General features: G+C 44.0%; 1 protein-coding gene and 1 long non-coding RNA gene across 5 annotated transcripts; one reads left to right on the plus strand and one right to left on the minus strand.

The window, feature by feature from the left end:
• The first annotated feature begins 8,221 nt into the window (after nt 1-8,221).
• LOC139421870 (uncharacterized) lies at nt 8,222-9,351 on the plus strand. Its single transcript, XR_011635683.1, has 3 exons — nt 8,222-8,234; nt 9,004-9,118; nt 9,305-9,351. It is a non-coding gene; the product is annotated as an uncharacterized lncRNA (long non-coding RNA).
• Nucleotides 9,352-14,174: 4,823 nt separating this feature from the next.
• On the minus strand, nt 14,175-41,068 carry LOC139422733 (long-chain fatty acid transport protein 4-like). 4 transcript variants are annotated; one of them, XM_071174041.1, is made up of 13 exons: nt 40,690-41,068; nt 38,264-38,425; nt 35,295-35,689; nt 34,221-34,379; nt 33,734-33,803; nt 29,324-29,415; nt 29,129-29,238; nt 28,515-28,724; nt 27,961-28,087; nt 20,472-20,609; nt 20,017-20,181; nt 16,910-17,056; nt 14,175-16,089 (listed from the first exon to the last, which is right to left on the minus strand). In XM_071174041.1, exons 2-13 carry the CDS (start codon nt 38,422-38,424, stop codon nt 15,932-15,934), a joined length of 1,932 nt encoding a protein of 643 aa, XP_071030142.1. In that variant the 5' UTR covers nt 38,425; nt 40,690-41,068; the 3' UTR covers nt 14,175-15,931. The 4 variants fall into 4 exon arrangements, with proteins under 4 accessions (XP_071030142.1, XP_071030144.1, XP_071030143.1 ...); XM_071174043.1 differs by lacking the exon at nt 14,175-16,089 and adding an exon at nt 16,210-16,268 and having other exon boundaries at nt 40,690-40,944; XM_071174042.1 differs by lacking the exon at nt 14,175-16,089 and adding an exon at nt 16,598-16,792 and having other exon boundaries at nt 40,690-40,944.
• Nucleotides 41,069-72,089: the final 31,021 nt, after the last annotated feature.

Genomic DNA, 72,089 nt, shown 5'->3' on the forward strand with positions numbered 1-72,089 from the left:
CATACGGTGAAGCACGGTGGTGGCAGCATCATGCTGTGGGGCTGTTTCCAGCAGCAGGGACTGGGAGACTAGTCAAGATTGAGGGAAAGATGAATGGAGCAAAGTACAGAGAGATCCTTGATGAAAACCTGCTCCAGAGCACTCAGGACCTCAGACTGGGGCGAAGGTTCACCTTCCAACAGGACAACAACCCTAAGTACACAGCAAAGACATGCAGGACAAGTCTCGGGACAAGTCTCTGAATGTCCTTGAGTGACCCAGCCAGAGCCCGGACTTGAACCCGATCAAATATCTCTAGAGAGACCTGAAAATATCTGTTGCGATGTTCCCCATCCAACCTGACAGAGCTTGAGAGGATCTTCAGAGAAGAATGGGAGAAACTTCAACAAAGTACTATGTAAAATGGTCTGAATACTTATGTAAATGTGATATTTCAGTATTTCATTTTTAATAATTTTGCTAACATTTCTAAAAACCTGTTTTTGCTTTGTCGTTATGTGGTGTTGTGTGTAGATTGATGAGGAATAAAGCTGTAACGTAACAAAATGTGGAAAAAGTGAAGGGGTCTGAATACTTTCTGAATGCACTGTACAGTATGTATTGGATAACGACACAATCTTTTGGACTTGGTCTCATTAAATGTCTTTAATGTATGCCTCCTCAGGCTCAGTGTAAGGGTTTTCAGCAAGGATCGGACCAAGATGCGGCGTGGTAAGTGTCCATGGTTGTTTATTTAAAACATAAACTGAACACTCAATGAATACAAAACAATCAGGTTTTAATGTTTTTAATCAAGCTCTAATCAAATCTATACATAGGCCTATTTATAAGCTTTATCATGCTTTTGAATGAGACTTCGGGTTTTGGTGGGGCATTCCGGGTTACCTGGGAGAAAAGGGATTTATTCTCGGGATGGAACATTTGTAAAATACTGGGAAAATATTAAACCCCCAGTGTGTACTCTCCGTCCATCTTCTTGTGCTTCAGGACCACTGCTTTTTCATTGTAGTTGGTTGGTCGCCTCTACCGTAATGTCCTTCACCTGGTTATAGTCTGGAAAGAACGATGATGTTCAAAGGACTTTTAATATTGTAATCCTTTGATTATCAACTAGATTCAGCCATAGGACAATTTTTTAATGAGTGGATGGTCAGGGGGCCGGAACATAATTACAAATAATTTGTAGACTGCAAATCGACCGCAAGAAGCCCAAACAGATATAATAATTCACTAAAACATAATAATCTCAAACTTTGCTTATGTTTGTATATGGTCACATACACTCACCGGACAGTTTATTAGGTACACCATTATATTACTGGGTTGAACCCCCCTTTGCCTCCAGAACAGCCTGAATTTTTCAGGGCATTCTACATGTTGGACCATGCTGACGTGATGGCATCATGCAGTTGCTGCAGATTGGACGGCAGTACATTCATGCTGGGAACAGCCTGTTCTAGCTCATCCCAAAGATGCTCTATTGGGTTGAGGTCATGTTCCAGGCCATGTTTTTCCACTCCTCAATTGTCCAGTGTTGGGGATTTCTCTCTCTCTTTCACTATGTTTAGAATCACAACAGTTCCCAGATGAAACCAAGATCACCAACTTTGAACAGATATGCTGGTTTGTTATGAAGATGCTGAGAGAAGGCTCTTCTCTTGTTAGGGCAAGCATAAAGCATATGACTTATCTTGTAAGAACAAGCAGAGGCCTTCTCTTAATAGGGCAAACAGAGGACTTCTCTTGTTAGAACAAGCAGAGGACTTGTCTTTTTAAGGCAAGCAGATGATTTATGTTAGGGCAAGCAGAGGACTTCTCTTGTTAGAACAAGCAGATGATTTATCTTGTTAGAACAAGCAGAGGATTTATCTTGTTAGAACAAGCAGAGGACTTCTCTCGTCAGGGAAAGCAGAGGACTTCTCTTGCTAGGGAAAGCAGAGGACTTCTCTTGCTAGGGAAAGCAGAGGACTTCTCTCGTTAGGGCAAGCAGAAGCCTTCTCTCATTAGGGCAAGGAGATTATTTCTGTTGTTAGGGCAAGCAGAAGCCTTCTCTCGTTAGGGCAAGCAGAGGATTTCTGTTGTTAGGGCAAGCAGAAGCATTCTCTCGTTAGGGCAAGCAGAAGCCTTCTCTCGTTAGGGCAAGGAGATGATTTCTGTTGTTAGGGCAAGCAGAAGCCTTCTCTCGTTAGGGCAAGCAGAGGCCTTCTCTCGTTAGGGCAAGCAGAAGCCTTCTCTCGTTAGGGCAAGCAGAAGCCTTCTCTCGTTAGGGCAAGGAGATGATTTCTGTTGTTAGGGCAAGCAGAAGCCTTCTCTCGTTAGGGCAAGCAGAGGATTTCTGTTGTTAGGGCAAGCAGAGGATTTCTGTTGTTAGGGCAAGCAGAGGATTTCTCTTGTTAAGGCAAGCAGAGGACTTATCTTGTTAGGGCAAGCAGAGGACTTATCTTGTTAGGGCAAGCAGAGGACTTATCTCGTTAAGGCAAGCAGAGACCTTCTCTTGTTCAAGCAAGCAGAGGATTTCTCTTGTTAAGGCAAGCAGAGGACTTATCTTGTCAGGGCAAGCAGAGGACTTATCTCGTTAAGGCAAGCAGAGACCTTCTCTTGTTCAAGCAAGCAGAGGATTTCTCTTGTTAAGGCAAGCAGAGGACTTATCTTGTTAGGGCAAGCAGAGGACTTATCTTGTTAAGGCAAGCAGAGGACTTATCTTGTTCAGGCAAGCAGAGGATTTCTCTTGTTAAGGCAAGCAGAGGACTTATCTTGTTAGGGCAAGCAGAGGACTTATCTTGTTAGGGCAAGCAGAGGACTTATCTTGTTAGGGCAAGCAGAGGACTTATCTTGTTAGGGCAAGCAGAGGCCTTCTCTCGTCAGGGCAAACAGACGCTTTCTCTTGTTAGGGCAAGCAGAGGACTTATCTCGTTAGGGCAAACAGACTCTTTCTCTCGTTCGGGCAAGCAGAGGATTTCTGTTGTAAGGGCAAGCAGAGACCATCTCTTGTTCAGGCAAGCAGAGGACTTATCTTGTTAGGGCAAGCAGAGGGCTTATCTTGTTAGGGCAAGCAGAGGACTTATCTTGTTAGGGCAAGCAGAGGACTTATCTTGTTAGGGCAAGCAGAGGCCTTCTCTCGTTAGGGCAAACAGATGCTTTCTCTCGTTAGGGCAAGCAGAGGATTTCTCTTGTTAAGGCAAGCAGAGGATTTCTCTTGTTAGGGCAAGCAGATGACTTATCTTGTTGAGGCAAGCAGAGGACTTATCTTGTTAGGGCAAGCAGAGGACTTATCTTGTTAAGGCAAGCAGAGGACTTATCTTGTTAAGGCAAGCAGAGGATTTCTCTTGTAAGGGAAAGCAGAAGATTTCTCTTGTAAGGGCAAGCAGAGGATTTCTCTTGTAAGGGAAAGCAGAGGATTTCTCTTGTAAGGGCAAGCAGAGGATTTATCTTGTTAGGGCAAGCAGAGGCCTTCTCTTGTTCAGGCAAGCAGAAGTCTTCTCTCGTTAGGGCAAGCAGTGGCCTTCTCTCGTTAGGGCAAGCAGAGGCCTTCTCTCGTTAGGGCAAGCAGAGGCCTTCTCTCGTTAGGGCAAGCAGAGGCCTTCTCTCGTTAGGGCAAGCAGAGGCCTTCTCTCGTTAGGGCAAGCAGAGGCCTTCTCTCGTTAGGGCAAGCAGAGGCCTTCTCTCGTTAGGGCAAGCAGAGGCCTTCTCTCGTCAGGGCAAGCAGAGGCCTTCTCTCGTCAGGGCAAGCAGAGGCCTTCTCTCGTTAGGGCAAGCAGAGGCATTCTCTCGTTAGGGCAAGCAGAGGCCTTCTCTCGTTAGGGCAAGCAGAGGATATGTCTTGTTAGAACAAGCAGATGTTTTCTCTTGTTCGGGCAAGCAGAGGCCTTCTCTTGTTAGTGCAAGCAGTGGTATTCTCTTGTTAGTGCAATCAGAGGATTTCTCTCATTAGGGTGAAGCAAAGAGCTTATCTTGTAAGGGCAAGCAGAGGATTTCTCTTGTTAGGGCAAGCAGAGGACTTTTCTTGTTAGGGCAAGCAGAGGCCTTCTCTTGTTAGGGCAAGCATAAGCCTTCTCTTGTAAGGGCAAGCAGAGGCCTTCTCTTGTTAGGGCAAGCAGAGGTCTTCTCTTGTTAGGGCAAGCACATGCCTTCTCTTGTTAGGACAAGCAGAGGATTTCTCTTGTTAGGGCAAGCAGATCATTTCTCTTGTAAGGGCAGGCAGGGGACTTCTCTTGTTAGGGCAAGCAGAGGACTTATTTTGTAAGGGCAGGCAGAGGACTTCTCTTGTAAGGGCAGGCAGAGGACCTCTCTTGTAAGGGCAGGCAGTGGACCTCTCTTGTCAGAGCAGGCAGAGGACTTCTCTTGTAAGGGCAGGCAGAGGACTTCTCTTGTAAGGGCAGGCAGAGGACTTCTCTTGTAAGGGCAAGCAGAGGACTTATCTTGTAAGGGCAAGCAGAGGACTTCTCGTGTAAGGGCAAGCAGAGGACTTCTCTTGTAAGGGCAAGCAGAGGACTTCTCTTGTTAGGGCAGGCAGAGGACTTCTCTTGTTAGGGCAAGCAGAGGACTTCTCTTGTAAGGGCAAGCAGAGGACTTCTCTTGTAGGGGCAAGCAGAGGACTTCTCTTGTAGGGGCAAGCAGAGGACTTCTCTTGTTAGGGCAAGCAGAGGACTTATTTTGTAAGGGCAGGCAGAGGACTTCTCTTGTAACGGCAGGCAGAGGACTAGAGCAGTGGAGGATCCTCAGAGGAGGAAGTGGAGTACCATCTTTATCAGTGGAGAAGGTGAAATAGTTATTTTTTATGAAACTTTTTAGATAAAACTACACTAAATACAGTATATTCACATCATCAAATAAATGATTAAAAAACACTGTTTTGCAATAGTCTACAGTAGCCTCAGTAGCACTCTGTAGGGTAGCACCATGGTGTAGCCGGAGGACAGCTAGTTTCCGTCCTCCTCTTGGTACATTGAATATATTATAAAACTGAGAGAAAGCGAGCTTGCTATATTTTGTTGTATTAATTTTCACTTGAACTTTTACTTAGCTAGCAAATGCAGCTTGCTAGTTTAGCCTACTCAAACACCAGGCTCAAACAGAGAGGGATGCTATGTTAGCTAGCCAGCTATGGCTATCCAACACTGGAACTCTTCCAAGTCAAGGTAAGCTTTTGGTTTTATTAATTTATTCCCACCTTGGCTGCCGATGTAACTGCTAAACTGCCTGCTGACTGTACACTGTACTGCATGATTGCAGTGGGTTTACTAACACGTTAGTTCTAGTAACTATGTTGACTGACGTTAGCGAATATGGGGAAAATGATGTAGGCTCTGTGTAGCGCTTAACGGTTATGAAATCAAGGTTTGGCTTGGAAAGGTTTTTTGCCTGGTCACAGACAGCTAATGTGCACTGAAGTCGACAAGTGAAGGGAAGATGTGAGAGGAGGAGATCGCGTAAATGCGAGAAGGAATTATACAATGAGAAAAGTGATCATGTTGTTTTTATGTGGCTCCTATGAGGACCATCTTTATCAGTGTGTGATCAGGGGTCCATCTATGTGTGATCAGGGGTGCATTCATTCCGTCGTGAGGTTGACATTGACGTTGGTCTGTGGAGTCAGGAGATTGATGTTGTCATTGGTTTGTGGAGTCAGGAGGTTGACACTGACGTTGGTCTGTGGAGTCAGGAGATTGACGTTGCCATTGGTTTGTGGAATCAGGATGTTAGCGTTGGTCTGTGGAGTCAGGAGGCACATGGATACTCTAAGATTGTCTTTGTAGGGGGCGAAGACTGGGGAGTCGTACACCAGGCCCACAATGTACCATTTCCCTGCATACACACAGAGGGACTCAATCAAGCCTACCAGAGTAACCCTATAAGAGTAACACCTAGACAGTCATACCCCAGCCTCTTCCCTGCAAGCTGAACATAACATGCAGACAGTAGGCTACACATAGAGAGTCAAACCTACACCAGTATCGTCCTTGGCTTTAATTAGAGATCAAATCAGCAATTTGACTCTTTCAACAGCGTCAACAACAGGAAGAGTCTGTAAATCAGGCAGCAAGACATGTATCTCATAAGGCAGTTGCCATGTCCGTGGTTGTCCAGTGTGTCTCCCCCATGGGCGGAGGGAACTTGGCGTGCATCGCTAGTCATCCTGTCAGTGTTGCAACCCTTTGACCCCTAGCACTGTTTGCTTTGGGTTCAGCCTCAGCCTCTGTCCTAATGCTACCCTGTCCCCACCACCACTGGGACACACCATTCCCTTCCCTATCAGACAGCCAATAACAAACAGAGTAGTGAACATGTGGGGTAGGGTAACATGTCGATTACTAAGAACTTATTTAAATAAAAGACTCACAGACTAGAGGTCAAAGTGACCAACTAATTCCTTGGAAAACTGCTTGTGTTTTGATATGAGTCAGAAGCATTTATTCAAAATGTACTACAAAATGTACTACAAAATGTACTACAAAATGTACTACAAAATGTAAATAGGATAATTTTGGCCATAAAGTCAGTCTTGTCTAAAACAGAGTTTTCAAGCTCAGTGCATCACAGCGAGTAGGTTGGGTTTGGATTACAATTATGTCAACAAATCATACCCCCTCTATGCCAAGCTCCACGTGCAAATCCCCCCTCTGTCCACTTCGCTTTCCTTCATTGAATTGGCCTCCGTCGTTTCATCGCCCCCAATGCGGTCAAAGGATCACGGCCATTTGAGACAGAACATGAAATACATGCTTCCAGCACGTTGCACAGCCAACAACCGTGGTTTACGTGGCCTTCCTGAAGGACACTATTGAGCAGAAAAGGTGGTTGGCAGCCTAGCGGTTAAGAACGTTGGGCCAGTAATTGAAAGGTTACAGGTTCAAATGCCCGAGCTGACTAGGTGAAAAATCTGTCTATGTGCCCTTGAGCAAGGCACTTAACCCTAATTGTTCCAGGGTCACTGTCAGAAATGGCTGATCCCTGGCCATGACCCCACTCTCTGAGGGTCTCTCGGGGGGAGTGGGATGTTCAAAAAACAAATGTCCAATTCACATGTACTTGTGTGAAACACCTTTTCCATATTATAATTTTTTTCAAATGTTATCATAATTAGGTGGGTGTTTACATTTGACAAAATCATAAAATGGAAAAGGTGTTTTCTACTAATTATTTGACTACTTAGGCAATGTCACTAAGTAATTTTGACGAAACAGTCATGTTAGCCTAGGAGGTGCAACCCATGTCTAGGGCACAAATAAATATTGGATCCACCTCTACTGTAGCTAACTCGTGTCTGAATACAAAAGTGTACTCACTAGCAGCAACAAACTTAACCAACCCAGGGCCATAGCGTAACATGTCATAGTTGGTTGTACAGTGTAACGGCGTCACCGGCTTGAATCCAATCCTGAGCCAGTCAGTCTACATCTGTAAAGCATAGAAATAACCTCAAAACGTGATTACGTTATTTCTTAAGCTATTTTAGGGATGATGACAATCGTTGACTCGATTAGACAAAATTTACAGTTTGGTGCCAGACAGATCCCCTGGTTATGAACAGAATGCCGGAACTTACCAGAACTAGCAAAGGTGGGTATCATAACATGTCAAGCAATGTGATAGCTATGGTTTAGCGACCTCTAAAAATAATTGAATTCACTGTTCGCCAACTATTTTTGCAGCTTGTCAGGCAGGATGTCAGAGTAAAAGTGTGTCATGCAACACAAATACCCTTGTGGCACCTCCTTCGTTGATGCCAGAGTCTCCCTTGACTCCTATGAAAAGGACATCATGAAGCCTCTCATAGTGACCAGAGTTACTGCCCTGATGACAGACGGCTTTGTCATCAACGACAGGTAATGTGTGTAATGTGAAAAGTTGTATTAAAAAAAACCCGGCTTGATAAACTAGCTAGTAGACTAATTCCCCAGCCAAGAAGATGCCTTTAACATAGTTATTTTGGGTGTGAAGTGCATTAGCGAAAAGCTTTGTCCTTTATTTAGAACAAAATGCAATTTACCACTTGGCTGTCTATTATATCACCCTGTCACAGGCCCTCCCAGCCAACACCACCTCATCAGATTGCCTGTTGCAGTTGTTGGAGAGATGTACAGATGGCAGCAGAACATGCAGCATAGTGAAGACTTCACTGTGAGCATAACTATGAACGGATCAGTCAGCCAGCTGTTGGCAAGTATCCGGTTAGACAAACCTGTCATCGACAACAGCTTTCACAGGCTCATCATTTTGTACAAATACAGAAGGTAACCCACTTCATTACTTTGATACATTTGAAACCCCAGTAATGAAACATAATGTATATAAACTGGCATTATTTGTTACTTGTTTTCTACTTCTTAGATGCATATAATGTCCAGGTCATAACCTAACCAGGTGGAACCAACCTGAGCCCTGTGTTCACCATATAATGTCCAGGTCATAACCTAACCAGGTGGAACCAACCTGAGCCCTGTGTTCACCATATAATGTCCAGGTCATAACCTAACCAGGTGGAACCAACCTGAGCCCTGTGTTCACCATATAATGTCCAGGTCATTACCTAACCAGGTGGAACCAACCTGAGCCCTGTGTTCACCATATAATGTCCAGGTCATAACCTAACCAGGTGGAACCAACCTGAGCCCTGTGTTCACCATATAATGTCCAGGTCATTACCTAACCAGGTGGAACCAACCTGAGCCCTGTGTTCACCATATAATGTCCAGGTCATAACCTAACCAGGTGGAACCAACCTGAGCCCTGTGTTCACCATATAATGCTATTGGCTTATCTTGATAGACTGGTCTCTGTCTATTTTATGCAAATGAGGATCTAACAAATTCTTAGAAACAGTTATTTAAAGTTTAAGTTATTTAAATTTAATTGGTTAATGAATATATATATAGGAATTAAATTCCATAGGAATTGTTAAATTCCTTTGACAGGTGAACACAGCGATCAGGTTGGTTTCACCAGACTAATCATAACCACCATTGATAATGTAATCAGTGCTCTGTGTGTGTGACCAACTAGTATCTTTGATGAGGGGCCAGGAGCTGATCTATGCTGCTATTCTCATCAATGGGGCTCTGGCAAAGACCTCACCTCCAGCCTGCTCACCAATGGTCGTCGATGACAACAGAATTAGGTAGGTTTAGTCTGACCTGTTCAAACCTCAACGTAGTACCTGTTTGTTTGTCGAATATCACCTATCCATTACTGCCATTGGTAATAGAACAGTGACTGTGTGTGTTTCTACAGATGCAGAGAGTCCAGCAATAGCAACACCCTTTTGATTCCATGTGTCACTGATGAACTCTGCCTATTTTTACAGATGGACTAGAGATGGTTTTGCCAGCCGGCATCCTCAGTCACTTGATGGGTAGACCATAATAGGGTAGGTTTAATCTGACCTGTTTATACTTCAACATAGTACCTGTTTGTCTGTCAGATATGACCTATCCTAACTGCCTTTGGTAATAGAACAGTGACTCTGTGTGTATGAATTCACAGAAACATGTATAGAGGCAGCACATGGAGACAGACGGGCTTGATACTGATGTCTCTGAATGGAGAGAGACCTGGTACTCGGCCTTAAAATTTTACTAGACACAAATTTTACTTGTATTGTCTATTTGTATTATTGAATTGAATGTTATCAGTCAAAATGAGGGAAAACCCTGTGTATTCTGCACCAGGATCAGGGAACCCCTGTTGTATATGAGGGGGACAGCTGCAGACAAGGTTCTGACAGATGGGTATGTCTTGGTGGTGGCAAGGACACACCCAAGAAACACCCACATCAAACCACACCCCCAACCCAACTCATGTTTTGCTTCTGTCATGGTCACCGGCATTTCTTGAGGAGCAAGCCAAAAAAATGAGGCCAAATCAGCGGTTGCTGTTCCCCATCAAAGTTACACGCCACCTACTGACAACAGACTGACTGGCAGACAAAGAGGGATCCTATTGCCCTCTTAAAATGAAGTTAATCGTTTCCCCTCAAAGATGAGTTCACACTGATGGAGTTACCCAGATGGTGTGATGTGAAATGCCTTGTTGAAAGAGAAAGCAAGCAGATGAAAGAATGGAGAAAGCAGCATGATGACATGTATGAGTCTGGTCTCTCAACCTTCTGCAGGTCAATGTCTCTCTGAGGCTGTACTTCTTCACGGACACCCATCACCATGGTCACTGTCACCAAGGTGATCCTCATTGTTGCAGAGGTATAAGAAGAAAACAACGACAAGTACCCTGTTCTGGAACAACAATGAAGTCATAGATTAAGGGACATTTGTGCTTTTTTTAAAACAATTATTCAATTCACTGTTTGTCCTTCTACCAACCAAGGAGTCATACACTGGGCAACATTGTCAGTCAGAAGAGCAACATGTCCTTTTACAATCCAACAATTAACAATCCAACAATTAACAATCCAACAATTTAAATACGTTTTATTAATATGGATTTGCTATTGGCAATGTTTTTTTTTTTTTAAATACATGATTTACAGCCAGCTAGTCTTTTAGATACAAGATGACGTCAGTGTGTTGCAGACAACACACACCTCCTCCACACACACTCTGTATGACATACTAAGCATGGCAGCCTGTCCAACAAAGTAACACACACCTTCCCTTCTCTGCCATTGCTCATTGTTCCTGAGTACCACAACAGAACAGAAAAACAAGACAAATTAAATGTGCATCATGTGGCCAGGTCAGTGAGAAGAACAGGTTATTATTATTTCTGAACTGGAGTGATTCTTTCTGACCAGAGATACAGAATTATGGCCCAATCAATCATCAGTTAGGAGAAAGATGTTTTGTTCCCCACACAATGCACACTACCCCATGATAGGTTTAGGTGTCTGATGCAGTTTTCTTGACAGATCAGGGGCTAGAGTGCATTGAGAAAAAGGTGTAAAAAAAACCCCACAAAAAAACAAATATATTCAATGCAGGCTTCTAGTGCTATATCTTACTTCCTGTTTCTCATAGCATCAGGCCTCGCGATTGGCTCAAGCATACCATATAACTGATGTGAAGGATGATCAAAAAGCATGGTATAGCCCATTACTTTGAGACTCTTCAATACAACACAGTGGATAAACATACTGTTTCCATTCATCAATCTGTTTTATTCATTAGCCATAATCCCAGTACTATAGAAGAGCAATGCATTGATTTTATAAATACATCAGACATTCTTTAATACACTTAGGGACATAATGGTTACTCTTATGGAATGAAGGTTCACTGGTATGGTAGCACTAGAGCAGTGGTCACCAACCGGTCGATCGTGATGGACAATTCGATCTCCAAGGCATTCCTAGTCGATCACCAAATATTTCGGTTAAAAAAAACAACGATAAAGCCTTGCGTTCCTATTGTTTGGTTTTATTTAGTGCTGTTGGCGGGAGGTGCACTTGATTCAGCAGCCCTAGCGCTGGGAAGGCCAAGTGTTTTTAACCATTTCATGTGTCTGAAGGTAATACTCCGCCTACCCGGCCAGCCCAGAGAGCAAATCAAGGGCACCTATAGGCCAACCACTGGCCAATCAGATGGCTCAGATCACCATGACTGCACAGTGATCTGAGCCATCTGTGAGATTTCAAAACATGCAGCTGTACTGCAGCTGTAATGAATGAGTATAGCAAAGTGTTTCAATAAGCTTGCGTTATTATTAGCAGCTTGTCTTTTTTAATATCAAGGAATATTTCACTTTCTCTGGTCATAGGAGAACAACATGAATTGGTGCATGAGACAGAAATAATGCAGTGCTACTTGAGTTTCTGCTGGACTGTGTCACTCTCACCTCAGACTGACCATCAGATGCAGGCCATGAGCCTGAGCTGTGCCTCACAATGAATACAACAATTACCAATGACCAATTATCATATACCACATTTAAAAAATATAGAATTTCAAAATGGTCTGAGAAGAACAACATTGGCAGGGTAAGTCAAGCGTAGCCAATATACAGTGATAGTGTCTTCGGCCCATAACCTACTGCAAACCTCATTACTACAGAACAGTTTTTAATTGGTTAATGTTGCATAGGCTTACATTTAAAAAATAAATATGAGTGGTAAATCTCAGCTTGCATTTTGAATCAGAAAGTGATCTTGACTCAGAAAAGGTTGGTGACCACTGTACTAGAGAATGATAGAGGCCTCTAGTGGCCAAAAGGCCATGTTAGCATGGGCAGCGCCATTGAAGGCGTCCACAATTTGAATGTAGTCAACTGGGTGGGACTTCCAACTTTATTGACTGAGCCATCCTGGAGACCCTGTTGGAGTCATGTCCAACCGGGTCATCAGGAGGGATCGGCCAATCGTGAATAAGAAAATTGACTACTTCCTAATGGAGACTACTCCATGCTGCCATAGGCATTATAATGGCGCAGATACAAAGATGAGTCCTTTATCTATCTCTATGGGTAGCAGTAGGCAGCAGCAATGATGATTTTTGTGGGAAACACAGCCTCCCTCTGGTTAAAGATGTGACCAACACCCTGTCACTCTCTCACACTACTATAGCTCCCATTGGTTTGACAGACATAGGGGGTTGGTTTCCCTAAAAAGCATATTCAATGGAGACATGTTTCAGTCCAGGACTAGGCTTAATCTGTGTCCAGGAAACCGTCCCAAAGACACATAACCTCAGAGAGCCTGTGACAGACGACAGTCTGTCTCTACTCAGTGTCATAAGACAGTGGGCTGGTGCCGTCATAGGTTTGGGTTCTGGTTACAGTCAAACAGGTAGACATATAAACCAATGGAAACCCTTCACTCACTTCCAGAACCCTGAGACATCAAAGCTTTGATTTCACACACAGAAAATAACTAACAAATGCAATGCATAGCCGCGACACAGTCAATGCACAATCAGATCAAGAATGACTAATACTTTATAAAATAATAATTTAAAATTACAAAAAGTGGGAATGGAAACATCTGGGGCAGAGAGGAGGTGAATCTCAATAGTCTAAAACAGATTCCTCTCCTCGTCTCCTCTGCTTCAACACAACAGCATAGGTGTAAACAATATGGCTATTTTTCACCTCCACTCCTTTCAGATCAGTGCAGATGGAGGAAAGGAGACAAGGAAAGGAAGCCACTTCACAATATTGCCCAATGCCCATTTGGACTCCTCTGGGGCTGCCCAGTCAGGCGCCACCTTGTGGTCATACTACCATTTGACACCCCAGGATCACTAGAGTCAAAGCAGCATTCTCATATAACCCCAAAATGTATATACTCTTCTTTGCAACATTTCCCCCCCCCCCCCTTAATTAAACATTTTTCTTCCTCAAACATTTGACAAATGAAACGATCATCACTAGTAATAAATACACTGATACTGATGGGTAGAGCTGGAGAACTATGTTGTCACTTCCTCTTCCTCATCAGCGAGGTGTGCCCGTGTAACACGACAAGAGACACACCAGACAGAAGACAAGGAGAATCATTGTGCCTCGGTCTCCACCTTCGATTTCACACAGACAGGATATTTGGTTGACGAAACCGGCTCATCATTTGTTTGTTTTGAGAGGACATGGTGACCCATCACGTAGAGTACTGCCGACGGTACGAGAGCTGGGGAGGTGACTGTCGTTAATCACACGCCATGTCCTCGGAGCTGAGGGAATAACATCATGACAGACCGAGAGGAATGTCTAGCCATAAGAGAAGCAAGGATCAAACAGAGGTGCCTGGGAAGGGTGAGTGTTTGAGGGACTGGGTGAGAGACTGGATGAGAGGTTGGGTGAGAGGTTGGGAGACTGGGTGAGAGGTTGGGAGACATGCCTAACAGGAGCTAGGGGTTAGGGTACAACAGAATTGGGGTGCTGAATAAAAGTGAATGGGAAATGTGGGTTAGTACCTGATGATAGGGACAGAGGACAGACAAGGGAGTGATAGGAGAGTGAGGGAGTAGGGTGCTATGGGACAGTAGGGGGTGAAGGGTTAGAATAGGGGGTGATGGGACTGTAGGGTTAGGGTAGGGGGTGATGGGACTGTAGGGAGTGAAGTGTTAGGGTAGGGACTGTAGGGAGTGAAGTGTTAGGGTAGGGACTGTAGGGAGTGAAGTGTTAGGGTAGGGGGTGATGGGACTGTAGGGTTAGGGTAGGGGGTGATGGGACTGTAGGGAGTGAAGTGTTAGGGTAGGGGGTGATGGGGACTGTAGGGAGTGAAGTGTTAGGGTAGGGACTGTAGGGAGTGAAGTGTTAGGGTAGGGGGTGATGGGACTGTAGGGTTAGGGTAGGGGGTGATGGGACTGAAGTGTTAGGGTAGGGGGTGATGGGGACTGTAGGGAGTGAAGTGTTAGGGTAGGGGGTGATGGGGACAGGGTCTGTGAATCTGAGAGGGTAAACTCACAGTAAAGGCACAGTACTCTATGTTGATCATTCATGCTGCTGAGAAGATGAAACAAGAAAGTAGAAGAACAAACAATAACGAAAATAATATTTTCTCTCTCTTCTCTTTTCCTCTCCTCTCCCCCCTTCGAGCAAGGACCATCTTTAGATTAGATCTCTCCAACCCTGTTCCTGGAGAGCTACCCTCCTGTAGGTTTTTGTTCCAACCCCAGTTTTAACTGACCTGATTCAGCTTATCAATTATTAGAATCAGGTGTGCTAGATCATGGTTGGAGTGAAACCCTACAGGATGGTAACTCTCCAGGAACAGGGTTGGAAAGGCCTGGTTTAGATAATTTGGCTTGCTGCACCAGAGTCAGAGTCTCCTTCTGTCTGTAGCACCAGAGTATTATCCTCAACAACACCTCAGAGACAGAGGAGGTTAGTGCTTTTCACTTCAGCACGCTCTTCGGCAAGAGAGCCTACGGTGCCATACAAGACGAAGCCAATCCATTGGGCCCAACCTGCACAATGTTGACACAGACAAAAAAAAAACGAATTTACCCAGAATCAGAACATTCAGAATCTGAATCTTCTACCCAGAATCAGAACATTCAGAACCAGGTTTGAAACTGTAAGAGTTATTGGCGCTCCAGCAGCTGGGAGTTGGTCTGTAGATTCTATAGTTGAAGACTAGGAGGAGCACCCCTAGTGGGTGAGGTCAGGAGAAAGCCGAGCACAATTGTGGATATAGCAAAACATGATTAGAATTTGAATATTATCAGGAACTTGAACATACAATCATCCTTTTGTTTTAAAACGTGTAAAGACTATTCTACAAATTAAATATATTTGGTATAATGCAGACATTTAAATATATTAGAGAGCTTCTTCACAGCTGTAAACTGCCACTGCTGGAGCCCTATTGCACTTAAATCCATCAGTTTCAGGTTAGCTGTACTGTATGCCTAACATGGATGTGCCGAGTCAACACCACTAAAACCAAAATCGGCCATTTTGTGTCACAACAGAAGCCACTGGTCACTGACTGGGCAGTGTGCAGGTTGGACCTATGAGGGAATGACCTCAACATGAGACGGACAAACCGACAGACCAAAAGGACTGTTTCCTTCAATCAATTCAAGTTCTTTCACTGTGTCAAGTTCCTATAGCTAGGACTCTTACATTTGGAGTAAGTTACTATGTTTTTGCATTCTGGACATGCCACACACCCCTCTCAGCCAGCGAGCTGTGTCCTTCCAGCGAGCGTTCCTATAGCTCCAGGGCAGGTCAAGTTCAAGGTCAAGCTCTGGGGGGGGAGGTGCCTTTAGAGGTCAAAGGTCGCTCTAGGTCTATCGTGGGATATGGTGTCAGATTGGCTTGTCATGTGACCTGGATGAGCCAGCTGCCCCTCACTGTGGTCACTGAAGTAACGAGGGGTGTGGGCTTAGAGAGAGCAGAGAGGTGGGTTGTAAGAGTTAAGAGTTTCTCTGGGGGAGGGAGAGCGACTTCAGGAATAGGGTGTGTGTGTGTGTGTGTGTGTGGGTGGATGGGGTGATATTTCTTTTTTTGGGGGGGTGGTAAGAGTGATCAGATCTCACAGTTACAGTTTCTGCTTCCCTGAGATGATGCTGCTGTAGAGCTCCTGATGCAGCTCCACATAGCGCCCCCTGGTGGGGTCCAGGAAGTACAGTTTGTCTGATACCATGCTGGGGTCAAAACCGTCCCGCCGCATGTCTGTCTTCTGGAACTTATAGGTGCCTGGAGGAGGAGCAAGGGGGGGGGGGGAATGGTTGAATTAGACTCAAGTAGAACAGCTAATACAGGATCAGTTTTGTATTTTTAGTTCAATATGAATAAGATTATATGAACAGAAGGGACCTGATCCTAGATCCACAGTCCTACTTCATCACTTCTTGAATACAGTCCCTGACCTCCCCCTGAGGAGAGGATACAATATACACTGAGTGTACAAAACATTAGGAACACCTGTTCTTTCCATGACAAACTGACTAGGTGAATCCAGGTGAAAGCGATGATCCCTTATTATTTATACTTTTTTTTACCCCCAATTTAACTCCTCTGAAACACTCTGTCACTTGTTAAATCCACTTCAAATCAGTGTAGATGAAGGGGAGGAGACAGGTTAAAGAAGGACTTTTAAGCCTTGAGACATGGATTGTGTATGTGTGCCATTGAGGGTGAATGGGCAAGACAAATGATTTAAGTGCCTTTTAACAGGGTATGGTAGTAGGTACCAGGCGCACTGGTTTGTGTCAAGAACTACAACGCTGCTGGGTTTCTCATGTTCAACAGTTTCCCCTGTGTATTAAGGACGGTCCACCACCCAAAGGACATCCAGCCAACTTGACAACTGGGGGAAGCATTGGAGTCAACATGGGCCAGCATCCCTGTGGAACGCTTTCAACACGTTGTAGAGTCCATGACCTGACGAATTGAGGCTCTTCTGAGAGCAAAAGAGGGGGTGCAACTCAATATTAGGAAGGTGTTCCGTAATGTTTTGTATACTCAGTGTATAACATAAGTAACAGATTCTGTATACATGACCAACTGCACCCACCTGTCTTGTTGACCTCTTTGAGGAAGCGTAGGAAGACGGGTCGTGCGTAGGGTGGCAGAGCTTTCTCTAGATCCTTCCCAAACTTCTCCAGGTCTGTAGATCTCTCTGGATCTGCTACGGCGGCCATCCCAGCCTTCCCCTCAGCCCCTGAGACATGCAAAGGAAACATTTATGATTGTATAAAGCCCTCAGCCTGCTACAGGGGTTCGAGTTAAGTCACACAGTCCCCTCTGCCCCAGACACACGCATCAGAAAACAGTGATTTCAGAAAGTATTCACACCAACTTTTTCCACATTTAGTCCTCTTTCTTTATTTAACCAGGTAGGCCAGCTGAGAACAAGTTCTCATTTACAACTGCGACCTGGCCAAGATAAAGCAAAATGACAAAAACACAGTTACACATGGGATAAACAAACTCACAGTCAATAACATAATAGAAAAATCTATATACAGTGTGTATAAAAGTAGTGAGATTAGGGAGTTAAGGCGATAAATAGGCCACAGTGGCTAAATAATTACAATTTAGCAATTAAACACTGGAGTGATAGATGTGCAGATGATGTGCAAGTAGAAATACTGGTGTGCAAAAGAGAAAAAAAATAACAATATGGGGATGAGGTAGTTGGGTGGGCTATTTACAGATGGGCTGTGTACAGGTGCAGTGCTGCTCTGACAGCTGATGCTTATAGTTAGTGAGGGAGATAAGTATCCAGCTTGAACTTCTTCCATTTTCTAATAATTGCACCAACAGTTGTTGCCTTCTCACCAAGCTGCTTGCCTATTGTCCTGTAGCCCATCCCAGCCTTGTGCAGGTCTACAATTTTATCCATGATGTCCTTACACAGCTCTGGTCTTGGCCATTGTGGAGAGGTTGGAGTCTGTTTGATTGAGTGTGTGGACAGGTGTCTTTTATACAGGTAACGAGTTCAAACAGGTGCAGTTAATACAGGTAATGAGTGGAGAACAGGAGGGCTTCTTAAAGTAAAACTAACAGGTCTGTGAGAGCCGGAATTCTTACTGGTTGGTAGGTGATCAAATACTTGTCATGCAATAAAATGCAAATGAATTACTTAAAAATCATACAATGTGATTTTCTGGATTTTTGTTTTAGATTCCATCTCTCACAGTGTACCTATGATAAAAATGACAGACCTCTAAATGCTTTGTAAGTAGGAAAACCTGCAAAATCGGCAGTGTATCAAATACTTGTTCTCTCCACTGTAGATGGTCCAAATATTCAAGCTCTGTCAAGTTGGTTTTTGATCATTGCTAAACAGACTTGCCATAGATTTTCAAGCCAATTTAAGTGAAAACTATAACAAGGCCACTCCGGAACATTCAATGTCATCTTGGTAAGCAAATTAAATGTATATTTTGCCTTGTGTTTTAGGTAATTGTCCTACTGAAAGGTGAAGGTCTCCCAGTGTCTATTGGAAAGCAGACTGAACCAGATTTACCTATAGGATTTTGCCTGTGCTTTGCTCTATTCCATTTATTTTTTATCCTAAACTCCCTACTCCTTGCCGATGGCAAGCATACCCATAACATGATGCAACCACCACCATGCTTGAAAATATGAAGAGTGGTACTCAGTGATGCGTTTGCCCCAAACATAACGCGTTGTATTCAGAACAAAAAGTTTATTTCTTTGCCACATTTTTTGCAGTATTACTTTAGTGCCTTATTGTCAACAGGACAACATGTTTTGGAATATTTTGTATTCTGTACAAGCTTTCTTTTCACTGTTATTTTATGTTAGCATTGTGGAGTAACTACAATGTTGTTGATCCATCCTCAGTTATCTCCTATCACAGCAATTAAACTCTGTTTTAAAATCACTTATGGCTTTATGGTAGAGTCAAATTAACAGATCTGATTGACATTGCTGCAGTCGGTATGCAAATTGCAGGCTCCCTCAACTTGAGACATCTTTGGCATTGTGTTGTGTGACAAAACTGCACATTTTAGAGTGGCCTTTTATTGTCCCCAGCACAAGGTGCACTTGTGTAATGATCATGGTGTTTAATTAGCTTCTTGATATGCCACACCTGTCAGGTGGATGGATTATCTTGGCAAAGAATAAATGCTCACTAACAGGGGTGTAAACAAATTTGTGCACAAAATTTGAGAGAAGTAAGCTTTTTGTGCGTATGGACAATTTCTGGGATCTTTTATTTCAGATCATGAAACATGGGACCAACACTTTACATGTTGCGTTTATATTTTTGTTCAGTGTAAGAAGGTGGTATAGTCCCATCAGCACTATAAAACATGTTAAGATTATTTCTGATGATTTTTTTATCACTGACAATTAATTGATGCTAACAGGCATCTGCATCTACATCATCAAGTATTTCACAACTGCTGTAAGAACCAAGGAGACAGTTGGAATTGCCTTGAAAACATGCTGTAGTGATGACGTCATGGGCCACACAGCCCAAACCCAGTTCGCTGCTGCTTTAGTGCTCTTCACATTACAACCAGCAGGCTACACAGTTAACAACATCCTTCAAATAGAAAGTGCAAAGCAAAGCACACCCCCTTGATAATCCATTGAAATTCAGAGCACTATCCCACTGGACACACACTGGTTGAATCAACGTTGTTTTCACGTCCTTTCAATGAAATTATGTTGAACCAACATGGAACAGATGTTGAATAGACAGACGTTTGTGCCACTTTCTTCTCCTCCTTTCACCAAAACTGGGGATCTGGGGTGAGTTTCCCTTAAGCTTTGTAGCTAACAGGGTACTTTATCTATCTCGACCACGCCGTCCCACACCACTCGTAGAACAGCAAAGCGCTTCATTTTGCGCATTTTGTTTTTTCACACAGAAGAAACATCAATGGTCACTCTCTCTTGGCTGTGCAGCGGAGTTGTCAGACAGAAAGTAGGTGCCAGGCTAGCTAAGAACCTTTCTTTGGGGAAACTATAATACTCTGTGTCTGAGAACTGTTGTACCAGTTTGGGCAGTGGAGGCCCAGTTGTATGATTGGTTTTGGTGTCATGATAACAAAGACAATGTCCCCATTGTTGTAAATTGAAAATCAATACAGACAATGGTGAAAAAAAGAGCTGTGTGGTGGTTTCGAGTGGTTACTGTACCTGGCACCTCCACTCCGTAGACTACCACGTCCATCATGTCCAGCAGACGGCTCAGGGTTCCCTCCACCTCTGTGGTCGACACGTTCTCTCCCTTCCAACGGAACGTGTCCCCTGTACGATCCTTAAAGTACATGTAACCATACTGGTCCATGACTAGGACGTCGCCTGGAGAGAGAAAGCAAACAGATCAGTAACAAAGCTGTGCGTTTGTAAAAGTACATGTCACCATATGGGTCCATGATGAGGACCGCCATTTTTATTTAGCCAGGACAGTCCACTCAGTAACAAATACCACTGTTATCCAGACAGAGACTTGTGAAATGCAGTCATCTTTGACTGGGCCAAGGTTAAGCTCCGTAGTAGATACCTCAACACCTCACTGTCAGAATGTGTAAGGGAGAGAAAGACAGACAAATAAAGTCTCTCTCAGTCCATAAAGTTAAATAGCTTCTCACCTGAGAGATAGGCAGTGTCTCCCTTCTTGAAGACACTGTTAGCAGTCTTCTTGCTGTTGGCTCCTTCGTTCACGTAGCCGTCAAACCTTCTCAGGGGGTCTTTCTGATTGATCCTGCCTACCAACTGGCCGGGCTCACCTAGAGAGAGAGCGAGAGAGACAGAAACTTGGATTTTTCCACAAGGACATATACAGGATACTACCCTCCAAATCAAAACTCCAAACCTACAACATGATTTTGGACAAAATTACACGGAAGGATTCCTACTACCAAAGATTCTTATTCCCAAGGACTATACAGCAAGTGCTCTTGAAAACCAACAACCAGGAAAAGAAGCACAACGGAAACCTGAAAACACCATCCAACCTGGAACTGAGTGACTAATGTTTAGTCTGAAGCTACTTTTAACGCCTAGACATTACAAAAATATGTATTTAATTTGAGCGCTCCCTGTCCTCTACCGTGCCCTAATTGTATTACTGCTGATGATATCTGGAAATGTGCATGTACACATTGGACCATCTACTGTTGTTAGCCCAATAATGTTTGTCCATGTTTTATGCTGCTACCATGTTGATGTCATGTGGTGTTGAACAGATCCGTCTGCAACTTCAATTAGCACTGAGGTTTGTGAGAGGTGTCAAAGCTTCACAGCTTCACCCAATACAGTACCCCCTGGATGTAAAAAATGAGAAGACATGGAAAGAGGACAAAATAAGCTCCTTATGGAAAATAAAGAGACACTTTTTGCTGACTGCTATAAAAATGGTCCCCCCCCCGACCTGAAGCAACTTAATTTTCCACACAGACCATCCCCTGGCATGGCACAGAGCTATATTAACACACTACCCCTCTGTTAACAGGGGGGGGGGGGGTGTTCACAAAGGGTAGAAACTCAGAATAATATTCAACAATGACAGAGTCAGCCAATGTCAACCTGTACAAGTCTGGAACAGTATTGGTACAGGGCAATCCCAAAACAGTTTCAGCTGGACTTTCTCATAATCATAGAGGGAGCGCAGCAGGAGAAGCTCTCTCTTGAGAAAGATACCGAGCGTGTCAGACCTCTTCCTTACTCAACCCCACAGATGAGTAACCCCAAGAGGAAAGTCAACCTCCCAGCACAGAGCACTAGTCCCTCATTGAAATGAAGGATAAAATTCACCCAGCTGGAAGTAAGGCAGGTGGAGCTGGAACAGCAGGTGAAAACACTCCAGCCAACACCAAAAAAAATTGTCCAGCTCAACAACATCCCCTCAACCAGAACAGAGAGACAACATTTACTGGAGAAACAGCAGAACACTAGAGGAGAAGGTGAGAACGATGACATGTGACAGAACAACCCATTAGAGACAGGCCACCCCCGCAGAGAAGTCAGCAGAACAGCCCACTTCAGACCCTGACCATAGCCTCAACATCACAGCAGGATAGACAAATGAAGAAGCCCACACACACACACACACATACAATCTGTGGCTTGTGTTCCTTATGGACTCGAATGGGAAATATATACAAGAAAATAAACTGTGGTGTCCAAACACCCAGCATGCACTAGACCTTCTGTCTGAGGACCAACTAGGGCAGTGGTTCTTAACCTGGGTTCGATCGAACCCCAGGGGTTCGGTGAGTCAGTCTCAGGGGTTCGGCGGAGATCAAGACACACATTCGATTAATATGATTCGTGATGACACGCTCCGCTTGGCCATCATTGGCTGCAGGTGATCACGCTACATCGCTTGGCCTATCTGTGCTGCAGGGAATTTGGTGCGCTCAGTAGTCGACTTGTGATTTCTTTCTTAATATTTTAATCCCTTCATACTTACTATGTCGAGCAAAAAAAGAAAGTGGTCGGACGAATATGTACAATATGGATTTACATGTATAACCGAACGTGATGGGAGTCAGTGTCCTAACTGCATGATTTGCAATGCCAAGTTGAGCAATTCTAGTCTAGCACCGGCAAAACTAAGAGAACACTTCCTTAAGCTGCATGGCGATGGAAAATACAAGAACACAACGCTCGCTGAATTCAAGGTGAAGAGAGCCAGATTCGATGAAAAGGCTACTCTGCCTGTTCTCGGCTTTGTACCCATCAACAAACCGATCCTCACAGCATCGTACGAAGTTGCTTACCTGATCGCAAAGCAGGGCAAACCACACACCATTGGTGAAACACTCATAAAACCAGCTGCGTTGAAGATGGCGAATATCATGCTGGGAAAAGAGGCCGAAGTTATCCCAAATTCCTCTTTCGAATGACACCATCAGCAACAGAATAGAGGACATGAGCAAAGACATCTTGGCTCAAGTAGTTGCAGATCTGATTTCAAGCCCGGCAAAATTCAGCCTTCAACTCGACGAGACCACAGACGTTTCCAATCTAAGCCAGCTTGCTGTATTCGTGCGCTATGTGAAAGACGACATGATAAAGGAAGAATTTTTATTTTGTAAGCCTCTTACAACAACAACTAAGGCAGCCGATGTGAAGAAACTTGTGGATGACTTCTTCAAAGACAACAATCTTTCGTGGGATATGGTTTCTGCAGTTTGTACGGACGGAGCTCCAGTCATGCTGGGAAGAAAGTCTGGTTTTGGTGCGCTAGTGAAAGCCGATGCACCACACATCATTGTTACGCATTGTATTCTGCACAGGCATGCGTTGGCAACAAAAACCTTGCCTCCAAAACTGGCAGAAGTATTAAAAATTGTAGTGGAATGTGCGAACTAGTGCTCTGCGGCATCGCATCTTCAGTGAGCTGTGTAAAGAAATGGGCGCTGAATTCGAGGTACTTCTGTACCATTCTAACGTTAGGTGGTTATCCCGGGGACAGGTGCTGAATCGTGTTTTTGCAGTGCGTGTGGAATTAGCCCTGTTTTTGCAAGAGCACCAACATTGTCATGCAGATTGCTTCAAAAATTCTGAGTTCATTCTCATTTTAGCGTACATGGCCGATATCTTCGCAGCTCTCAATCAAAAGATGCAGGGCGGTGGAGTCAACATCATCGAAGCGGAGGAAAACCTGAAGGCTTTTCAAAAAAAGCTACCGTTATGGAAACGACGAACAGAGAACAATAACTTCGCAAACTTTCCCCTGCTGGACGACTGTGTAAGTAAGATCGAAGATGTATCTGGAATCGGAGACATTTCTGTACCCGCTGAACTGAAGCAAGCAATTGCCACGCACTTAGATGAGCTTGCAAATTCTCTCGACGGATACTTCCCTACAAGAGAGTCATATCCAGCATGGGTGAGACAGCCGTTCACGTTTAGTGTTGAGACAACAGATGTCAATGATGAATACCTCGATGAAATCATTGAAATTCAGCAGAGCCAGGTTCAACAGCAACTCTTCAGAACAACAACGCTTTCAACGTTTTGGTGTCAACAAATGGTAACGTACCCTGTTATTGCTAAGAAAGCTCTGGAGATTTTCATACCGTTTGTTACAACATATCTTTGCGAGCAATCCTTTTCGAGGATGCTGGACATAAAAACGAAGAAAAGGAACAGACTTTGTTGCGAAAATGAGAAAAAATGAGAGAGGCACTTGCCAAGGTGAAGCCGCGCATTTCTGAACTGGTCTCTGAAAGGCAACAGCAGAAGTCACACTGATTTGCAGTAAATATTCATTATTATGTTTTTGTTTTTGTGTGAAAATGATCATCTGTGTGAAAATGTTTTGATGATTTTGTTCTTTGAACACAGTGATGTTGATGCACGGTTCATTTTGTGCACCAGTCAAATATATACCTATGTTTTGAATTTTTTTTTTTTTTTCAATTAAGGGTTCGGTGAATGCGCATATGAAACTGGTGGGGTTCAGTACCTCCAACAAGGTTAAGAACCACTGAACTAGGGTCACCCAGCCACATAATACACACATGCACAAACAACCCGAGGGCCCAGCAGGAAAGGGTGGCCACAGCACTCAAGGGAGTGATTGAAAAAGCTTATTCTACTTTTCCCAATGCACAAGTGGTTATCTCCACCCTGCTACCATACAGCGGGTAAACACAAGTATTTCCCGTGACTGTGCCTCAAAACCAAATGTTTACCTGGCCCACCACTCCCCCCCCGGCCCACCACTCCCCCCTGGCCCACCACTCCCCCCTGGCCCACCACTCCACCCTGTCCCACCACTGCACCCTGGACTTGAACAGCCTTTATGACCAGGTCCACCTATACAAGGCAGCAGAGCCCACCTTTGCCAGAACCCTAAAGGACATTGCCCTCAACCACAGCCCCAACACCTCACACAGGAGCCACAGCTCAACAGACCACCTGCCAAGACCAGCGAGACACTCTCCCAGACCTGCGGGACCTACATATAGAGGACCCATGCTGAGAGGACCTAAATCCAGGCCACAGCACCACATCCAATCAATACACCCCCCCCCCCCCAAACCAACCATGCCCACACCCCATATAGGCCCCTTCAGATCAGACCTATGCCCCCACCTGCCCACCCAATACCCCCCACTCCCGCAAAGAGGGCCTCAACATGAAAAGTCACACATACAGGCCGTGAGCAGGCAAACAGGCCCACTCTTACACTAGCATGTACCAGATGCTCATCAGACTCTACTCACACTTACTGGTCTGAGGCCAAACCACACAATTAACATTGTGCACTTTATGGAACACAAAGCCTTCCATCTCATCCTGGAATATCCCAGGCCTGAGGTCATCTGCCTTTTTTGCCTAAAGAGCAGGAACCTGGACTTCACCAAAGAACTCAGAAATACAGACATTGTCATTCTACAAGAAACATTGTATAGAGGAGATGGACCCACTGGTTGCCCTCTAGGTTACAGAGAGCTGGTAGTCCCATCCACCAAACTACCAGGTGTGAAACAGGGAAGGGACTCAGGGGGTATGCTAATTTAGTATAGAGCAGACCTAACTCACTCCATTAAATTAATCAAAACAGGAACATTTTACGTTTGGCTAGAAATGCAAAAGGAAATGGTCTTAACAGAGAAAAATGTCCTCCTGTGTGCTACTTAGTGGGGAGAACAAATATTTGATAACCTGCAAAATCGGCAGTGTTTCCTCCTTACAAAGCATGTAGAGGTCTGTACATTTTTATCATAGGTACACTTCAACTGTGAGAGACGGAATCTAAAACAAAAATCCAGAAAATCACATATGAGACCAACGTCATTGGTCTCATATTAAAATAGCATACAAAAACAAACGGATAGCGTACGATCATAGATACAATTAGGCTACATAAGCCTACAAACATTTACAATGGCACAATCACAGTCATCACAAGAATGGCTTCAGATCAACGTCTACGTTGAGACCGAAGGGAGCAAGGGTCTTTAAACTATCCCCATTATTGAATCTCTTGATCCTCTCCCTGAAAATACTTTGTTAGTTACTTTTGATGTTGAGTCGTTATACACAAATATTCCACACGAGGGCGGTATTGAAGCCATGGAACGTTCTTCTGCAACGTGACCCTAATGAACTACCTTCCAGTGCATGCATAACATTGGCTGAAATAGTACTCGCACACAACTACTTCATGTTTCTAAATGCTTTCTTTATTCAGACAAAGGGTACTTCTATGGGATCCCCCATGGCTCCTAACTATGCTCATTTGTATGTGGGTTACATGGAGAAACAGTCTAAAAACAGTTTATTTTTTAAGTGTCCCACTCCATCTTTGCCCAAAATGGAAATAACCTTTTAAGAGTTATTTTGTTATCCTTGATGACTGTCTTAAATTGTATGTGGAGGCGACACCAGCTGGAGCCCTTATGTCTGTATTTAAATGTTAAAGAATTCATTAATCAAACCCTAGCATTGAAGTCTCAAGGAATGACTAGTCGTCTAGCTCTGAGTAGAACTGCTCTTTCACATTGTCAGGGCTTGGTAATGTAGGGCTTGGTAATGTAGGGCTTGGTTATTGTCAGGGCTTGGTAAATTTGGGCCTGGTAATGTAGGGCTTGGTAATGTAGGGCTTGGTTATTGTCAGGGCTTGGTTATTGTCAGGGCTTGGTTATTGTCAGGGCTTGGTTATTGTCAGGGCTTGGTTATTGTGAGGGCTTGGTTATTGTGAGGGCTTGGTTATTGTGAGGGCTTGGTTATTGTGAGGGCTTGGTTATTGTCAGGGCTTGGTTATTGTCAGGGCTTGGTTATTGTCAGGGCTTGGTTATTGTCAGGGCTTGGTTATTGTCAGGGCTTGGTTATTGTCAGGGCTTGGTTATTGTCAGGGCTTGGTTATTGTCAGGGCTTGGTTATTGTCAGGGCTTGGTTATTGTCAGGGCTTGGTTATTGTCAGGGCTTGGTTATTGTGAGGGCTTGGTTATTGTGAGGGCTTGGTTATTGTGAGGGCTTGGTTATTGTGAGGGCTTGGCTATTCTCAGGGCTTGGTTATTGTCAGGGCTTGGTAATGTAGGTGCGTAGGCACTAATTATTGTGGCATGCCTGGTCTTGTTGAGAGGAATCCTGATTTTCACAAGGCTCATTTCTGCCAGAAGGTGTCATGCAGATGCGTGAAGGTTGGTCTACCCCATGTACTCTGTCCTCATCGTTTGTTTCCCTTTCCACCTATAGCCACCTACTGGTTCAATGATGGTGCCATCGTCAGCTAACCTCGTTTCACTCAGAGCTGCTATGTTGATCTCACATCTGCTCAGTTCCCTGGACAGCAAGGCAGTTTGTGTATTTTATTAGGATCCCCATTAGCTGTTGCAAAAGCAGCAGCTACTCTTCCTGGGGTCCAGGCACACCGCATTGCGTTGTGCATAAGAACAGCCCTTAGCCATGGTATATTGGCCATATACCACACCCCCTTGTGCCTTATGGGTTAATTAACCCATAGGTGGGGTAGTGGTTGACGGGTGCCAGGGTGGGCCGGCACACCTCGTCTCTGGGGCCCACAACTGCTCAGAGATCTCCTGTAGTTTAGCCTGGGGTCTCTTCATACATGTTTCTTAGAGCCCCCAAAGACTGGGCCCGGCTCTGACTGCATGTATGGGTACGGATGTGGGTAGGCATGTGGGTAGGCTGGTGGGTACGAATGTGGGTACACATGTGGGTACGGATGTGGGTAGGCTGGTGGGTACGAATGTGGGTAGGCATGTGGGTAGGCATGTGGGTAGGCATGTGGATGTGGGTACGCATGTGGGTAGGCATGTGGGTACGAATGTGGGTACGAATGTGGGTAGGCATGTGGATGTGGGTACGAATGTGGGTACGAATGTGGGTAGGCATGTGGGTGTGGGTACGCATGTGGATGTGGGTAGGCATGTAGGTAGGCACATGGGTACGGATGTGGGTAGGCAGACCCACAAGAAACTGCGGACCCTCATGATGAGTTTAGATGTTTTGGGGCGGCCCCCACCCCCATCAAAGTTGCCCATCTCACCCATACCAGGCTTGCACAGCATTCAGAATGTCAGGGTTAAGGTATGCTATACTAAAACCAACCAGGCCTGAGAGAGTAATACTATAGCTATACTAGTAGTGACGTACCAGGCCCACAGGGGATGCAGACGCCATCGGGGCCTCTGATGAGCTCCATGGTCTCCTCATCTACCTTCACCAGTCTGATGGGGTAGATGAAGGGGAGGATCTGGCTGTTGAAGCCACATGCTCCTGTCTGTAACAGAGACAATGCCATACTGTTAACATCAACCCATCTAAAACCACTGAAACTCTGTTAAGCTTTACAGCAACTGCGACACACCATAGCTATGATTCAGCAAATCAATGGGAGAATGGAGACCGACAACATGCAGTCCAAATTCAATACAAAGTGACAGAGGCCATCACTGACCACTAATACCCTCATCTTTACTTTGAGGATGAAATACCATACGTGTTTTTATGTGCTTTGAGATGTGAAGTGAGAGCCATAATAAAGACCAACACACAGAAGATGTTCATTCCCTGGGACCACACACTATAGACAAAGCAGGCCTTCAGAGCCAAAATGTCTGCCAATACCATAAAATAAACTATGAGAGCATCATCATTTGCTTCCAGCTCTTTGCTGTGAGATCCAAAATGTCCTCCTAGCGCCTCACCATGTTGTCGAAGTTTCCCAGGCTACAGTTGCACTCTGTGGCTCCGTAGAACTCTGCTATCTGTGGTACGTTGAAGCGAGAGGTGAACTCTTCCCAGATGGACTGGCGCAGGCCGTTACCGAGCGCCATACGGACCTTGTGTTTACCCTCTATGTCCTTTACCGGCTGGTTCAACAGGTACCGGCAGATCTCCCCGATGTACTGGACAATCTGGGGATCAGAGAGACGAACAGTCAGTCACCAGCACAATGAGACGAGTGCAGATAAGTGAAAAACCCACACCAATCTACAGATCTAAATATTATTTTATTATTCCCCAAATCTTCTGAGTTTGTTGTCTTTGGGTACTTCTGCAGTCTTATAATGCTGTCTACCCACATGACTTCCTGTTTATTTACATTTTACTACTTTGACCACCTGAACAGATCTTTCCCTGAACCCTAATGGTAAATCTGAATATCCTTGAGCTCTCGCTGTAGATAAACATCAACACAGTTGAACAGAGCAGTAACCCAAAACATGCATCTTCTCTCTACTGGTCTCCTATTCTGTACATATGTGTCATGCAGTCTCTGAGCTGCTGGGAGTCAGCTAGCAGCGTGTCTCTGTCTCACCGTGCAGTTGTACTTGGCACAGTCGTCCCAGAACCGGGAGGCAGAGAACTTCTTCTTGATGACCACTGTCATGCCGTGGATCAGGCACTGCCCCACGCCAACAATGTTTCCTGGAGAAGACATGCACACGTGTTTCAGAAACAATTACAATGGACGGACCACACACACACACACACGCACGCACACACACGTTACCTGCGGAGTGGTAGAGTGGAAGGCAATCGTACAACACGTCATCAGACGTCATACCGAAGCCGTAGTATACCAAGGCTGCCATGCGGTAGTACCTGTCAAACACAGGTGAGAGAAAGAGTGAATTAGAAGATGGGACAGAGTGAGAAAGAGAGCTCCAGAGAGTGAGAAAGAGAGCTCCAGAGAGTGAGTGAGTGAGAAAGAGAGCTCCAGAGAGCGAGAGAGCGAGAAAGCTCCAGAGAGAGAGAGAGCGCTCCAGAGAGAGAGAGAGAGCTCCAGAGAGAGAGAGAGAGAGCTCCAGAGAGAGAGAGAGAGAGCTCCAGAGAGAGAGAGAGAGCTCCAGAGAGAGAGAGAGAGCGCTCCAGAGAGAGAGAGAGAGAGCGCTCCAGAGAGAGAGAGAGAGAGCGCTCCAGAGAGAGAGAGAGAGAGCGAGAGAGCGCTCCAGAGAGAGAGAGAGAGAGCGCTCCAGAGAGAGAGAGAGAGAGCGCTCCAGAGAGAGAGAGAGAGAGCGCTCCAGAGAGAGAGAGAGAGAGCGCTCCAGAGAGAGAGAGAGAGCTCCAGAGAGAGAGAGAGAGCTCCAGAGAGAGAGAGAGAGCTCCAGAGAGAGAGAGAGAGCTCCAGAGAGAGAGAGAGAGCTCCAGAGAGAGAGAGCTCCAGAGAGAGAGAGCTCCAGAGAGAGAGAGAGAGAGCTCCAGAGAGAGAGAGAGAGAGAGCTCCAGAGAGAGAGAGAGAGCGAGCTCCAGAGAGAGAGAGAGAGAGAGCGCTCCAGAGAGAGAGAGAGAGAGAGAGAGAGAGCGCTCCAGAGAGAGAGAGAGCGCTCCAGAGAGAGAGAGAGCGCTCCAGAGAGAGAGAGAGAGCTCCAGAGAGAGAGAGAGAGCTCCAGAGAGAGAGAGCTCCAGAGAGAGAGAGCTCCAGAGAGAGAGAGCTCCAGAGAGAGAGAGCTCCAGAGAGAGAGAGCTCCAGAGAGAGAGAGCTCCAGAGAGAGAGAGCTCCAGAGAGAGAGAGCTCCAGAGAGAGAGAGAGAGAGCTCCAGAGAGAGAGCTCCAGAGAGAGAGAGAGAGAGCTCCAGAGAGAGAGAGAGAGAGCTCCAGAGAGAGAGAGCTCCAGAGAGAGAGAGAGAGAGCTCCAGAGAGAGAGAGAGAGAGCTCCAGAGAGAGAGAGAGCGCTCCAGAGAGAGAGAGAGCGCTCCAGAGAGAGAGAGCTCCAGGGAGAGAGAGAGAGAGCTCCAGAGAGAGAGAGAGAGAGCTCCAGAGAGAGAGAGAGAGAGCTCCAGAGAGAGAGAGAGAGAGCTCCAGAGAGAGAGAGAGAGAGCTCCAGAGAGAGAGAGAGAGAGCTCCAGAGAGAGAGAGAGAGAGCTCCAGAGAGAGAGAGCTCCAGAGAGAGAGAGAGAGAGCTCCAGAGAGAGAGAGAGAGAGCTCCAGAGAGAGAGAGAGCGCTCCAGAGAGAGAGAGAGCGCTCCAGAGAGAGAGAGCTCCAGGGAGAGATAGAGAGCTCCAGGGAGAGATAGAGAGCTCCAGGGAGAGAGAGAGAGCTCCAGGGAGAGAGAGAGAGAGAGATAGAGAGCGCTCCAGAGAGAGAGCGCTCCAGAGAGAGAGAGAGAGAGAGAGCGCTCCAGAGAGAGAGAGAGAGCGCTCCAGAGAGAGAGAGAGAGCGCTCCAGAGAGAGAGAGAGAGCGCTCCAGAGAGAGAGAGAGAGCGCTCCAGAGAGAGAGAGAGAGCGCTCCAGAGAGAGAGAGAGAGCGCTCCAGAGAGAGAGAGAGCGCTCCAGAGAGAGAGAGAGCGCTCCAGAGAGAGAAAGAGAGCGCTCCAGAGAGAGAAAGAGAGCGCTCCAGAGAGAGAGAGAGAGAGAGAGAGAGAGCTCCAGAGAGAGAGCTCCAGAGAGAGAGAGAGAGAGCTCCAGAGAGAGAGAGAGAGCTCCAGAGAGAGAGAGGGAGAGAGAGAGCTCCAGAGAGAGAGCTCCAGAGAGAGAGAGAGAGAGAGAGCGCTCCAGAGAGAGAGAGAGAGAGAGCGCTCCAGAGAGAGAGCTCCAGAGAGAGAGCTCCAGAGAGAGAGCTCCAGAGAGAGAGCTCCAGAGAGAGAGCTCCAGAGAGAGAGAGAGAGAGCTCCAGAGAGAGAGAGAGAGAGCTCCAGAGAGAGAGAGAGAGAGCTCCAGAGAGAGAGAGAGAGAGCTCCAGAGAGAGAGAGAGAGAGAGAGCTCCAGGGAGAGAGAGAGCTCCAGGGAGAGAGAGAGAGAGAGAGCTCCAGGGAGAGAGAGAGAGAGAGAGCGAGAGCTCCAGGGAGAGAGAGAGCTCTAGAGAGAGAGAGAGCTCCAGAGAGAGAGAGAGCTCCAGAGAGAGAGAGAGAGCTCCAGAGAGAGAGAGAGCTCCAGAGAGAGAGAGAGCTCCAGAGAGAGAGAGAGCTCCAGAGAGAGAGAGAGCTCCAGGGAGAGAGAGCTCCAGGGAGAGAGAGAGAGAGCTCCAGGGAGAGAGAGAGAGAGCTCCAGGGAGAGAGAGAGCTCCAGGGAGAGAGAGAGAGAGAGCTCCAGGGAGAGAGAGAGAGAGAGCTCCAGGGAGAGAGAGAGAGAGAGAGAGAGAGAGAGAGAGAGAGAGAGAGAGAGAGCTCCAGGGAGAGAGAGAGAGAGAGAGCTCCAGGGAGAGAGAGAGAGAGAGAGCTCCAGGGAGAGAGAGAGAGAGAGCTCCAGGGAGAGAGAGAGAGAGAGAGCTCCAGGGAGAGAGAGAGAGAGAGAGCTCCAGGGAGAGAGAGAGAGAGAGCTCCAGGGAGAGAGAGAGAGAGAGCTCCAGGGAGAGAGAGAGAGAGAGCTCCAGGGAGAGAGAGAGAGCTCCAGGGAGAGAGAGAGAGAGAGCTCCAGGGAGAGAGAGAGAGAGAGAGAGAGCTCCAGGGAGAGAGAGAGCTCCAGGGAGAGAGAGAGCTCCAGGGAGAGAGAGAGAGAGAGCGCTCCAGGGAGAGAGAGAGAGAGAGAGCTCCAGGGAGAGAGAGAGAGAGCTCCAGGGAGAGCGAGAGCCACAGAGAGCGTGCGCCACAGAGAGCGAGAGAGAGCGTGCGCCACAGAGAGCGAGAGAGAGCGTGCGCCACAGAGAGCGTGCGCCACAGAGAGCGAGAGAGAGCGTGCGCCACAGAGAGCGTGCGCCACAGAGAGCGAGAGAGAGCGTGCGCCACAGAGAGCGAGAGAGAGCGTGCGCCACAGAGAGCGAGAGAGAGCGTGCGCCACAGAGAGCGAGAGAGAGCGTGCGCCACAGAGAGCGAGAGAGAGCGTGCGCCACAGAGAACGAGAGAGCGTGCGCCACAGAGAGCGAGATAGAGATTGCGCCACAGAGAGCGCGAGAGAGCGTGCGCCACAGAGAGCGAGAGAGAGCGTGCGCCACAGAGAGCGAGAGAGAGCGTGCGCCACAGAGAGCGAGAGAGAGCGTGCGCCACAGAGAGCGAGAGAGAGCGTGCGCCACAGAGAGAGAGAGCGTGCGCCACAGAGAGAGAGAGCGTGCGCCACAGAGAGCGAGAGAGAGCGTGCGCCACAGAGAGCGAGAGAGAGCGTGCGCCACAGAGAGCGAGAGAGAGCGTGCGCCACAGAGAGCGAGAGAGAGCGTGCGCCACAGAGAGCGAGAGAGAGCGTGCGCCACAGAGAGCGAGAGAGAGCGTGCGCCACAGAGAGCGAGAGAGAGCGTGCGCCACAGAGAGCGAGAGAGAGCGAGAGCCACAGAGAGCGAGAGCCACAGAGAGCGAGAGAGAGCGTGCGCCACAGAGAGCGAGAGAGAGCGTGCGCCACAGAGAGCGAGAGAGAGCGTGCGCCACAGAGAGCGAGAGAGAGCGTGCGCCACAGAGAGCGTTCGCCACAGAGAGCGAGAGAGAGAGCGTGCGCCACAGAGAGCGAGAGAGAGCGTGCGCCACAGAGAGCGTTCGCCACAGAGAGCGAGAGAGAGCGTTCGCCACAGAGAGCGAGAGAGAGCGTGCGCCACAGAGAGCGAGAGAGAGCGTGCGCCACAGAGAGCGAGAGCTACAGAGAGAGAAAGCGTGCGCCACAGAGAGCGAGAGAGAGCGTGCGCCACAGAGAGCGTTTGCCACAGAGAGCGAGAGAGAGCGTTCGCCACAGAGAGCGAGAGAGAGCGTGCGCCACAGAGAGCGAGAGAGAGCGTGCGCCACAGAGAGCGTTCGCCACAGAGAGCGAGAGAGAGCGTTCGCCACAGAGAGCGAGAGAGAGCGTGCGCCACAGAGAGTGTGCGCCACAGAGAGCGAGAGAGAGCGTGCGCCACAGAGAGCGAGAGCCACAGAGAGCGAGAGCCACAGAGAGCGAGAGCAAGACACACACACAGAGAGAGAGAGCAAGAGAGATACAGAGACTGATACACAGAGAGAGAGAGAGATACAGAGAGAGAGAGAGAGAGAGAGAGAGAGAGAGAGATATAAGATCCAGAGTGCCTACCTGCTGTGCACCACGATGGCAGCTTTGGGCATCCCAGTGGTCCCAGATGTGTAGATGTAGAACAGACGATCTGGAAGACCGACATATGGGGAGAAATCAATAAAAACATACAACAGACCTACAATAGAAAACAGTGGAAAAAGCAGTAAAACTAGGGGCTTGATTGATCTTGCCTGGAATACTCCAGAAATTGCAAACACTGCACTTTAGACAGGTTCAATCAAACACTGCACTTTAGACAGGTTCAATCAAACACTGCACTTTAGACAGGTTCAATCAAACACTGCACTTTAGACAGGTTCAATCAAACACTGCACTTTAGACAGGTTCAATCAAACACTGCACTTTAGACAGGTTCAATCAAACACTGCACTTTAGACAGGTTCAATCAAACACTAAAACGTTTTGGAAAGAAAAATATTAACCGAGTCCAGGTTTGGCTCCTTATAAACTGACTGAGTGTGATTGGACAGATTGATTGACTGACCAGTGAAGCAGCGGTCTGGGCGGATGGGCAGGTGGGTCAGGGCAGCATCCAGTAGAGGCTCCAGGCACTCTGTCCCTGCAGGGACACGTTTGGGGTCCCAGTCCCCTGAACACAGCATCTGTACTGTCTTCCCCATGGAACTGTGGACCTCACACACAGCTGTAGGATAGAGGGAGGGAGGACGGGGAAGAGAGAGAGCAAGGGAGAGAAAGGGAGTGGGAGGTAGAGAGAGAAAGAAAGGGGGCGATAGGGAGAGAGAGATGGAGAGCGAGACAAGACAGGAAAGTGATCTTAAAGTTAATGTCACAGAAACAGAGAATCAAATAAAACCCTTGGTTTCCCAGACTCAGACTAAGCCTGGTCCTAGACTAAGCCTGGTCCTAGACTAAGCCTGGTCCTAGACTAAGCCTGGTCCTAGACTAAGCCTGGTCCTAGACTAAAAAGAATGTAGTCCAGCACTAGTCCAAATCTACAGTATGTCCAGGAATGGGCCTTTAGCATGTACAATTTACTTAAATAAAGATTTACAGCCCCCTGTCCATCCCTCCATCCACTTCCTCCCTCCATCCGTCATTCAAACAATCCCTCCAGCCACCTGTCACTCAGCCACTCCCTCCCGCCCCTCCCTCCCTCCAGCCACCTGTCACTCAGCCAGGGTAGCCTAGTGGTTAGAGCGTTGGACTAGTAACCGGAAAGTTGCAAGTTCAAACCCCCGAGCTGACAAGGTACAAATCTGTCGTTCTGCCCCTGAACAGGCACTGTTCCTAGGTCGTCATTGAAAATAAGAATTTGTTCTTAACTGACTTGCCTGGTTAAATAAAGGTAAAAAAAAAACAAAAAAAATTATCCCACATCCTCCCTCCCTCCATCCCACATCCTCCCTCCCTCCATCCCACATCCTCCCTCCCTCCGTCCATCCCACATCCTCCATCCCACATCCTCCATCCTCCCCACATCCCACATCCTCCCTCTATCCTCCCTCCCTCCATCACCCACCCATCCTCCCTCCATCCCACATCCTCCCTCCATCCCACATCCTCCCCCCATCCTTCCACTAACTCCCCTGGTCCTCACCCTCGGTCAGCTCGCTGCCGAACACCACAGCCTTAGCGTTTGAGATGGTGACGCAGTGCACCAGGGCCTCCAGCCGCAGGTTAAAGTTGATCAGAGCAGCCTCCACTCCTATCTTGGCCATGCCCAGCCAGAGGCCCACGTACTGGGACCGGTTCTCCATGAAGAGAGCCACCACATCCCCTTCCACGAAGCCCCTCTGGAGCAGCAGGTTGGCTACACGGTTGGAGTACTCATCCAGCTGCCGGAAGGACCACTTCTCGCCTGTGCCCTCGAAAATGAGCGCAGTCTTGTCCCCATGGCGACGCACCGTCTCGGCGAAGATCTTAGGGAGGGTGTTTCGTTCCTTCAGGTGACGATTGACGTTTGACTTCACCTTGAGGAGGACGCCTGCCGCACTGTGGAGGAGAGGGAGGTTAAAGAGGGGCTGAGAAACAACAACTCAGAGAACTAAGAGCCGAAAGAGAACATAACGTTAATCTGAATGTAGAGACATGGTGGTAAACTAGCCGGACTTGCATGCCCTAATGAACACAACCCTGATGTTGTTCTGCATGGTTTTCCTGACTAAATAGCAGCTGGTGTGAAGTACACTGAGGAAGCAATAAACTACATTAAGCGATCTATCAATACATGTTTTGTTTCCGGGATCAAAGTTCAAATCCAGAAAAGGCTTCCAATTTACATTGAGAAACAAATACGCTGATAAAACTGTAGCATGTAACTTTATAACTTTTATAATAATTTTATAACTGTGGCAATTATTGAGCAAACAGACAGTGTCCATTTAAAGACTCATTAGTTAGTGAAACAGCGGCTTTCAGTTGTAAAATATTGTAACACCAAGGTTTGTTTCGCTCTCCAGGACAAAGTCTAAATAAGCAATAAAAACATCCTATTCATGTGGATCGGCTATAGATTACATTTTCAGAAAGCTATACATGCCTCCTGCAAGTATTGTTCTGTATGATTTGAGTGGGAGTAGTACTCTTTGTATTTTACTGTATCTAAAAGTTATACCCGTTGTATTCTTTCTATTCATAAGCTATACAGGTCCATCAAGGTTGTCCCTCTGAACGGGCAGGTTTAACTGAAACCATTCCTTTGGGGTGTGTCACTCAAAGGGTACGAGGCGTCTCTCCAACCAGTGACTAGTTCCTCTTTAGTTTTATTACTAAACTGTACAGTAGGGTAAAGGGAAACAGAGCCCCTCACATGAGTCTCACAATAACGGCCAATCACCACTACTACTCTTTTAACACTATCGTGCGAATCCAAACTGCACTGTGCTGGCTCAAATATTAGATTTTCATTGTCCTATCCTGCCTGGTTCCAGCCACTATGGTGGACGGCTGACCAGACTAGGGTAACAGAACTCGCCTCGGTTTGGGTAAGTAGTAACAACCGATTCAGATAGAAAAAGGTATGTTTCTATCTCACTTGCAATAATATTTTATTTTTATTTAACCAGGTTGGCTAGTTGAGAACACCTTTATTTAACTAGGTTGGCTGGTTGAGAACACCTTTATTTAACCAGGTAGGCCAGTTGAGAACACCTTTATTTAACCAGGTAGGCCAGTTGAGAACACCTTTATTTAACCAGGTTGGCTGGTTGAGAACAAGTTCTCATTTACAACGGTGACCTGGCCAAGATAAAGCAAAGCAATGATACACAAACAACAACACAGAGTTACACATGGAATAAACAGACATATAGTAAATAATACAGTAGAAAAGTATATATACAGTGTGTGTAAATGAGGTAAGATTAGGGAGGTAAGGCAGTAAATAGGCCGTAGTGGTGAATTAATTACAATTTAGCAATTAAACACTGGACTGATAGATGTGCAGAAGATGAATGTGCAAGTAGTTGCCCCTAATGGAATAAACCTTGTCGGCCACATTGGTTTCATCATGGTCATAGATGAATCACATAATAAATTAATTAATTTATAGGTTGGTTTATTATGGGATTCATCTATGACACTGATGAAACCCGTGTGGCCGACACAATTGTCCCTTATGGAATAAACCTTATCATGTCTTTGACCACTGCGCCACTCGCTCGAAGAAACTGCATCTCAATGCAAGAGGTGTCACTACAGTCCCTGGTTTGAAACCAGGCTGTATCACATCCGGAAGTGATTGGGAGTCCCATAGGGCGGCGCACAATTGGCCCAGCGTCTTCCAGGTTTGGCCAGTGTTGGCTGTCATTGTAAATAAGAATTTGTTCTTAACTGATTTACCTGGTTAAATAAAAGGTGAAATAATATATTTTTTTTAATTGAAAGTGAGATAGGACATTACTTTACTTGTCTGACTAATCAGGTCGACACACCAAACTTCACTCCAAGTAAGGGTTTTTCTGGTATTTTGGTAACAACTGATTCCCCTTCCCCAATCCAGACACTTCAGAACATTGAAGTGTTACTACACCAATCCAGACCTTTCGGATCAGAACATTGAAGTGTTACTACACCAATCCAGACCTTTCGGATCAGAACATTGAAGTGCAAGGGGAAGTACCTGTCACCATGGTGAACAGATCACAACACTAGCTAGCTTTGAATGTGAACTCGTAATACAGAGGAACCTCTCCCTCTCTCTCTCATCTGTCTGCTTTGTCTTTACTCTCTCTCCACCACGTTTAGTCTCTCGTTTGTCCTTGAACATTCCTCCATACATGACTAACTCAACATTCCCTTCTGTAACACACGTGAGCTCTCGTCTCCTCTGTGGCACATTCCTCCTTGTCTTACAGGAATGTGCTGCTTTTCTTGTTGTAGACAATTCAACTCCTATAGTCCTAACCATGGTGAAGGTATCTGTTGTCTAAATGGATTGGTTGTTCAACGCCATTAAAACCTGTGTTTCTGTAAACGTGCTTCTGACTTGCAGACAGGTGTAGACAGGTGTAGACAGGTGTAGACAGGTCCACACTGACACACACCCAACACTATACTTCCACTCACTGTAAATCTCTTCTGATGGTTTTGGCGAAAATGAGTACGAACTTCCAGCCTCCAGAGCCCAGGTAGAAGATGAGGATGGAGGGGAGGACCTGGAACCAGGGCAGGCCCACCAAGAGACGGAGCAGGAAGAGGAGGACGGTGCAGCAAGCCAGGCGCATCATCCTGGAGGGAAAGGAAAACAAGTCACCGTTAATGTCATCATGTTACATTCATTTTCTGGATTTAGAATAACAAGTGTCTCGATCAATTGTTCCATATTTCTGAAAAATAGTTAGTCATTTTGGCTTTTGCAAAGGACACCTTGCTTCATTGTTTCCCTCCCACAAAACAAACGTTAACAAGCTGTTCTAAAGCTTGAAAAACTAGAATTATATTTGACAAAACACGTTCACTTTTTTTCCTCTCTCTTCTGTTCTAGCACAGAGGTTGCACTCACAGTGAACCTGAGGTGTGTGGTCTTCTCTACTTCCTAAGTTGAAAGCACTCAGTGCTCTCTGGATAGGAGTGCCTACTGAATTACTAGCTAATATATAAAATATACCCTTACAATAGATCTACAGCCTACAGTCTGACCTTTTTACACAAGATGAGTGTCACCACCAGGTACGGTAATTAATTTAACCTTTTACTGCAGTGGGCTAAATCAGGGCCATACAGAGTCATTCTTGGTCGTCTTAAACAAATCTACTTTGAAACAAAAGTATCCACCTCACACACATTGTTGTGGGCTTTAAAAAAAGGCAATTGTACCATGTTAGATATATAGTTTAAATGTATTCAATTTTGAGTTTCCATCCCAATATTACACTTTATATACATCACAGAACACTGAAATATAACAAAACTGTTTGACATAGAAAGACAGGATTTTCATTAAAAAAGTAATTATGAAAAATATGAATAACTTTCCACCCAAGAGGCCAGAGAGGGTGCTATTGGTCATTGACTGCAGGAAAGGGCTACAGAGGGTGACCAAAAACACAACCTTTGCTACCTCCAAGCCTTTCCTGAGCAGGAATCACATCTAGTTGTGGAAGATTAGTTCTGTACATCCAGGGTTTTCTCCATCAGGGGAGAGAGGCCTCACTTTCTCTGTTCCAAATCTCTACAGTGGTTCCCTCTTCACCCCCCCCTTTAAAAGGTGTTCCTATTTATTTATCACTTCCAGATTTAGACCACTACATTCAATTATGGATAGGCCCTATGCTTGTCTGTCTCTGCAAGGTCCAGTTTGTGACCGTCCTGACAAAAGAAGTCTTCCTGGCCATGTACAGGGCTAGCACCACAATCGATGTACAAACTAGGCCAAAGGTACATGTATATGTTGGTATCAAGCAATTATAAAATTGGCTTTGGACCAATATCGTCATGTCGGTATGCAGCACCGGAGATAAATGTTGTTTATTATGGTTCTTGTCTGGACATCCTGTCCATTTACAGCACAAGCTTGGGCTCACAGATGACATTAAAATTGATGATTTACTGTCGGACACAGAGACTAGAGCCAGCACAGATCACGAGGACACATGCGGTAACAATAGTTGGTACCTGTGTCAACAAGAGCACATCATTTTTGTTTACGAGATATATATTTCCGTTACGAAGGGGGAGCAGGAGTAGTTATGATCGCGTGCGTCAAAGTGCTCATCAGCAAGACTCACTCTGCGGCACGATGGATATTACATGCTCTGGCCAACATGTCAGTACATACATTTATCATGTAGTTTAGGCTATGGCCCTCAATAGAGGGTGAAACATTGCTGCGATTAAATAATATTACTATTTACTTGGCTATAAATCATCATCATCCAACATCAGAAAAAGGTGAATGTTTAATAACCTGATCTATAAACTATATGGTTTAACGCACCGTAGCGTTCTAGAAGCAGCGGTACTGCGGTAGTGGGGAGAGAGAGGCGTGCTCACTGCTACATCAAATAAAAAAGCTCGAGCCCATCACCAGCAGCTACGCCATGTGCGCGAGCCTACGAAATAGAACCTAATCAGAACCGTTACATCTCCATTCGATCGAACGTACCCGTTGTCCGTTTATGATAAGATGATAAGTGGAGCGCAACGAACGGGACACTAGATTGGAGTGGTGGCTATCCTGTAGCCTCTAAATGTATTGTGTCAACGCTGCTGACTGTATCCCGTTTTTCGCAAACTGCACTCTTGGAGCTGATCGCTGTATAACATTAGGGTAGTCCTCCATAACCGAAGATAAATGGTCCAACAGAATCAAACCTGGTCCATTCAAACACAGGCTTACTTCCATATATACACTGGCAAGGTTGATAAAGGACAGTTGGGTGAAGCCTGAGCTATTCAGACTTCACTAGGCTAGGCTACTAAATAGGCTAATAATGGATCCGGAAACCTAGACCATTGAATGATATAGAAATTACAAGTGTTATGAGGCCTACCTTGTTTCACGTCCCCCACAAACACAGTAATGTGCGTATTACACCGGACGTGGAACTCGTTTTGTACAATTCCACCTTGATTGGTTTAGCAAAACCTTCCACCGCTCTGGCGTCTACTTGCACATTGACAGACACAAGGGTCTCAGATAACAGCGCATTGCCCCCCCCCCCTCCGGAGTATTTATATCAAATTTGCCTGCCCCCTTGGTTCGACTTTGCCTCTATAGAAATCATCCGTTCATTCCTATCGCCAGTACAATTTTTTTCAGTTTCATTGTAGCATTAAACTCGCTCGCCACAGTAATTCGAATGACCTTATCATTTTCTTAGTTGAGCCGTCCTCCGTATCCACCGGTATTATGTGTAAGCAGCGAAGATTGACTAGCGCTAGGACCAATCAAATTACCCATAGTTTATAATTGCTTCCCATAGAGGTGGAGCCTGCTACAGCATAACTTTCACAATCAAGGAAATGCGGTCCTTCTTTCGACGAGTGAGTGCACGCCTCATTCCAGCCGGTTGTGACACCGACACGGGCCTGCTGTGGGACTGTGTGACGCGTATTAAACCCACATAGCTACAAATCGTATGGGTGGGGGAGACTTGCGTATGCAGTCATACCACCACCACTCGAGGAGCCGCTGGTGAACGTTGGAACTGTACCAGACCTGCGCATAACGGCAGTTCTATTCGTCCTATGATAAAACACAGGCCTCCACTAGAGCGCAACGACGCAGCATTGGCACAGTTTGGATGCTCGGATATGGACCGAGGTGCAGAGTTCAGAAAGGCATAATTTTTTACACCATAACCACATCCTTCTATTGCAGTACAGTAAGTCACTGCAGACAACTGAAAAAAAAGACTGCTAAAATAATCACATTTGATCATTACAGAAAGCCCCTTTGACTAGTATTATACAATTCTTATTCAATGAGGGTGCCTAGCTGTTGCCTGCCATATCCTGTTTCTACAGCATGACAAAATGTACAGTATAAACCTGTCCAGGACAGTGCAGGGTCAGAGGACACTATTCTTTTTGAGAAATGCAGAAGATCAGATAACAAGAGAAGACACCAGTAGGCCTAGCCTACGACTCATTCAATCATCTGGGAGGTGCAGCAGCACTTCTAACAGTCACCAAGTGCCCAAGACAAAACCTTATCAGTGTTTTCCACATAGATTACGTGAAACGCCTCATTCTCATTCGGTGACCTTCACAACTTTCTCCTACAATAGGAGCCAATGTGACTGTGGACTAGCAATAAAGTAGACAACCTCTAAAGACACTGCACTCTTAGAAAAACGGGTTTCTAAAGGGCTCTTCGGCTGCCCCCATAGGATAAACTTCTTTGGTTCTAAGTAGAACCTTTTTGGTCTAGGAAGAACCCTTTTGGGTTCCATGTAGAACCCTCTATGGAAAAAAGTGTTCTACATGGAACCCAAAAGGGTTCTTTAAAGAGTTATCCTATGTGGACAGCCGAGGAACCCTTTTAAGTCCTAGATATCACCTTTTTACTAAGAGTGTGTAGATAGACAAGAGGACATAATTTTCTCTCTGTACACGCACCCATGACATAATTTGCAGACAAAAATAAAAGCATCTGATAATACAAATGTAGGAATATTTATACTGCAAAAGTATTATCTCTTTCTTGTATTTTTCAATCTTCAAGAATAACTTAATTAGAAAATAACACATTTTTACTCAAATTATGTTTTTATAAAACTGTTTTATACTAAAATTACGTGTTTTGTATTAGGCCTATGTTTATATTGGACCCATAAACTTTCTAGCACTAAACTTGGAAACAGAGCAGAGCTTAATTTTCACCTGGAAGGCAGGTTTTTATATTTACATACTAAATGTGGGCGTACCTAAACACAAAGGAATTAAATGCATAACCCTCTTATATCAGTGCCATGTAGGAGAGCAAGTTTAAAACAAAGATTCCTCCATTAAGTTCTCTTAATTCTGCATAAACACTTCCTCCAGACACTGCCAGTCTGACATAAAGCAGGTGCGGTTTCTTATATAAGTAAGTGTTATATACATATATACATTGAAGGGTTTTTCTTAATTTTTTACTATTTGCTACATTGTATAATAATAGTGAAGACGTCAAAACTATGAAATAACACATATGTAATAATGTAATAACAAAAAAAAAGTGTGCAACAAATCAAAATAGATTTTATATTTGAGATTCTTCAAATAGCCACCCTTTGCCTAGGTGACAGCGTTGCACACTCTTGGCATTCTCTCAATCAGCTTCACCTGGAATGCTTTTCCAACAGTCTTGAAGGAGTTCCCACATATGCTGAACATTTGTTGGCTGCTTTTCCTTCACTCTGCGGTCTGACTCAGCCCAAACCATCTCAATTTGGTTGAGGTTGAGGGATTGTGGAGGCCAGGTCATCTGATGCAGTAACAAATTATCATGTTTGTTATGTATATACAAGTCAAGGTTCTTGATTTTTAAGTAGCCTTGCAAAAACAACCATCACTCTCCTTATTGGTCAAATAGTCCTTACACAGCCTGGAGGTGTGTTAGGTCATTGTCCTGTTGAAAAACAAATGATAGTCCCACTAAGCCCAAACCAGATGGGATGGTGTATCGCTGCAGAATGCTGTGGTAGCCATGCTGGTTAAGTGTGCCTTGAATTATAAATAAATAACACAGTGTCACCAGTAAACCACCCCCACATTCTAATACCTCCTCCTCCATGCTTCACAGTGAGAAATACACATGCAGAGATCATCTTTTCACCCACACCGCGTCTCACAAAGACACGGCGGTTGGAACCAAAAATCTGACCAAAGAACACATTTCCACCGGTCTAATGTCCATTGCTCATGTTTCTTGGCCCAAGCAAGTCTCTTCTTCTTATCGGTGTCCTTTAGTAGTGGTTTCTTTGCAGCAATTCGACCATGAAGGCCTGATTCACACAGTCTGCTCTGAACAGTTGATGATGAGATGTGTCTGTTACTGTGAAGCATACTGTGAAGCATTTACAGTTGAAGTCAGAAGTTTACATACACCTTAGACAACTACATTTAAGCTCAGTTTTTCACAATTCCTGACATTTAATCCAAGTAAAAAATTCCCTGTCTTAGGTCAGTTAGTATCACCACTTTATTTTAAGAATGTGAAATGTAAGAATAATAGTAGAGAGAAATAATTATTTCAGCTTTTATTTATTTCATCACATTCCCAGTGGGTCAGATGTTTACATACACTCAATTAGTATTTGGTAGCATTTCCTTTAAATGGTTTAACTTGGGTCAAATATTTTGGGAAACCTTCCACAAGCTTCCCACAATAAGTTGGGTGAATTTTGGCCCATTCCTCCTGACAGAGCTGGTGTAACTGAGTCAGGTTTGTAGGCCTCCTTGCTCGCACACGCTTTTTCAGTTCTGCCATAAACATTTTCTATGGGATTGAGGTCAGGGCTCTGTGATGGCCACTCCAATACCTTGACTTTGTTGTCCTTAAGCTATTTTGCCACAACTTTGGAAGTATGCTTGGGGTCATTGTCCATTTGGAAGACCCATTTGCGACCAAGCTTTAACTTCCTGACTGATGTCTTGAGATGTTGCTTCAATATATCCACATCATTTTCCTACCTCATGATGCCATCTATGTTATGAAGTGCACCAGTCCCTCCTGCAGCAAAGCACCCCCACAACATGATGCTGCCACCCCGTGCTTCACGGTTGGGATGGTGTTCTTTGGCTTGCAGGCCTCCCCCTTTTTCCTCCAAACATAAGGATGGTCATTATGGCCAAACAGTTCTATTTGTGTTTCATCAGACCAGAGGACATTTCTCCAAAAAGTACGATCTTTGTCCCCATGTGCAGTTGCAAACCGTAGTCTGGCTTTTTTATTGCAGTTTTGGAGCAGTGGCTTCTTCTTTGCTGAGCGGCCTTTCAGGTTATGTCGATGTAGGACTTGTTTTACTGTGGATATAGATACTTTTGTACCTGCTTCCTCCAGCATCGGCACAAGGTCCTTTGCTGTTGTTCTGGGATTGATTTGTACTTTTCGCACCAAAGTACGTTCATCTCTAGGAGACAGAACGAGTCTCCTTCCTGAGCGGTATGACGGCTGCGTGGTCCCATGGTGTTTATACTGGCATACTATTGTTTGTACAGATGAACGTGGTACCTTCAGGCATTTGGAAATTGCTCCCAAGAATGAACCAGAATTGTGGAGGTCTCCATTTGTTTTCTGAGGTCTTGGCTGATTTATTTTTTTCCCCCCATGATGTCAAGAAAAGAGGCACTGAGTTTGAAGGTAGGCCTTGAAATACATCCACAGGTACACCTCCAATTGACTCAAATTATGTCAATTAGCCTATCAGAAGCTTCTAAAACCATGACATAATTTTCTGGAATTTTCCAAGCTGTTTAAAGGCACAGTCAACTTAATGTATGTAAACTTCTGACCCACTGGAATTGTGATACAGTGAATTATAAGTTAAATAACCTAATAGTCCTAACTGACTTGCCAAAACTATAGTTTTGTTAACAAGAAATTTGTGGAGTGGTTGAAAAACGAGTTTTAATGACTCCAACCTAAGTGTATGTAAACTTCCGACTTCAACTGTATTTGGGGTGCAATTTCTGAGGCTGGTAACTCTTTAGAGTTCATACTGCAGAATCCTCTCCAGCTGAGGTTACTCCGTGTCTTCCTTTCCTGTGGCTGTCCTCATGAGAGCCAGTTTCATCATAGCGCTTGATGGCTTTGCGACTGCACTTGAAGAAACTTTAAAGGTTCTTGAAATGTTCAATATTGACCGACCATGTGTTAAAGTAATGATGGACTGTAATTTCTCTTTGCTTAGTTGAGCTTTTCTTGCCATAATATGGACTTGGTCTTTTACCATGTCACAACTACCATGTCACAACACAACTGATTGGTTCAAACACCACAAATTAACTTTTAACAAGGCACACCTGTTAAATGAAATGCATTCCAGGTGACTACCTCATGAAGCTGGTTGAGAGACTGCCAAGAGTGTGAAAAGCTGTCATCAAGGCAAAGGGTGGCAACTTTGAAGAATCTAAAATATATTTTGATTTGTTTAACACTTTTTTGGTTACTACATGATTCCATGCGTGTTATTTCATAGTTTTGATGTCTTCACTATTATTCTCCAATGTAGAAAATAGTAAAAAGAAAGAAGCACCCTGGAATGAGTAGGCATGTCCAAACTTTTGACTGGTACTGTATGTAAATTAGATATTTCTGTATTTCATTTTCAATACATTTTGTAAAATTTTAAAAATACATGTTTTCACTTTGTCATGGGGTATTGTGTGTGTAGATGGGTGAGATTTTTGTTGTTGATTTAATAAATTTTGAATTCAGGCTGTAACAACAAAATGTGGAATAAGTCAAGGGGTACGAATACGTTCTGAAGGCACTCTAAATACTCTATCTGTGCTTGATTGAGCTTGCCTGGCAAACAGAATAGTCCGTAAACCCTGTCATATGACAATCCAGGCAGGAAAAAAGAAAATGCTTGAAGTATTTGAAAGATTTCGAATAGTATTTGAACCCAAGTCTGCAACACACACAGAGGCATAGTTGTCTTCCCAGCCAGACTGACCGACCGACCCAGGGCCAGAACGACATCCGCTGTCAACTCTGTCCGCTATGACCTCTACGACTGCCTCCAACAGGCCACCCCTACCACTAACCCCCAGACAGCTCATTCAGCCCACAGTCAAAGAGCAGAGTAGAATAGCTTAGGACACTCTGAAAGGCTCTCTCTGTGAAGAGGGAAACGGCACCACTGCTGCTTCCCAGTGTGGTGTAGAAGGATGGTATTATCATACCCTTGACATTGCTGTACTGTCTGTCTGAGGGGTACTGTGCAGTGGCTAGCTGGGAAAGAAAGACAGTGGACTCTTTAAGAAGCAATTACGTATAAACTAATAGGAATAAACGGTTGACTTTCTTTCACCAGTAACATCAATTGGGGAAAAACAGTTGACTTCTAATATTCACTATGAACTAATAACCAACCTGAGACAAAGATAGATGTGACAGATCTGCTGTGATGACAACACCCTCCATGTGAACCTTAACACACTTCCTCAGTGTCAGCAGACAGTTTCTAACAGTCAAATACTTGTCCCTGAATAAGACAAGACTCCACTGCGGAATTAGTAAAGTAGCATAGAGTTAAATTATTTGAAATTAGATCCACTGGGGACTTACTAGAGTAGAATAGAGTTGAATGATTTAAAATGATTCCTACATGGGAATTACTAAAGTAGCATAGAGTTAAATGATTTGAAATTAGATCCACTGGGGACTTACTATAGTAGAATAGATTTGAATGATTTGAAATTAGAACCCAATCACTGGCTAATTTACATGCTCTTTAAGGACTGTGGCTAATCTACTGGATGGAAATGATATATACTTTGACCAAAGCTGATAAGATTACGGCAGAGTAGTTAGTACCTAGTGTGTATGTGCGTGAGAGAGATTAAGATAGCGAGATGGGGATTTGTGTGTGTACCGTGAATGCCTGTGTGTGTGTGTGTGTTTGTGCGTGCGTAGGCCTTACCTATCCTGTCTACTAGTGACTGTCCGATGTCTGTGACGTTGTTGTCCTCATGCAGCAGGTCAATGTGCTGCTCCAACTCAACAACTGTGATCCCACTATAGACATACAGACAGTTCTTCCCTCACACATGGTTTCACCTATACTGCCAAGTATATGGTTGGTAATAACAGATAACAGTATGAAAACTAAGTGTTAATGTTATCAATAATATTGGAGACTATCAGATAAAACACACATACGTCTTCACACACTAACTACTCTGCCAAAATCTGTATCAGCTTTGATAGAGGTATAATATTTTCCTACCATTCAGTAGAGCAGTAATAGTGAAGGATATCTGAATGAATGACCATGATCTAATGTCAACTCTATTATACTAATTCTCCGCTTGTACGCACTCTTTCTCCAGCAGTGTAATCTCTGAGTTTAACTCTGCCCGTCTCCCCTTCAGTTCCTCCATCTCCTCTTCAGGGTTGACATGGCCAGTACTTGAGGTCTGGACATGGGAAAGACACAAGGACTAGGATGTGTGTGTGTGTGTGTGAGTGATATGCAAAAGCGATTCTACATCAGTAGACTTACAGGTGACTTGGAGCTGGAACGGGTGTTTAAGTATCCCGAGTCAAATCAAATCAAATCATATTTTATTGGTCACATACACATGGTTAGCAGATGTTAATGTAGCGAAATGCTTGTGCTTCTAGTTCCGACCGTGCAGTAATATCTAACAATTAGTCTAACAAATTCACAACAACTACCTTATACACTCAAGTGTAAAGGAATGAATAAGAACATGTACATATAGATATATGGGTGAGCGATGAACGGACGGCATAGACAAGATGCAGTAGATGGTATAGAACAGTATATACATATGAGATGAGTAATGTAGGATATGTAAACATTATTAAAGTGGTGTTATGTAAGGTGACTAGTGATACCTTTATTATGTCCATTTATTAAAGTGGTCAGAGATTTGAGTCTGTATGTTGACAGCAGCCTCTCTATGTTAGTGATGGCTGTTTAACAGTCTGATGGCCTTGAGATAGAAGCTGTTTTTCAGTCTCTCGGTCCCTGCTTTGATGCACCTGTACTGACCTCGCCTGGGTGGGTGATAGCGGGGTGAACAGGCAGTTGGCTCGGGTGGTTGCTGTCCTTGATGATCTTTTTGGCCTTCCTGTGACATCGGGTCCTGTAGGTGTCCTGGAGGGCAGGTAGTTTGCCCCTGGTGATGCGTTGTGCAGACCGCACCATCCTCTGGAGAGACTTGCGGTTGAGGGCGGTGCAGTTGCCGTACCAGGCGGTGATACAGCCCGACAGGATGCTCTCGATTGTGCATCTGTAATATCCTATTCAGTGAAATCCCTGGCCTATAACTTATATGGAATATTTCCACATGCCACATCGCAGGCTGTATAATAATCTGGTCTGGTTATCAGGCATCTAGACCTAGAGATAAGGCAGGTAGATTACTTTCAAGATACCATCACCAAGTTGTGTTAGAGGTTATGATATGATACGCTTGAAATAAACCTAGATTAATGAACTTAGATATTGAATGGTGTCACACTTTGGACTTTGCCCCAAATTAACAGGCAGAAGGTACTAGTGCACTTTAATTAAGCAAAGTCCATAGTACCTTGATGAAAGTGCACTAATACCAAAGATGTGCTCATTGTTCTATCTATGCTAGTATCCTCTGACAGTTTTCAAACCCGTAACCATTTTGTTGATGAGGTTTCAATAATGCTACATTACCGCCACCTAGCGGCAAGGATGATGGATGTAGCATGACAACAACCTTCCAGCTAACTAAATGAAAAATAACAATGTTAGTTATCTACAGCTGAAAGAAGACGCTTGAATTTGGAGCAATTACAACACGGTGTCACCCCAAGATACAACAGAGGTAGTTATGAACCTGCCCAGTGCACAACTCATTAGTAATTTTGTGGAACACAGTTTGAGTTTTTTGAGCTGAGCATGGTAACAGAGAACAAAGTTTCCAATCTACTACGCTTAATGAGCACAATAATGTTATATGCTGAATGTCCCCCCTAGGACCCACATAGGGGTACAGGAGTTCAGGGAGGTGGGCTTGTTGCCGTTGGAGTCCAGAGTGAACCAGCTTAAACTTAATCATATGTTTGACATCTTAAATGATCATGAAAAAACACAATGATATGGTCTATAACCAACACAGTCACAATACCAGAGCTAGTGTTATGTCTTGTAAAACCCCAAGAGTAAACAGTACTGCGAGGAGCACGTTTTTCCATACAGGCTTTTGTCTATGGAATAGCCTTCCCTTGGAGATCAAGCAAAGAAAAAGTAAAAATTGCTTTAAAAAGCAGGCAAAGTTTTTCATTTGGACAAGGTTGTCTAAGTAAAAGAAACAACTCCACTGCCCCTTGTGGCCCCTACTGCTGGTCAGGTGTATTTATTTGAAGGATCGGTATGATGTGCAATTAATAGATTGTTTTAATGTGAAATGAATATGGTTGATTTTTAAGGTTCGCGAGAAGTGCAGTGAATAGGGCCACTTTTTAGGACGTCAATATAAGTGAATGTATTTATGGTTGTTTGTAATTGTCTTGTCTTTTAATCAATGTGTGTTATTGTTTTTACCGTCGAGGACCACTTTGGAAACAAGCGTTTCAATTAACACCTTCAAGTGATGTTCTCTGGGTCCACATGGTACATTTAGTTGTATATGTCTGCTACCCAAAATAAATTAAATTCGCATATTTTATGAGCCCCTTTAACTGTGGAAAAGCCCTGCCCCTTTGGTGTTGACGCTTTACATCTGGGACATGGCCACAGATTTCAGTACTGCGTTCTGTCTCCATACCACTCGAAGTACAGTATTAGCCACATAAAAGGCACATTAAGCATATCTGAGAAAGACGTAAGCTATATTTCGTGGGGTGTTTGTCTCCATTTCCCTGTAGTTTTCTAATTCTCTCGTTGCCGCGCTCAGAAAACGTACAACGCTACACGCACGCCATTGTTATTGGTCCTCAGTATGTTATGGGTCGAGGTATGATTAGGACTGCCGAAGCTTCGTTTGATCGCGTGATTTTTCAAATTGTATGTTTCAAATGCGAGATCCCACTGATTTCAGGTTATTTCTTCTATTCCAATTTGCTTTCTTACATGTAGCGTCACTTGAAGGTAGCACAGCAGGTAGAGTCAGAGTCTCAGGAACTAGATCCAGGGAATGTGGTCAATTTCTGGGGAAACATTATTTTCACAATCGTTTTATGTGAAATCACACTTTCTGCACATTGTTGTTCAAACAACTCGTTTTATTTAGTAAAGTATAAGCTTCTGTCTTAAGCATCCTAAATAATGCCATAGATTCACCTTAAACCCCCCCCAAAAAGGAAGCATGATGGAAGGTGCGAACCTGTTCGGTAAATGAGGCAGCAGTCCAAACACACTCTACCCCCTCAGCCCTAAATTCAAGGTGACACTTCTGATGACGTCTGAAGAATATACACTTGCAGGGCGAGGAAGGAATGGTTTTAAATGGACCGCCCTTACCCGGAAATTCGTCACTTGTTCATCCCGCAATGATTGTGTTTTCTGCCACCGGTGGCTTGTGGGTGCTTTATATGAGCTACAGTCAATTATGGTTGTATATATACTTACGTTAAATATATCATTATTAATATATGTCTACTGTATGATGGCTAGCAAATGAACTAGCTAAATAACGTTAACCTGCCTAGCTGGAACTTCTGAAGAAGGAAAATGTTTTATTTCTACAATTTCCAAAAGCTAACCAAACAAAAACATAATTACTTTTACGAGACGTGTTTGTTCCGTCATGTGCATTAGTAGCACACTTTCGATTTGATTTACATTCGTTTTGACTCCATATATTGATGTTGAGGTTTTACTTTTTTGGCTGACTTTTCCTAACGTATGTACAATCGTCGCGAATTGAATTATGGGGATTTTCGTGCCCCAAACGGAACATAATTGTACACTCGCAAACTCGACTAAAAACGAGGGCTGAGGGGCTTACTTGGGCAATATGTGGGCGACAGTTAGCCTAGTGCGTAGAGCGTTGGACCAGAAAGGTTGCTAGATCGAGTCTGTGGTTCTTTCCCTGAACAAGGCAGTTAACTGGCCCAACGCTCTAGTTAAATCCCCTTTCCTCTAGGCTGTTCCCCGGTAAATAAGGATGTGTTCTTTAACTGACTTGCATAAAGTTACATTTTTTTTTTTTTTAAACCAACCCCCCCCCAAACCCCCCAACGACGGGGATTCCCGTCACCATCTTGGTGGACGAGGGTTTGTCTTTTAAGAGTTTGAACTGCAGTCTGATAAAGCCAAGCTCAAATTTCTAGCCCAATGACCAGTCAAAACCCACCCAAAAGGCCGACAACTAGCCCACATTTTTTTTTACAGCAAGAGAGAAGTTGCCATATCTATACAATTAACCATTTTCCCATAACGTTATCAAACCAATTATTAAGAAGGAATATCATAGTAACTTGTAATGAAGTTAGAAGCAACATTTGGGTTTCCTCAAAATAATAATTATTGTAAGTTGTTATAAAGGAATTTGAATATTTGGCACTAGGTAGCCTAGTGGTTAGAGCGTTGGACTAGTAACCGGAAGGTTGCAAGTTCAAACCCCCGAGCTGACAAGGTACAAACAAATCTGTCTGACAAGGTACAAACAAATCTGTCGTTCTGCCCCTGAACAGGCAGTTAACCCACTGTTCCTAGGCCATCATTGAAAATAAGAATTTGTTCTTAACTGACTTGCCTAGTTAAATAAAGGTAATACAAAATTAAACTCGCCAGGTCAATGGATGTCAATTTAATTAGTTTGACTGCTATGATTTAAGCAATAAAGCAATAAGGCACATATACCACAAATATATGACAAAACATTACTTTTTACTGTTCTAATTACAGTGGTAAGCAGTTTGTGGTAAGGGTTGGTGGTATATGGCCAAAATACCACAGCTAACGGCTGTATCCAGGCACTCTGCATTGCGTCCTAGTTAAGAACAGCCCATAGCTGTGGTGTATTGGCCATATATGGTATATGGTAAAATACACCACGGCTATGGGCTGTTCTTAACTACGATGCAATGCGCAGTGCCTGGATACAGCCATTAGCTATGGTATATTGGCCATATACCACAAACTGCTTACCACTGTAATTAGAACAGTAAAAAGTACTCTTTTGTCATACCTGTGGTATATGGTCAGAAATACCACGGCGTTCAGCCTTTCAGCCTGTTCTAATAACATTGGCACTTAAAAATAAATAAACAAAATCAGCACTCAGGGCTCGAAACAGGTTTATGAATGTAAATAAATCCCCTTTGCGCATGTGCATAACTTTAGATAAATCCAACGGGAGAGTTTGAGTGATGAGCATTGGACAGAGGATCTCAATCTCTGAGCAAGAAACACTTGGATGAACATAAAAAAAACAAATGTCAGGCTATTTTCTGGCAATTGTGCCATTATTATGTGCCAGATGTTAAGACAACAAACTGTTATAAATGGCCCATTTGCGAGATTGACTTGTCATTTCAATAGGCACAGGCTGTTACAGACTCAAATCTGGGTTTATGATTGTAAGTATATTTTACCATAGTTTTCTTAGCTAAAGGCAGGTAGTCTATAGCCCCTGATAGTTCTACATCTCATGTCAGATAGTTTACACCAGCATAGAGAAGATGTGTTTGGCATAACTTAGCTTAGCTTGCTAGCTACTACGCTGTTGACAGTGGTAGCTAATTAGCTTGTTAATTAATTACAAACAGATGGAGTGAATGTGCTAGAAAGCTGAACAGCTAGCTATAGGACTCATTTTGAATGTTGGATCACCTTCTTCTTTGAGGTTTTTAAAAGTGTTCTTACCCTATGATTTTGAACATTCAAAGCAACTGGGGAACATCCATTGCAGGCGTTGTTGTCACCTTAGCTTGCTATATAACAGTGGACATGCTGGAATGGTATTAAACCTATGTAAACCACATGTTTGACTCCGTTCCACGGATTCCAATCCAGCCATTACAATGAGCCTGTCCTCCTATAGCTTATCCCACCAGCCTCCACTGCTACATAACTTCTTGAGTGGTAGGAAGCACAAGCACCACCAACAATCAGCCTGCACCACTGCACACACCCATCGTTACTATGACAACTAGCGTAGCCTTGTCAAATGTCTGTTGTCTGAACACACACACATCCGATTTGGTCACTTGTAACTTGCTGTTTAACATTCAGTAGTCCAAAACGGATTTGAAAAACTAAATTGATTTGAGAATTAAGGCCTGCGGTGTGAACAAGCCTTCCGCGCAACGGAGATTTTATTAATATTGTAGAAAAACACGTATAAAATGAACATCAAACGCTGCTTTTTATTGCTGGCCAGCAGATGCCACTAATGTGCATTGTGTTAAACCCGTTTTCCGGCACAATTTGGTGAAAGCCCCAAGACCTCAGAAAGACTCGGTTTCCCTTCACTAGGTGTGATGGTACTATTTGACCACTAGGCGGCGGCATTAACCAATCTATTTCACCAGTAGACAGCCAGCAGCTTTTTTAAGTCAGAAGGGCTCAAGCAAAAATCTTTAAAAAACAACAGTCATACCCTTGTTTAATTATGAAAATGTTTAATGTTTAATTATGAACATCTGAATTTTATAAAGAGTTGGGTGATATTGAATGAGATGTGTTGCTGATATTTTTTATAACAATTTATGCACTGTAATATAGCAGGTGTTTTACCTCACAGCACAAACTCCTTGGTACTCAAGATGATACTGTTGAATATAATGTTGTTGACAAATGGTGATGCTGTGTTGATGTTGCTAAATGGACACATATGAACAGTGAACACAGTTTCTTCTATAACCCACCAGGTGCCATACGACTTACAAGTTGGCCGGATTCATGACATCATTTAGATTGTTTTGTTTAACCTTTATTTAAGGCAAGTCAGTTAAGAATTAATTATTATGTACAATGACGGCCTGCACCGGCCAAACCCGGACGACACTGAGCCAATTATGAGCCGCCCTATGGGACTCCCAGTCACGGCTGGTTGTGATACAGCCTGGATTCAAACCAGGGTGTTTGTAGTGACGCCTCTAGCACTGAGATGCAGAGCCTTAGACCGCTGCAACACTCGGGGGCCCAATAATGTAGAGTTTATATTGTCTTGTAGCTACAGTAGCTCAACACCTGGGGACTCATTTACTAACCTTGCGTGTGTCCAAAAAATACCGCAAAACAGACTCTAGTTTTCATACAAAAGTTATCATTTATAAAAATGTAACTTGACATGAGAATGTGCTTCCTGGAAACTTCAGACCATGAATACGCACGGTTACTAGTGGTTGAAGTATTGCTGTGCAAGCAGGCAAGAAGCCTAGTTTTTTGTGCAGATGGGTGTGGGGTATGACACGCTTATTCATAACAACAACAACAACAGGTAAATATAATAACAAGATGCAATCATTTGGCGTTAGTGAGAAGAGCTAAAATAATTAGAAATATGCATCTATTTCCTATTTAATTTCCATGATCATTAAATAACAAATGACTCACCTTTTCTGACTGTCATGGTTGATACTCGCAAGTTGCCTGTGGGCCAACAACATCACATCTCTCATTTCATTGGACCCACTTAACAGTAGTAAATAGATACACCATTTCTAGTATTTTGATATATGTGATCCCATCTGGAGCGCAGTGTAATGTAGACGGTTGACCTTTTCCATGTTTTCCATTGTTTTAGGCTGAATATCCTACGCCTAAATAGCAGACTGTAATTTCAAATGTCTCAAGTAAACTATATTTCATTTATAATAAATATTTTCATGACCATTTTCTGAATACATTCCTCACCACGCTTTCGGGCCATGATGGGTTCATATTCCCGAAGAAGCTGCAGTCTACAACAAATGACCATGTGCATCTCATTTAATTAGGCCTATTAGATAGGCTAGTATTTTAAGTAGAGGTTTAGTATATTATACAGTGCATTTTGGGAAGCATTCAGACCACTGGACATTTTGAACATTTTGTTATGTTACAGCCTTATTCTAAATGTTTTGTTTTGATGTTTTCCTCATCAATCTACACACAATACCGCATAATGACAAGCGAAAACAGGTTTTTACAATTGTATGTATCCCCCCCCCAAAAAAACAGAAATAACTTATTTACATAAGTATTCTGACTCTGCTATGAGACTTGAAATTAAGCTCAGGTGCATCCTGTTTCCATTGATCATCCTTTAGATGTTTCTACAACTTAATTGATGTCCACCTGTGGTAAATTCAAGTGATTGGACATGATTTGGAAAGGCACACGCCTGTCTATATAAGGTCCCACATTTATCAGAGCAAAAACCAAGCCATGGGGTCCATAGAGCTCAGAGACAGGATTGTGTCAAGGCGCAGATCTGGGGAAGAGTACCAAAACATTTATGCAGCATTGAATGTCCTCAAGAACACAGTGGCCTCCATCATTCTTAAATGGAAGAAGTTTGGAACCACCAAGACTCTTCCTAGAGCTGGACGCCCGGCCAAACTGAGGTATTGGGTGAGAAGGGCCTTGGTCAGGGAGGTGAGCAAGAACCCAATGGTCACTTGACAGAGCTGTCAGAGTGTTCCTCTGTGGAGATGGGAAAACCTTCCAGAAGGACAACCATCTCTGCAGCACTCCACCAATCAGGCCTTTATGGTAGAGTGGTCAGACGGAAGCCAATCCTCAGTAAAAGGCACATGACAGTCCGCTTGGAGTTTGCCAAAAGGCACCTAAAGACTCTCAGACCATGAGAAACAACATTCTCTGGTCTGATGAATTATTTGGCCTGAATGCCAAGCATCACGTCTGGAAGAAACCTTGCACCATCCCTACGGTGAAGCATGGTGGTGGCAGCATCATGCTGTGGGGATGTTTTTCAGAGACTGGGAGACTAGTCAGGATTGGGGGAAAGATGAACAGGGCAAAGTACAGAGAAATCCTTGATGAAAACCTGCTCCAGAGCGCTCTGGACCTCAGACTGGGGCGACGGTTCACCTTCCAACAGGACAACAACCCTAAGCACATAGCCAAGACAATGCAGGAGTGGCTTCGGGACAAGTCTCTGAGTGTCCTTGAATGGCCCAGCCACAGCCCGGACTTGAAGCTGATCGAATATCTCTGGAGAGACCTGAAAATAGCTCTGCAGCAACGCTCCCCATCCAACCTGACAGAGCTTGACAGGATCTCCCAAGAAGCATGGGAGAAACTCCCCAAATACAGGTGTGCCAAGCTTGTAGCGGCATACCCAAGAAGACTCGAGGCCGTAATCGCTGCCAAAGGTGCTTCAACAAAGTTCTGAGTAAAGGGTCCGAATACTTATGTAAATGTGATATTTCTGTTTTTTTTATTTGATACATTTTCAAAAAATATTTAATACATTTTAAAATAAGGCTGTAACTTAACATAATATGGAAAAAGTCAAGGGGTCTGAATACTTTGTGAATGCATTGTGTACATTAGAATGTAACAGATGAATATCTTTGAAGTGTGTATGTAGGCTACCACTGAAGGTAATCATTTTTTCGATTAGACATACCAGACAGTGTTTTGTGGGCAGTGCAGCATATTTAACACAAAACATTATTGAATTGAATCTGTTTACAGGTCTACAACTATTTTCTATTGTATTTTTCTTTTGGGAACTGTCTTGTCCTAATTCCAATACTTCCAAGGTATACAGCATATAAGTCACCATATAAAGTGAATTATGGGAGTTTTTCTGGCAGAGTTTTAATGCTCGTTCACGCACGCACAAATTCAGGAGGGGTCGGATTTATAACGGGAAACATGCATGGCGTGCGTCAAGTTTATAAATCTCAATATTTTTGAAATGACCAGGCAGATATTTAGTGTGAAATGGACATAATGGTTATAAATGAGGACCCCGGAGTGGAAAGAACTGTCTTCTCACCTCATTGTTCACTGGGCAAATATCAATGGAGAAATAGAGAGATTCCGTTTTTCAGGAAAATAAAAAAATTAAGTGGTCTGTAGTTATACTTTATTAATCAGTAGAGAAAGGAGAATGCAGGATGAAATATTGAGTGGTACATAGCCTCAGTCTCCTTATAGAAATCAGCAGATCACAAACACATGTGGTAATGGCCCTGTGGTGGGCTCTCTGCGTCTGACACCGCCATCATTATGCAAGAGGTTTGTGTGTGTCGGAAGGTGTTAGTGTGTGTGTGTGTGCGTGCAGTACACTTGTGTGTGTCAGAACACTTGTGTGTGTCAACTGCCCTGCAACACACACGACCGCCCTCCTTGACAACGTTTCAATGTGTTGAGCCTCTCAGAAGGTACCAATTGGATGGCGCCGTCCGCAACATTTCAAGTTAGCTGTGGAGTGAGATTATGGTACGCTCTTAACTCCCTGACACGTGAATGCGTGACAAATTTAGCACTCTACTCCAGCACCTGGAAATGATACAATAACTGTTTTATTTGACCTTTATTTAACTAGGAAAGTAAATTAAGAACAAATTCTTATTTTCAATGACAGCCTAGGAGCAGTGGGTTAACTGCCTTGTTCAGGGGCAGAACAACAGATTTTTACCTTGTCAGCTCGGGGATTCAATCTTGCAACCTTTCGGTTACTAGTCCAACGCTCTGTCATGACGTTGGCCTGGGGGGTTGGTTTATGACAGTCATAAATACCTCTTCCCCCCTTTTTCCTCTCTCTACCCTACTGATGTTACATTTGCAAAACCCTTGGTTAACATAGAGATTCTGGGAACGTCAGAATGTGGGGGGAAATGAACTATATTCTGGTAATCCGAACAGTTGAACATGTGCAGTGGTACTTAATGAATATGATGTCAGTTCGGTTGTCATCTGAGACATTCTCATCAATGATAAGATGACATAAACTCTACAGTGGAAAGTCTACATATCAGAGTTATCGGATATACATGGAATTGTTGTTCAATTTAAATGTTTGAATATGAAATTATTTGTGATGGGATGAAATGTGATTTTAGCTTCTAAAATGGGTTTTCATAAGATAGGGCTGCTCACTCAGTGGCCCGCCTCTGTGAAGGGACAAGGGCTATAAAACCTTTCAAACACACCCTCCTCTCTCTTCCTATATAAAGCCTCGACGACAACATAACTTCCTGTTCTGAGGATATGAGGATGACGATCCTATTTCAGAATGGTTCAGATAAAACTACAGAACGAAGCCAACATCAGCATGAGCTTTGGTTGCGAATGGTATGAACTTTTAACTCTCTTTTAACTCTGTTCCGCCCGCTAGGGATACTTTTCTATGACGTAAAGAATTATCTAGGTATAATTAATTCTTTGTGTATGTGAATTCTGTGTAATTAGTTAGGTATTTAGTAAATAAATAATTAAACCAATTTTGTATTGCTGATTCAAATTGTTAGCCAGGGTTCTTGCAGATAACCAAGAATTTACAACTTTCAGATTATGAGACTGAAGTAAGATGACGATTGATATTGACTGCTTTTGATGTAAAATATTACTAGATCTTTAAGAGTTCATTCGGAAGATAACAGCTCTATAAATATTATTTTGTGGTGCCCAACTCTCTAGGTAATTACATTTACATGATTAGCTCAATCAGGTGATATTAATTACGGATAAATGATTTTATAGAATAGCATGTCTTAGCAATTAATCAGGCATAGCCAAAGACACGACAGCTCTAACCACTAGGCTAACTGCCACCCCGACTATGAGGTTAAAGTGCAGACTGTCAGCTGTAATTTGAGGGTATTTCATCCATATCGGGTGATCATTAAGAAATTACAGCCATTTTCGGGGACCAAAATTGGGACAAATTCATTTATGTGTATTAAAGTAGGTAAAAGTGAAGTATTTGGTTCCATATTCATACCACACGATGACGACATCAAGCTTGTTGGATGCATTTGCTGTTTGTTTTTGGTTGTGTTTCAGATTATTTTGTACCCAATCGAAATTAATGGTAAATCATGTATTGTGTCATTTTGGAGTCACTTTTATTGTAAATAAGAACAGAATTTGTTTCGAAACCCTTAATGTTATTGCTACCATGATTACGGCTAATCCTGAGACAAATTGTGAATAATGATGAGTGAGAAAATTAAAGACACGTGAATATTATATCCTCCCAAAAGTGCTAACATTACAATAACAGGCGAGGTTAGCATTTTTTGGGGGGGTATGATATTTGTGCGTCTGTAACTTTCTCACTCATCATTATTCACAAAAAGTGGTGTGATCTCTAAACGGTTCACCCGATATGGATGAAAATACTGACAGTCTGCATTCTACTCTCATATTCATTGTTTCGTTTAAAATCCAAAGTGTTGGAGTACAGAGTCAAAACTGGAAAAAAAATAGTCACTGTCCCAATACTTTTGGAGCTCACGGTGTGTGTGTGTGTGTCTGTGTGTGTGCGTGCGAGCATATTCTGTCCCACTGGCTTCCATCTCTGTCTGGTGCTGTGTAATATTCTACCAGTACAGTAGCTATACACCCTGTGAGTCTCCTTCATGGTTACCCTGTAATCTTATGCTGCTATCAATGGGTGTTTCTATCAGTCAACATGCTCTGAGTTCTGTTCTGGTCTGTGTTCCTTCTCAGCCTGAGGTACAGACAGACTGACTGAATTTAACAATCAATACAGCTTAATAAAACCCACATACCTCTCTCCTCCCTCAGCTCAAATGCACAACAGGAGGATGAAAGGTGATGAAACGGTGCAAGTTTGTTGGCTTTGTAAAGAAAGGTAAGTGTTTTTTATAAAGCTTCTGGTATCCATTGTGTAAAAGAGGCCTAAAAGGGAATAGAACAAGTATCTTGCAGCGTTGGAGTTTTTATTCTTTCGGGTTCATTGAAGTGTTTACAGAAATGTATATATAAAAACCTTGTTTTGAAATAATGAATAACAGAGCCCTTCTCTAACTAAGGTCAATGAACCAAACATGGATTTGCAATAAAACCACAATAAAAACAATAAAAACACAATAAAATAAAAAATATATAAAAACAACAACATACTAACCAAGGCAACTGGTGTGCGATGCATCTTATTCTGTGTTTACCAAAAAAAGAACGTGAAGGGCATGTCCTGCCCTTCTCAGGCCCTGGCTACAGTCAAGACCCAAGACACCCTGAGATACAGAGGATGAGGAGATGGGAGAGGAGAGGAAAGAAGTAAGGAGGACAGAGGAGTGGAAAGGCATTGGCTCCACTGACAGCTGGTTTGTTTTCCATCATGTTTATAATTCATGATGCCCCCCCCCCACTGGTTTTACTGCCAAAGCTCATAAAACACACTGCAGACACTCCCCCTGCTATCCACGGAGGGGGGGGGAGCGAGCGGGAGAGAGACAGCGAGCGAGGGAGAGAGAGGGAGAGAGAGAGAGAGAGAGAGAGAGAGAGAGAGAGAGAGAGAGAAAGAGCGAAAGGGAGAGAGCGAGAGAGAGCGAGCGAGAGCGAACGGGAGCGAGAGAGAGCGAGCGAGAGAGAGAGAGAGAGCGAACGGGAGAGAGCGAGCGAGAGAGAGAGAGCGAACGGGAGAGAGCAAGCGAGAGAGAGCGAGGGAGAGAGAGAGAGAGAGAGCGAACGAACGGGAGAGAGCAAGCGAGAGAGAGAGAGAGAGAGCGCGCAAGGAACGAAAGGATGAGAGAGAGAGAGAGCGCAAGCGAGCGAATGGGTGAGTGAGAGACAGAGAGCGAGGGTGAGAATGTGTGTGTCAGAGAGGGAGTGCAGTGTGTGTGTGTGAGAGAGAGCTCATACATATAGAGAATAGGGTTAATTGGAGAGAATCATGATTCAAAGCATCTCACAAAACATCTATACACTATTCCATCCAGGCTGGATGCACAGGAACCCACTATGGCCTTGAATTATTTAAACCACAGATTTCCTCCCTTTTTATTGCAGGTTCAGGGCGGCTTTTGAATCACTCTAAACGCAAGCACACTGCACACTGCACACACACAAATCAAAAATCGAATGTTATTCATCAGATGCTTAGTAAACAACAGGTGTAGACTAACAGTGAAATGCTTAATTATGGGCCCTTCCCAACAACGCAGAGAGAAAGAAAATAGAGAAATAATAGAAAAGTTAAACCAACAAACACACAAACAAATTTACTGGTTCCCATCTCTCCCCTCCTCTCAGGGCCGTGGTCACCAACCGGTCGATCACCAAACATTTCTGTTAAAAACCCAACGATAAAGTCTTGCGTTCCTATTGTCTTTATTCATTTCTCGCTGTTGGCAGGAGGTGCACTTGATTCTGCAACTCTAGCGCAGGGAAGGTCAAGTGTTCCCATTTTGAACCATTTCATGTGTCTGAAGGTAAAACTCTGCCTACCCGGCCGGCCCAGACAGGAAATCAAGTGCACATATATGTCTACCGCTGGCCAATCAGATCACCGTGTTTGCACAGTTGCAAAAAGAACCCTCATTGCACGGCAAAGTTGATCATGTGACAATTACAAACTTTTAAAACTAGAGAGAGACCATCAAAGAGCTGCTGTTTTTATGAGTAAGTGGTTACTCATTTAAGATGTTATTTAGCATTGTCAACACTTTTGTTCAACAGTTTTATAAGCCATAAAATGTGCGTTTCGATAAGCTTGCTTTGTTATTATTTGCGAATTGTCTTTTTTAATATCAAGATACAGTATATTTCACTTTCTCTGGTCATAGGAGTAACAACATTAATTGGTGCATGAGACAGAAATAATGCAGTGTGACCGAAGTTTCGCCATCAGCTGGAATACTTCTTTTCTCAGAGGAGGGAGGGAGAGAGGAGGGATGGTTCAGTCGGGTGAGAGGCAGCCTCACTGCTGCTCCCTCCGCTCAGACTGGCCTTCAGATGCAGGCCAACAGTCCAGTAAATATATATATATATTATGCTCACTCAGCTGTGCCTCACAAGTAATTCAACAAATTATCTATTACCAGTGTGATCATTTACTGAAAATGTTGAAATATAATTTATAACTGGTCTGAGAAGAACAACATTGGCAGGGCAATTCAAGCAAAGCCAATATACAGTGACAGTGTATTGGGCCTATAGCTTACTGCACAAACCGCATTACTACAGAACTGTTTTTAATTGGTTAATGTTGCATAGGCTTACCTTTTTAAGTCATGTTTAAAACATTAATCTGAGCGGTAGATAGGGATGACCCCAATTAATTGACTGGTTGATTGTTTGGTCGATAGGCTGTTGGTAGACAGAGATATTTTTAGTGGCGCAGAAGCAAATATATACAGTGCTATATACAGTTTGGACACACCTACTCATTCAATGGTTTTTCTTTAATTTTTACTATTTTCTACATTGTAGAATAATAGTGAAGACATCAAAACTATGAAATAATACATATGGAATCATGTAGTAACCAAAAAAGTGTTAAACAAGTCAAAGTATATTTTATATTTGAGATTCTTCAAAGTAGCCACACTTTGCCTTGATGACAGCTTTGCACACTCTTGGCATTCTCTCAACCTGGCTTCATGAGGTAATCACCTGGAATGCATTTCAATTAACAGGTGAGCCTTGCTAAAAGTTAATTTGTGGTATTTCTTTCCTTCTTAATGCATTTGAGCCAATCAGTTGTGTTGTGACAGGATTAGGGGTGGTATACAGAAGATAGGCCCTATTTGGTAAAAGACCAAGTCCATATTATGGCAAGAACAGCTCAACTAAGCAAAGAGAAACAACAGTCCATCATTACTTTAAGACATGAAGGTCAATCAATCCGGAAAATGTCAAGAACAGTTGCAGTTGCAAAAACCATCAAGCGCTATGATGAAACTGGCTCTCATGAGGACCACCACAGGAAAGGAAGACCCAGAGTTACCTCTGCTGCAGAGGATAAGTTCATAAGAGTTACCAGCCTCAGAAATTGCAGCCCGAATAAATGCTTCACAGAGTTCAAGTAACAGACACATCTCAACATCAACTGTTCAGAGGAGACTGTGTAAATCAGGCTTTCATGGTCCAATTGCTGCAAAGAAACCGCTACTAAAGGACGCCAACAAGAAGAGATGATTGGTTCCAACCGCCGTGTCTTTGTGAGACACAGAGTAGGTGAATGGCTGATCTCTCAGATGTGGTTGCCACCGTGAAGAATGGAGGAAGAGGTGTGATGGTGTGGGGGTGCTTTACTGGTGACACTGTCTGGGATTTATTTATAATTCAAGGCACACTTAACCAGCATGGCTACCACAGCATTCTACAGCGATACACCATCCTATCTGGTTTGCGCTTATTGGGACTATCATTTCTTTTTCAACAGGGCAATGACCTAAAACACACCTTCAGGCTGTGTAAGGGCTATTTGACCAATAAGGAGAGTGATGGAGTGCTGAATCAGATGACCTGGCCTCCACAATCACCCGACCTCAACCCAATTGAGATGGTTTGGGATGAGTCGGACCGCAGAGTGAAGGAAAAGCAGCCAACAAGTGCTCAGCATATGTGGAAATTCCTTCAAGACTGTTGGAAAAGCATTCCAGGTGAAGCTTGTTGAGAAAATGCCAAGAGTGTGCAAAGCTGTCATCAAGGCAAAGGGTGGCTACTTTGAAGGATCTCAAATATTTGTTTAAAACCTTTTTGGTTACTACATTATTCCATATGTGTTATTTCATAGTTTTGATGTCTTCGCCATTATTATATTATTCATTATTATTCATTACTCTATGTAGAAAATAGTAAAATAAAGAAAAACCCTTGAATAAGTAGGTGTGCCTAAACTTTTGACTGGTAGTGTATATATATTTGCGTCCATCTCAGTGAACTAATCCATTGCGGAGGCCTAGACTAAAAAGCTTGTTCTGAAAATGTGGTGGAGGCTCCGTATGGAGGGTGTGAAGCAATTGCGGAGCCTCAGGAGGCATGTAGAGGCCAAATCAAGCTCTGTACAGCATCGCTATGCGTCTCCCAAATGTTGTAACAATCCAAGGGCTCTGTATAGCTCCGCATTGACATAATTGTTTTACGGTAGGTGGGGATGGTACATCCTGTATAAACAAACACACTTCCTTGACAACTTCCTTGACAACAGCTCTGCACTGCTCTGCGGAGTGCAATAAGTATGTTTGCCCTGACTTATGCAGAAGTTGTATCACCATAAATGCTGCATGGCCAATGCAGACATAGGATTAACCATGCAGCGCCAATATGCACAATGCACTTCTCTCTCCAGGAATTACACCAATTTGTGCACATTCATTGTTTCATAACTTCATTGTGTGAATTGTTTGTATTTGATTGTTAGTGTAAATCAATTCCCCATTACATATATCACCAGTAGTACATTTACCGTTAATTCCTATAATTTCTGATATAAAATGTTAGTTTGGTTATGTGCAATTCTGTTAAAGCATTCAATATATTATTATTCCAGTCTTCCTGTTCTCATTGTCAGAGTGGACACATTGTTTGCTGAGCTCACAACCTATTCTACACATGTGAGAAACAAGTTTGGTTTATTCTGATCCCTATAAATGGTCAAATAAATTGTCATTCTACATGAGAAATGTTGCCGAATCTGCGAAAAGTGAAAGCCAGCAGGAGGAGAATGGTTGGGTCGGGTTAAGATTTTTTCTTCCTCTAGATCTCTGGCTCCCTCTTGAGTCATTTGTGTGTTATTTCATCAAACAGTAAGCTTAAAGCATCAGACAAGCTCAATGCATGTTGTTGATTTTATTAAAACACATAGGGTGTTTCTATATATGGAAAAATACGCGTTTAAAAAGTTCAACCAATCGATTGGTTAGGTAATTAAATTGTAATCAGTAACGTATCTTTTGGATTACCCAAACTCAGTAACGTAAACTGATTAAATTCCGTGACTTTTAGATTAATTTCCCCTTAAGAGGCAGTAGAAGAAGACAAAAATGTATGTTGCCAATTGAACAATATCTATTATAGGATAAATCAATGTTAAAGTTTACATAGCTGGCCATATATGGCTGTTAAATTTAACTTTATGGGTTGGTTATGTTGGCTTCTTCTAACCCATCGCTTTCTACTAGATATAATAATACGTTTAAATTATAACTTTACATTAAAAACCAAAGTCTATCAGAATTCCAGTCATTCCAATAAATGATATACACCTTGATCTGCAAGAATAGAACTTGGAAATATGGAAGTATAGATTAACCCCAAAACTAAGCACTTATTAGCCAGCCCTACTCTGTTGTTAATGATTTGGTGGATGGAATGGCACGCTTTCAGCACTACTGAAAACTGATATTTACATGTGAAAAATGAATGCCATATGCTGCATTTGCTATAGGCCTATTGTTTACCTTTTTGTTGGTGACACTGATATCTTGATCTTAATATACAGCTGTTTAAAAGGCAAATTCACAGATGAAACAATAACAAAACCGTCGCCCCGTCTCTATTTTGGTAAAGAAATGAGTGAAGGGCCTAGAATTTTTTTACGACTCTCATATTAATAGACAAAGCTATGGATGCAAGGACTGACCATCCATGATATACAAATTATTGTTTTAACCGTGTTATGAGGCTATACAGTGTTTGTTTACGTTTTTTTGTAATTCCTTACATGTAATCCGTTTCTCCCCAACGCTGTACAAAGCATTACATGGATTTGCTCCTACCTATCTTTCCGATTTGGTCCTGCCGTACATACCTACACCTGCGCTACGGTCACAAGGCACAGACCTCCTTCTTGTTCCTAGAACTTCTAAGCAAACAGCTGGAGGCAGGGCTTTCTCCTATAGAGCTCCATTTTAATGGAATGGTCCGCCTATCCATGTGAGAGACGCAGACTCTGTCTCAACCTTTAAGTCTTTATTGAAGACTCATCTCTTCAGTAGGTCCTATGATTGAGTGTAGTCTGGCCCAGGGGTGTGAAGGTGAACGGAAAGGCACTGGAGTGACGAACCACCCTTGCTGTCTCTGCCTGGCCGGCTCCCCTCTCTCCACTGGGATTCTCTGCCTCTGACCCTATTGCGGGGGGCCGAGTCACTGGCTTACTGGTGCTCCCCCATGTCGTCCCTAGAAGGGGTGCGTCACGTCGTGCCAGTTTTTTTGCTATACTCAACTTGAGTGGGTTGAGTCACTGACGTGATCTTCCTGTCCGGTTTGCTCCCCCTCGGACGCGTGCGGTGAGGGAGATCTTCATGGGTTATTCTCCGCAATGTCTCAGGGTAGTAAGTTGATGGTCTGTTGATATTGCTCTAGTGGTGTGGGAGCTGTGTCTCAACCTCAATGCTCGGCTATGAAAAGCCAACTGACATTTACTCCTGAGGTGCTGACCTGTTGCACCCTCTACAACCGCTGTGATTATTATTTGACCCTGCTGGTCATCTATGACCATTTGAACATCTTGTAGAATGATCTGGCCTTAATGGCCTTCTACTCTTATAATATCCACTCGGCACAGCCAGAAGAGGACTGGCCTCCCCCCAGAGCCTGGATCCTCTCTAGGTTTCTTCCTAGGTTTCTGCCTTTCTAGTTAGTTTTTCCTAGCCACTGTGCTTCTAAATCAGCACTTCTTGGTGTTTGGTGTTTTAGGCTCAGTTTCTGTATAAGCTCTTTGCGGCATCTGCTGATGTAAAAAGGGCTTTATAATTAAATGTGATTGATTGAGAGTGAGGGGAGGGTGAGAGGGGGTTAAGCACATCAGATCCAGCCTGAACTGTTCAATATAGTAGGGAGTTGTAGTTTCCAACAGGCAAATATCCTATATAGTCTAGCGCGTATAATGTGGTAGTTAACTACAATGACCATAATCCATTGGGCATCTACTGTCCGGTCTGTGTTTCTTTTATGCCTGCTTTGGAAGAGACAGAAAAATATGCGATAGTCAGTGGATATAGTGCGCATCTGTACACTATATATACAAAAGTATGTGGACACCCCTTCAAATGAGTGGATGTGGCTATTTCAGCCACACCTGTTGCTGACAGGTTATAAAATCGAGCACACGGCCATGGAATCTCCATAGACAAACATTGGCAGTAGAATGGCCTTACTGAAGTGCTCAGTGACTTTCAACGTGGCACCGTCATAGGATGCCACCTTTCCAACAAATCGGTTCGTCAAATTTCTGCCCAGCTACAGCTGCCACGGTCAAATGTAAGTGCTGTTATTGTGAAGTGGAAACGTCTAGGAACAACAACAGCTCAGCTGCGAAGGGGTAGGACACACAAGCATACAGAATGGGACCGCCAAGTGCTGAAGCACTAATGAGTTCCAAATTGCCCCTGGAAGCAACGTCACAAGAACTGTTCGTCTGGAGCTTCATGAAACGGGTTTCTATGGCCAAGCAGCCATAAACAAGCCTAAGATCACCCTGCGCAATGCCAAGCATCGGCTGAAGTGGTATAAAGTGGAGTCCATTGGACTCTGGAGCAGTGGAAACACCTCTGGAATGATGAATCACGCTTCACCATCTAGCAGTCCGACTGACGAGCTGGGTTTGGCAGATGCTAGGAGAACGATATCTGCCCCAATGCATAGTGCCAACTGTAAAGTTTAGTGGAGGAGGAATAATGGTCTGGGGCTGTTTTTTATGGTTCTGGCTAGGCCCCTTAGTTCCAGTTCCAGAAATCTTAACCCTACAGCATACAATGTCATTCTAGATGATTCTGTGCTTCCAACTTTGTGGCAACAGTTTGGGGAAGGCCCTTTCCTGTTTCAGCATGACAATGCCCCCGTGCTCAAGCGAGGTCCCATACTGAAATGGTTTTTGAGATCGGTGTGGAAGAACTTTACTGGCCTACACAGAGCCCTGACCTCAACCCCATCAAACACCTTTTGGATGAATTTGAACGCCAACTGCAAGCCAGGCCTAATCGCCCAACATCAGTGCCTGACCTCACTAATAGTGTTGTGGCTGAATGGAAGAAAGTCCCCGCAGCAATGTTCCAACATCTAGTGGAAAACCTTCCCAGAAGAGCGGAGGCTGTTAAAGCAGCAAAGGAAGGACCAACTCCATATTAATGCCCATGATTTTGGAATGAGATGTTCGACGGGCAGGTGTCCACATACTTTTGGTCATGTAGTGTATCTCTACCTGAAAATGCATAATCTGTGATTGATATTTGGTATTCAGCAGTCCTAAAAAGATGCCTTATTTACTTTGAAGAACTACTAAATAGTGATTTTGTCAGACGGCATAGGCTGCAGCTCTAAAGAGATGAGATGATGACTTGGAATTAAATAATAATGTCATCAATATAAACCAATGTAATATACTCAACAACTGAAATATGTTATTAAAGTAATGTGAACAAATGGTTAATAGGTGCTAAGCAGTATTGGGCAGTCACTACCATCATGGGACTTTTATTAATTGTTTTATTCTGTTTTGTTTTGTTACAGCATTCAACCCACATAATGCATGTTCCATTCAATGTTTTTAAAAATAATTGAAAACGAACCGACCTCAAAAAACACAAATTATTCAGCACTAGAGGGGGGTGAAGGGACAGGGAAATGGGCCACTCCGGTACTCTAGCCTCCAGGCTTTCTCTTTTACAGATGGGCCTCACTGTCTCCAGAAAATAGGATTTCTCTGGCCTTGGGAGTGTTTAATATATTAGGATCCCCATTAGCTACTGCACATGCAGCAGCTACTCTTCCTGGGGTCCACATAAAACATACAAATACATGCAGCCTACTCAATCACTTTTTATAGCTACTGTTTACAGGCCTCCTGGGCCGTGTACAGCGTTCCTCACTGAGTTCCCTGAATTCCTATTGGACCTTGTAGTCATGGCAGATAATATTCACATTTTTGGTGACTTTAGTAATCACATGGAAAAGTCCACCGACCCACTCCAAAAGGCTTTCGGCGCCATCATTGACTCTGTGGGTTTTGTCTAACATGTCTCTGGACCTACTCACTGACACAGTCATACTCTGGACCTAGTTTTGTCCCATTGAATAATTGTTATGAAGCCCTCTGTGACGACTTCCGCCGAAGTCGATCCCTCTCCTTGTCGGGCGGCGTTGGGCGGTCGACGTCACCGGCCTTCTAGCCATCGCCGATCCACTTTTCATTTTGTATTTGTTTTGTCTTTGTCTTACACACCTGGTTTCCCACAATTACTTGTTCAATATTTAACCCTCTGTTCCACCATGTTTGTTTGTGAGTGATTGTTTCAGAATCCCTCACCCAGAAACAGACATGGGGGAACAGAGGGTTAAATATTGAACAAGTAATTGGGGGTTTGAAACCAGGTGTGTAAGACAAAGACAAAACAAATGGATTGTTGTTGAGTAAATTGACTCCTCTACACCAGCTACACACAGACGCATTACACCCTCATTGCTGCTCGATCCCCCTATTTTCCAACTTAATTGAGGAGAATAAGAACAATCCAACATTTATTTTTGATACTGTTTTTGATACAAAGCTAACTAAAAAGCACCATTCCCCAAGAGAGGCTTTAACTTCATGAATTTATCACTGCTGAACTTTTTGAGGAAAAGATCATGATCATTAGAAAGCAAATTACAGACTCCTCTTTAAATCTAAGTATTTCTCCAAAGCTCAGTTGTCCTGAGTCTGCACAACACTGCCAGGACCTAGGATCAAGGGAGACACTCAAGTTTTTTAATACTATATCTCTTGACACATTGATGAAAATATTCTTGGCCTCTAAACCTTCAAGCTGCATACTGGACACTATTCCACTGAAAGAGCTGCTTCCTGTGCTTGGCCCTCCTATTTTGAATATAATAAACTTCTCCCTATCCACCGGATGTGTACCAAACTCACTAAAAGTGGCAGTAATAAAGCCTCTCTTGAAAAAGACAAACCTTGACCCAGAAAATATAAAAAACTGTCGGCCTAAGTCAAATCTCCCATTCCTCAAACATTTTTGACATTGCAAAAATCAGAAAAGTTCTGTCCAAAAATGATGCAGAAAAATTAATCCATGCTTTTGTCACTTCTAGGTTAGACTACTGCAGTGCTCTACTTTCCGGCAACCTGGATAAAGCACTAAATAAACCTCAGTTAGTGCTAAACACGGCTGCTAGAATCTTGACTAGAAGCAACATTTTTTATCATGTTACTCCAGTGCTAGCCTCTCTACACTGGCTTCCTGTTAAGGCTGGGGCTGATTTCAAGGTTTTACTGCTAACCTACAAAGCATTACATGGGCTTACTCCTACCTATCTTTACGATTAGGTCCTGCCGTACATACCTACACGTACGCTACGGTCACAAGATGCAGGCCTCCTTACTGTCCATAGAATTTCTAAGCAAACAGCTGGAGGCAGAGCTTTCTCCTATAGAGCTCCATTTTTATGGAATGGTCTGCCTACCCATATAAGAGACGCAGACTCGGTCTCGACCTTTAAGTCTTTATTGAAGACTCATCTCTTCAGTAGGTTCTATGACTGGGTGACCAAGGGGTGTGAAGGTGAACGGACAGGCACTGGAGCGACAAACCACCCTTGCTGTTTCTGCCTCTGCCTCTAACCCTATTACGGGGGCTGAGTCATTGGTTTACTGGTGCTCTCCCATGCCGTCCCTAAGAGGGGTGCGTCACTTGAGTGGGTTGAGTCACTGACGTGATCTTCCTGTCTGGGTTGGCGCCCCTCTCGGGTTCGTGCCATGGGGGAGATCTTTGTGAGCTATCCTCGGCCTTGTCTCAGGATGGTAAGTTGGTGGTTTGAAGATATCCCTCTAGTGATGTGGGGGCTGTGCTTTGGCAAAGTAGGTGGGGTTATATCCTGCCTGTTTGGCCCTGTCCGGGGTATTGTCGGACAGGGCCACAGTATCTCCTGACCCCTCCTGTCTCAGCCTCCAGTATTTATGCTGCAATAGTTTGTGTCGGGAGGCTAGGGTCAGTCTGTTATATCTGGAGTATTTCTAGTGTCTTATCCGGTGTCCTGTGTGAATTTAAGTATGCTCCCTCTCATTCTCTCTCGTTTTCTCTCTCTTTCTCTCGGAGGACCTGAGCCCTAGGACCATGCCTCAGGACTACCTGGCCTGATGACTCCTTGTTTCCACAGTCCAGCTGGTCATGCTGCTGCTCTAGTTTCAACTGTTCTGCCTGCGGCTATGGAACCATGACCTGTTCACTTGACGTGCTACCTTCTCCTGGACCTGCTGTTTTGGACTCTCTGTCTACCGCACCTGCTGTCTCTAACTCTGAATGATTGGCTACGAAAAGCCAACTGACATTTACTCCTGAGGTGCTGACCAGTTGCACCCTCTACAACCATTGTGATTATTATCTGACCCTGTTGGTCATCTATGAACGTTTGAACATCTTGACCATGTTCTGTTATAATCTCCACCCGGCACAGCCAGAAGAGGACTGGCCACCCCACATAGCCTGGTTCCTCTCTAGGTTTCTTCCTAGGTTTTGGCCTTTCTAGGGAGTTTTTCCTAGCCACTGTGCTTCTACATCTGCATTGCTTGCTGTTTGGGGTTTTAGGCTGGGTTTCTGTACAGCACTTTGAGATATCAGCTGATGTACGAAGGGCTATATAAATACATTTGATTGATTGATTAATGACAATGTACAGAACAGGAGAGAGTTTAGTGTATTATCTCTATCCTGACTCACTGTTCAAATGATTTGTCCTAGCAGAACAATGTGGATGCATCTGGTTATTTTTGTCTGTAGGACAAAAAAGGAGACAATGCCATCATTGGTGTCCTGTCTGTCCATCGTGAGAGTTTTCATTCTTACATGAATCAGGGTTGAGTCATCCAATGAGTAATTACAGTTCCCTCTGAATTCCCATTTGACAATTAT

This window comes from Oncorhynchus clarkii, chromosome 12 (genome assembly GCF_045791955.1).
Source record: "Oncorhynchus clarkii lewisi isolate Uvic-CL-2024 chromosome 12, UVic_Ocla_1.0, whole genome shotgun sequence".
Classification (NCBI taxonomy): Eukaryota; Metazoa; Chordata; class Actinopteri; order Salmoniformes; family Salmonidae; genus Oncorhynchus; species Oncorhynchus clarkii.

Excerpts from the sequence above, each read along its gene's own strand:
- LOC139422733 (XM_071174041.1), bottom strand. The coding sequence starts at position 38,424 with ATGATGCGCCTGGCTTGCTGCACCGTCCTCCTCTTCCTGCTCCGTCTC. Across the intron at positions 34,380-35,294 it reads CGGCAGCGAGCTGACCGAGG|CTGTGTGTGAGGTCCACAGT; the intron begins GTGAGGACCAGG and ends TCTATCCTACAG. Across the intron at positions 29,416-33,733 it reads GCCATCGTGGTGCACAGCAG|GTACTACCGCATGGCAGCCT; the intron begins GTAGGCACTCTG and ends TGTGTTTGACAG.